Raw genomic sequence first — 72,089 nt, 5'->3', positions numbered from 1 at the left:
CCCCCCCCCCCCCCCCCCCCCCCCACTATTTAGTTTAAACCCAACCCCGTGTAGCAGTGGCAAACCTGCCCGCCAGAATGGTGTTTAAAGTCTGTGGTTATGACTTTAAATCCTTCTTTGAACAAACACTTAACATCTGCAACTTTCCAGTTTTTAGGCACCACCTATGTCAGGAAGATTATGATTCGGGCTCTTGTAGTTTCCTCCCTTCCCTCAGCAACTTGGGATGCATCCTGTCTGCTCCTGGTAATTTATCCCATTTGAGTGCAGTTCATTTTTCTAGCACCTCCTCTCTATCAACTTTAACCTATTCAAAATCTCAGCATATCTTCCTGCAACATATTCTTACCCAGAGAATACTGAAGTCTTCATTAAGTACCTCAGCCATGCCCGGTACCTCCTAGTAAGCCCCCATCTGCTCTTTAATCAGCTTAACGCCTCCTCTCAGAAACCCATTTCGTTCTCAAGCCTATAGAATGCTTATGGGGCTTTTTAGTTTTAGTTTACTTTATAGTCACGTGTACCAAGGTACAGTGAAAAGCGTTTTCGATTGTGTGCTATCCAGGGGGAGGGGAGAAATAGGTGCGAGTCCACATGTGGTACAGGGAGGGGTAAGAGGGGAAAGAAAGGGGGGCATGTGGGGGAGAAAGGGAAGAGGGTGTTGTATTGAACTTTAGAAACGCAGCATGGAAACAGGTCCTTCGGCCCACCGAGTCCACGTCAACCAGTAATCACCCCATTACACTAACACTATCCTACACACTATGGACAATTTACCACTTTACCAAAGCCTAATTAACCTGCAAACCTGTACATCTTTGGGATTTGGGAGTAAACTGGAACACCCGGAAAAAATCCACGCAGCTCCAGGGAGAACGTATAAACTCCATAGTCAGCACCCATAGTCAGGATCAAACACAGATCTCTGGCATTGTAAGGCAGCAGCTCTACTACTGCACCACCGTGACAGCCGCAGTCTTTTGACTGATAGATCTTGCAAAGATTAAAAATATTAAAAATAAGCACAATACTTATACAGACCATGAAAAGATAAAACTATTTTCATACTTATATTAAACCATTGATATGATCGTTTTTTGCTAGATGCTTCCCCACATGGCCTGGCTCATGATCCAGCACCAAATCCCCTGATGCCACAGTGTTACTGGGCCAGAGAGGTACTGACCAAGAATTATCTCCTGAAAAAAATCCCAGAACCTACTTCAGCCCCCACACACCAATGGTGTACCACAGAGATTGATGCTGGGTCCACTACTGTTTATTATCTGCATTAACAATTTGGATGACAATGTAGTTAACATTGATAGTAAATTTGCAGCAGACACCAAAATCAATGGTATAGTGGACAGCGGGCAATGCAGAGATTTATGAGGGTCCCGAGTAGCAACCTTTTCACTCATAGGGTAGCACTTGTTGGGGATGAAGCAGGAGAAGTGGATACAAAAGACCTTGGGGCATACAGTATATATAGATGGGAAGAGTTTGCCTTTAAAGCAGGTAAATGGGAGTAGCCCAGTTGGGCCGAAGGGCCTGTTGCCATGTTGTATAGCTCTGTGGCTCTCAATTATGATGGATGGATGATTGATTGATTGATTGAAAGATACAGCATAGAAATAGGCCCTTCATCCCACTGAGTTCACGCTGACCATCAATCACCCATTCACACTACTTGTCTTATCCCACGTTCGCATTCACCCCTCACGCACTACCGGCAATTTTACATTGCAGAAGATTAAAAAAATCAAGCCTGTAATTCATCCCATCAGATAAAGCATAAAAATAAGTTTTATTTGACACCTGATTCACTTTCATATCTTCAGTATTAAAAAAGTTATGGCCATTTACATACTCAGAAATTAGCACATTGCTTTTCCATTGACTTAACACAAAAGCTGTGATCGAGGACAGTCAAAAGCCCATAACTTTCTTAAAAATTAAGAGAACTGAAATAAATTTTCAGTTATAGATTAAAGCATTCTGAAACAAATATGAAACAATCTTACTTAGATGACTTGAAATTAAAGCATATAATTAGTTAACCTAATTGTAGCTAATTACAAAATTCAATTACTAGATCTAAACATCTATCAATTTCTTAAGAATAGATTAACATTTTTAAATGGCCTAAGTGTCCAAATAACATTCACACAAGAATTCACAATATAACATAATTTTTAAATCTCATTGTCATGGATTTATAGGCCAAATGGAAGGAATTTAATGTTTAATAACTGTAAATTAATGGCCATTTAAATCATCTTGCGAGTGGGTTTTTCTGGAACGCGATCATTTGGAACATTGCGGTTGCAGTGAATTTAAACCCGTATCGGCATGAAAAGTACTGCCGGTTCGTATGGGGGAAAAAAATCACCGTTTCGCAACTTAAAATGTGAATTAAAGGCATCTTAAGGAGCACTTTTGTACATAAAATAAACGGCTTTCGTTTACCTGTCCCGTACCTGAAATCCATCCCCGTTGTCGGCGTTGACGGCTTTAGAAGCTGATTTAAAAATTACTCCAGCGCTGAACTTGTCGGGCGATTAAAAATAAATAAATACACAGAATGCCCTTCGGAACGATTCTTCAGCAAAAGCTTGCACTCCAACAATATATAATCCGGGACAAGGTAGGAAAAAACGCGTTTTAACCCCGCCGCCCCCCCTCAAAGGCGCCAAAATCGCGCACACGGCCAGTGGCAGAATTGCAACGCCGCTGAAGGTAAGTATTGTAACATACCTAGAATAAGGTCTCGACGCAAAATGCCACCCATCCATGTTCTCCACAGATGCTGCCTGCGACCTTTTTTAAAACCCACATCTGCAGTTCCTTATTTCAGCATCTGTAGATCGGTGACTTTTTGGGAGAGATATTGGTGGTTTGGGACAAGGGAGAGGGGAAAGGGAGGGCACGATAGTGGAACAAATGGGTGTGCACTGTGAGTCTTGTCAGTAAGGCAGGTGAACTTTAAGCGTTGGTGAGAATAAGAAAACAGTACATTCCTACTCACCTGGTTGAAAGACGGGCAGAACTGGAAACAGCATCCCAGGATCTTCCTGGGTGACAAGGAGATGGGTAGAATAGATAGCGGCATGAGATTTACAACTCAGAAACGGGCCCTAAGGCCCAACTTGTCCATGGTGATCTGTGAAGGTCCCATTTGTCTGCATTTGACCCATATCCCACTAAACTTTTTCTTTGCATATTCATGTTCATAAATTATAGGAGCAGAATTAGGTCATTTGGCCCATCAAGTCTACTCCACCATTCAATCACGGCTAATCTATCTTTCCCTCTCAACCCCATTCTCCTGCCTTCTCCCTGTAACCCCTGACCTGTTCTAATCAAGAATGTATCAATCTCCGCTTTAAAAATATCCATTGATGGCCTCCACAGCCTTCTGTGGCACTAAATTCCACAGATTCTCCACCCTCGGATTACAGAAATTCCTCATCTCCTTTTTAAAGGCACGTCATTTTATACTATGGTCTCTGATCTTACTCTCCCACTAGTGGAAACATCCACTCCACATCCAGAAGGGTCTCGACCCAAACGTCACCTATTCCTTCTCTCCAGAGTTACTCCAGCATTTTGTGTCTACCTTTGATTGAAACCAGCATCTGCAGTTCTTTCTTATACTCTCCACATCCACTCTCTTCAGTATTCGGTCTCAATGAGCTCTCCTCTCGTTCTTCTGAGCTCCAGCGAGTACAGGCCCAGTGATGTCAAATGCTCATATGTTAACCCAATCATAAGATCATACGTGATAGGAGTAAAATTAGGCCATTTGGCCCATCAAGTCTACTCCGTCATTCAATCATGGCTGATCTATCTCTTCCTCTTAACCCCATTCTCCTGCCTTCTCCCCGTAATCTCTGACACCTGTACTAATCAATAATCTATCTGCCTTAAAAATATCCACTGACTTTGCCTCTACAGCCTTCTGTGGCAAAGAATTCCACGGATTCACCACCCTCTGACTAAAGAAATTTCTCCTAATCTCCTTCCTAAAAGAACGTCCTTTAATTCTGAGGCTATGACCTCGAGTCCTGGACTGCCACTGGTGGAAACATCCTCTCCACATCCACTCTATCCAAACCTTTCACTATTCTATATGTTTCAATGAGATCCCTCCTCATTCTTCTAAACTCCAGCGAGTACAGGCCCAGTGCTGATAAACGCTCATCATAGGTTAACCTACTAATTCCTGGGATCATTCTTGTAAACCTCCTTTGAACCTTCTCCAGAGCCAGCATATCCTTCCTCAAATATGGTGCCCAAAATTCCTTACAATATTCCAAATGCGGTATGACCAGCGCTTTATAGAGCCTCAGCATTACATCCCTGTTTTTGTACACAAGCCCTCTTGAAATAAATGCTAGCATTGAGTTTGCTTTCTTTACTACCTATTCGACATGCAGATTACCTTTTTGGGACTTGGGAATGCACCAGCATTCCCAAGTCCCTTTGCACCTCCGATTTCTGGATTCTCTCCCCATTTAGAAAATAGTCTACGCCTTTATTCCTACTACCAAAATGCATGACTCCACACTTTGCTAGATTATATTCCATCTGCCACTTCTCTGCCCACTCTCCCCTGTCAAAGTTCTTCTGCAGAGTCCCTGCTTTCTCTACACTATCTGCCCCTCCATCTATTTTCGTATCATCCGCAAACCAGGCTATATCTGCCCTGTGATACAGTAGGCTCTCATCTTTAGTGACTCCCCTGGTTTAACTTCACACTTGTATGGGTTAAATTCCATCTACCATTATTGATCCACTTCCCCAGTCGATCTAGATACTGTTGTAATCTTAGATACATTTCTTCACTGTCCACCATTCCATCGATGTTGGTGTCAACCACAAACTAACCATGTCCACTTGTTTATAATCCAAAATTGGTAATATCGATGTCAATGGACAACTACAGCGTACCAGTACTGGAGGCACAAAGAACTGCAGATGCTGGGTTACAAAAAAAGACACAAAAGTGCTGGAGTAACTCAAGGAGTCAGTCAGGCAGCATGGGTAGAAAACATGGATAGGTGATGTTTTGGGTCGGGACCCTTCTTCAGGGTACGCTGCACTGATTGCTGTGGTACACCACTGGTCACATGCTGTCAGTCTAAAAATAATCCTCATTACAGCCCTCAGAGCCTACCATAGATATCTTATTAAAGATTTTGGTAAAGTTCAATGTCCACCACCCTACTCTTGTGATCACTCATTCACATGCTGACTGGCCTGTATTTCTCTGCATGTTTCATCCAGCTCATCTTACATAAAGGCACAATGTTAGCCACCCTCCAGCCTACCGGTACTCACCTGTGTAAAGTAGATCCAAACTGGGCAATACAGCGGCGCAGAGCTGCTGCCTCACAGCGTTTGCCCTCGGGTGCTGTCGGGGTGGAGTTTGCACGTTCTCTCGTGACTGCATGGGTTTCCTCCTGGTGGCCCAATTTCCTTCCACATCCCATGATGTGCAGGCTTGTAAGTTAATTATCCTCTGAAAATCACCCCTTGTGTGCAGGGATTGGATGCAAAAGTGGGATACCATAGAATTAGTGTGAACGGTCAGTGCGGACTACGTGAGCCAAAACGCCTGTTTCTCTAAAGAAAGATATTTCTGCCAGGAGGTAGCAATTTCTTCTCTGGTTCCCACAATGTCCTGGATACACTTAGTCAGGTTCCCAGGGATTTAACCACCTTTAAAATCACTAGCACCCCCTCCCTCCCCCATCAGTATATTTACTTTCTTAAGGGTCTGTGAAGATTTGAGGAGTCTCTTGAACTTCTACTGATGCATTTAACTCATTATTCTGCTGGAATGCATCTCAGCCTGATATGTCAACTGCTATGATCCAGTCCATCACAGGATCATCTTCACGGTGTGTTGCATCAAGAAGGCTGGAGGTATCATCAAGGATGCCCGTCGCCTTCGCCATTTCCTTTTCTCTCGTTCCTTTTCTACATTCTGGGAAAAGGCACAGGAGCTTGAAATCTCGGAGCTCCATATTAAGAACAGCTTATTTTCCATTGCCATCCAACTCTGAGCCAATCACACCTCATTCCCTGAAGTGTTGCCACATACGTTTAACTTTCCTCATGAGTTATTCTGTTATCAAATTCTTTTGCACTATTCGATTTTTGCAGCACAATCTTACACATTCTGCTCTTTTGCACTCTTCATTCAATGCATTGTTGCATTTATCATATGATGCTTACTTTAGGGGCTGTCCCACGGGCGACCTAACCCGCGAGTTCAGGCGAGTTTGCCCTAATACTCGCAGCATGGTCGACACGAGGTCCTAGGAGGTCTTTGTAACTCTCCTTCTTACTCGAGACTGGTCCTCACGTACTCGATGCCTCAGCTAGGTCGCGGCGTATTTTTGTTGAAAAATGCCCGCGAGTAAAAAAAGATCGCCATCAATACTTTTTATACTTGTAAGTTTAGTTGAAGTAGGTCATAGTAGGCCGGCATGTTATTCGTAGGTAATCGAGGGTAGTTGAAGGTAGTCGTAGATAGTCTTCAACATATTCGAAGGGAGGTCAAAGGAGATCGAAGGAGGTCGTCTTCACTCTCCACTATTCGGTGAATAATTTTCCCAAAGCTAGTCGAAGTTAGTCTTCCACAGTCGAAGGAGGTCTTCAACATCCAGGACAAGGGGTCACAGCTTAAGGATAGAGGGAAAATCCTTTAGGACCGAGATGAGAAAAACATTTTTCACACAGAGAGTGGCGAATCTCTGGAACTCTCTAACTCTCTGCCACAGAAGGTAGTTGAGGCCAGTTCATTGGCTATATTTAAGAGGGAGTTAGATGTGGCCCTTGTGGCTAAAGGGATCAGGGGGTATGGAGAGAAGGCAGGTACGGGATACTGAGTTGGATGATCAGCCATGATCATATTGAATGGCAGTGCAGGCTCGAAGGGCCGAATGGCCTACTCCTGCACCTATTTTCTATGTTTCTATGTAACATGACATTTTTTCAAACTCTTCTAAACCCTTCTAAACTCGCCAATTAGGTCGCCGCAGTGGGACAGCCCCCTTTGTGAGCATCATGTGAACAAGAAATTTAATTGCACCCTGATTACATATGACAATAAACTAACCTGTATGATCTGTATTTTGTGACGTGGATATGTTCCCTAAATTCCATTGAGAAATATTCATGAAAGAATATCACCTTTGGCTCCACACATAGGCAAACACACTGATCCTGAAGAGCCCCTAGTCTCTCCCTGGGTACCATTTTCAATGAATATAGGATCTCTATATGACCTTGATGAGGAGGCAATAAAGAGTGGTGAGCCAGGGATTGGAGGCAAGGTCACCAGCTGGGAGATCTGGATGCAGTTGCGGTCACTACAATAGAGGAAGGAAGCACACAAGAGACGGCAGGTGCTGGAATCAACAAACAATCTGTGAGAGGGACGGACTCAGCGAGGCGAGTAAGTATCTGTGCAGGGGCGAAGAAATTGTGGGCATTTCGGGTCATCTTTTCCATGGGTCACCTGAAGTGTCGACAGTTTGTTTGCCCTGAACCCTGCAGATTGCTCATTACATAGGAAGGGTTACACCATTCAATACAGGGGATGTACCATTCAGTTCAGAGGAGAGACTGCATTTGTTTAGGCGGCACGGTGGAGCAGCGGTAGAGTTGCCGCCTCACAGCGCCAGAGACCTGGGTTCCATCCAGACTACGGGCGCTGTCCGTGTATGGAGTTTGTACGTTCTTTGCGAGACCGCATGGGTTTCCTCCAGTTTCCTTCAACATTACAAAGACGTGCAGGTTTGTAGGTTAATTGACTTCTGTAAATTGCCCCAAGTGTATGGGATGCAAAAGTGGGATAATGACAGTGAACGGGTGATCAATGGTTGGTGTCGACGCGGTGTGCCGAAGGGCCTGTTTCCATGCTGTCTAAAACAAAAACCATGTAGGAGCCCAATGAGTGGGGTACCTGGCAGATTTAGACCCTCCCCAAGAGCTCAACATGTAGCACACGTAGTGGTGACCTATCCCATGGCAGAGATGTTCAAGACCAGAGAACCAGAGATCTTAGATATAAGATGAGGAGTAAAATGTTCAGAGGAGATTTGAGAAATAGATTTTAGTTTAGTTTATTGGCACGTGCACCGAGGTACAGTCAAAAGCCTTTGTTGCATACTATCCAGTCAGCAGAAAGTCAATCCATTTTCTCCCACCGACACCAGGAACACACTGAAGTCCTCTACCTACACTTCTTCATCTCCTGATTCCCCACGATGGTGTCGCTGAGATGGGTAGGTGGGGCTGAATTGGAGTTCCCCAATGTTGGTGGGTGGAAGCTGCCCCCTTCACAACGCAGGCTGCTAACTGCCCAATAGACACAAACCACAATATCTCTGATTGGAATAATGAGTTGAATAATAGATGCATGGTCCCTTTAAGGGGGTGGGTGGGAACATTGAACCCAGAGGCACCAATAGTGGACAATTGAAACCAGACCTATTCAGGTGCTGGAACACCATCAAGTCGGTGAAAGACACTCTTTGGTTTGCCCGAAAGTTGGTCTCCCAGCACAGCGAGATGTCCTTCAGGGAATGTTGCCTACTGGCCCGCTCCTGACTGCAGGAGTACATGCTAATGGAAGCACTGAAGCTCGGTGCAGCCAATGCCAAGGTTCTGACTGGGAGGACCACAGTCTAGGGTACTTCCGCTGCTGAACATTGAGGGCAGAGTATGATGGGGACACCCCTCAAACAAGGCCAGGGATATCAACCCACAAGGCCACCTGAGTGGCAATAATGCGATACATAAAACATAGAACAATACAGTGTTCAAGAAGGAACTGCAGATGCTGGAAAATCGAAGGTAGACAAAAGTGCTGGAGAAACTCAGCGGGTGAGGCGGCATCTATGGAGCGAAGGAAATAGGCAACGTTTTGGGTCGAAACCCTTCTTCAGACTCTTTTGTCTACCATAGAACAATACAGCACAAGAATAGACCAATTGGCCCACATTGTTTGTGTTAAACATAGTGCAAAGATCAACTCTTTTCTGCCGATCCTTATCCATGTGTCTTTCCAAATGTCTCTTAAAATGCCACTATTATACTAACCCCGAGATAAATGTCTTTGTGATTCTTCTTTTTATTTTGGATGTTATATTTGCAGATTTTCTTCTTTAGTCCTACCGAAGGCTTTCGTGCAGAGGAAAAGGGAAGCGCTAACACGGCAGTGTAAAATGGTGGGGCACAGTGGCACAGCGTCAGAAACACAGATTCGATCGGATCCTGGGTGCTGTGTGCGCGGAGTTTACATGTTTCCCTGTGACCACATGGATTTCCTCTGGATGCTCCAGTTTCCTCCTAATTCCCAAGGACATTGGTTAATTGGCCTCTGGAAATAGCCTCAAATGTGTAGGGAAAGTGGGATAACACAGAACTATGTGAATGAGTGATCAATGGAGTCAGTGCGCTGAAGTTAATATTTTAATGGGGTCTCCAAACTAAAAAAAACTAAAATCCTAACAAGGAAAGACACAAAATGCTGGAATAAGTTAGCGGGTCAGGCAGCATCCCTGAAGAACGGATAGGCGACATTTCGGATCGCCACCTTTCAGTCTGATGGCAGGGACCCCTGCAAATACTCTGAAGAATTGTCCCAACCCGAAACGTCACCTATCCATGTTCCCCAGGGATGCTGCCTGACCTGCTAAGTTACTCCAGTACTTTGCATCTTTCCTAAAACAATAACATTAAATGTATAAACATTAATGTATTAGGAGATTTTGCATGTTTTTTGTGTATATATTAAAAAATTCTGAATAAAGTTGATTTCTGAAATTAAAAAAGTCCATCCGAATGCTGTGGGAATCTATGAGGCGGTGGGAGGTGGGGTGGAGCAGAGGAGCAGACTCTGGGCCTGTAGCTGATCGGGTCAGCCATTGAGTGCGGGTTAAACAATGCTGGTACAAAGGGCGGGAGGAGAGTCTGCTGCGTCACTCACCTGGGTCACTGGGCTTGTTGCAATGGATGGGCTGTGGGCCCTGGGTTTGGTCTTTGTCGTGGTTTATTAAGCACAGCTGCCCTCTTCCCCTACCCCTACCAAAAATGGCTGGCTGCAACCCCAGTGCCACAAAGAATGTGGGTTTGCAGGGATTTCTGGCCAGGAAATTTCCTGTGAGATTTCTGTGCAGAGGCTGTTGCTCTGATGTGGGGAGTGCAGATGTGTCGCCGTGAAGGGGCTGTCCCACTGCAGGCGACCTAATTTGCGAGTTTAGAAGAGTTTAGGAGAGTTTGAAAAAATGTCATGTTGAAAACCTCCTTCGACTATGTTGAAGACCAGCTTCGATTAGCTTTGGGAAAATTGGACACCGAATAGTGGAGAGTGAAGACAACCTCCTTCAACCTCCCCTCGATCTCTTTCGACCTATCTATGACTACCTTCGACTACCTTTGATTACCTTCGATTACCCTTGATTACCTACGGATAACATACTATGACCTACTTCGACTAAACCTACGAGTAAAAAAAGTATCTATTTTTTCCATGGCGACCTTTTTTTACTCGCGGGCATTTTGAATATATTGAAACATGTTGAAAAATACGCCGCGACCTAGCTGAGACCTCCAGTACGCGGGGGCTACTCTCGAGCATTAAGGAGAGTTACAAAGACCTCCGAGGACCTCGTGTCGACCTTGCTGTGAGTATGAGTCGAGGGCAAACTCGCCAGAACTCGCGGATTAGGTCTCCGCAGTGGGACAGCCCCTTGAGTCTGCAGAGTCTGCATGTGTGCAGTAAGATACAGGTACAATGAAATATTTGCTTGCAGCAGTATTACAGGCATATTGACTCAGACAACACACAAAATGATGAATTATGCCAAACTGTGAAAAGAAAAAGACATTGGTGCAAAAATACACAATTAGAAAAACAAGTCAATAGCCATACAAGAGGTGGTCCATAGTGTTCCATTGTCAAGTTAGGATTAGGGTTGTTGCAGGTCGGTTCACAAACCTGATGGTTGTAGGAAAGCAGCTGTTGCTGAACCTGGTGGTGTGGGACTTAAGGCTTGTGAACCTCCTGCCCAACAGTAGCAGCGAAAAGAGGGCATGGCCCAGATAATGGGGATTCTGGATACAAGTGACCCAACCAAGTTCTTACTAGCAGCATAGTTTTGATAAATGTTTTCATCCAAACCATCTGACCAACGATGACCTCAAAATGCTGAAGGCATCTTGGTAATGGCGTCAGAACTGAAAGTTAATAGTCGTGGAGCTATAGAGCTACACAGCATGCAAACAGGCCTTGGGAAAATTGAAAGGACACAAGGCAGGGCAATATTTTTTACACAGAGAGTGATGAGTGCCTGGAACACACTGCTAGGGGTGGTGGAGGAAGTAGATACGACCATGGCATTTAAAAGGCTTTTAGATAGGCACATGGATATATAGGGAATAAAGAATGTAGATCACGAGCAGGCAGAGATCGGTTTAACCTGGCATCATGTGTGGCCACTGACATTGTAGGACAAATACTGTGCTGTACTGTTCTATATTTGGTGAAGTGTAATGACCGAATCCCAAGGATTGTTTTATTGTTTTTTAAATGTTTTTTTGTGCTACAGTGCGGAAACAGGTCCTTCGGCTCACCGAGTCCGCACCGACCAATGATCCCCGCACATTAACATTATCCTAATTACACACTTTTTACATTTACACCAAACCAATTAACCTATGTCTTTGGCGTGTGGGAGGAAACCGAAGATCTTGGAGAAAACCCACGCAGGTCATAGGGAGAACGTACAAACTCTGTACAAACAGTATCCGTAGTTGGGATTGAATCTGGGTCTCTGGTGTTGCAAGCGCTGTAAGGAAGCAATTCTACCGCTGCGCCACCGTGCCTCCTTGTTCTGTTCTGCTAACTGATGCAGTAAGGCGAATTGTGTGATGCTGACGTTCACAGGCAGCTGGGTATCCCCGTGCACGAGTTACTGAAAGTCAACATGCAGGTGCCAACATCGATTAAGAGGGGAAATTGTATACTGTCCTTTAATATGAAAGAATTGGAATACAGGAAGTTCTGCCATAATATGGGTTACTATAATGCAAAATAGATTTAAAGCCATTAGAGCATTACAAAGTCGTATGTTATGCAGCCCAAATAGGTTATAGCATGATTTTGATTGGGAACTAGCGACTCAATTAAAAACTAACGTGGAAGTTGACCAGCAGAAAAAAAGCAGTCTTGGATTTAAATAGTATAGGGAAAAAAAACTTGTTTTCAGGAAATCTCGCGTTAATTAGACATCGTAGTCTCTTAAGAACACAGCGAACTTTTCATCATCGAGTAGAAAATGGGAAGTGGAAGGAAAAAGCACAAAATGTCTGTGAAAAGCATGAGAGATTAAACATCAAGAAGGAACCATAATGCTTGGTGAAAGATGGCAATGATGAGTGTTCCCTCTTATTTCCTTTTTCTGCCTTTATGTCCTGTCACGGACCTTCCTTTTGTTCCCACCACCCCACAGCCCATTTCTTTGTCCATCTTTAACTTCTCCCAGTGCTCGAGAGAGAGACCATGAAGCATGAGCAGTATTCCTCTCTGCATAGATGCTGCCCGACCTGCTGAATCTTTTCAGCATCTTCTCTCTCGCGTAATCATTTGGATTGGAGATGCCATTATTATAATTCTACCTAAAAGGACGTACACCGGTTTTTATCTTTTAGCTGGCATAGTTTTATTGACTCAGTGTGGTTCGGTGAAAACCCTTCATGTCGATGCTTATCCAATGACAGCTATGGATGTCTGTGGCTTCCACAGGAATTTCTCAAATCGATGTACCTCATGAATTGAACCTTCAGTCTGCTGAATGAAACAGAATCATACTCCGCAGGAGACTTGGATCTTTGAAGTTCACTACTCTCACTGCACTAGGCAGATACTTTGTACAGGTGCTTCATAGATTCGGAATGGGCATTTCCCATGCCTAACTCTTGGTTCAATCAATATGATTTTGTCCATTTTCCCGTATCTGGGGAATAATTTGATAATTTTATGTTAATATCAGGAAATGGAAAGACAAAGATACCCAGTTCTGCTCATGTTTTTTTGATGCTGGCTTCTATCTAAACCATAGGTGGGGAAGAAGGATAACTAGAGTCATAAAGTCAGCATGGAAACAGGACTTTCAGTCCAACTCGTTCATGTTGAACAAGATGCCATATCCAAACTGGTTCCATCTGCACGCCTGCCTCATAGCCCTCTAAATCTCTCCTTTCAATGTACCTGTTCAAATGTCCGTTAAATGCTGTAATAGTACCTGCCTCAACTATCTCCTCTGGCAGCTCATTCCATATACTTACCATTCTCTGTGTGGAAAAAGTTTTTGCTCAGATTCCCATTGTCGTTCCCCTCTCACCTTAAACTTATGTCCTCTAGTTCTTGATTCCCCTACTCTGGGATAAAAACGGTGTGCACTCACCCTATCCATGCCCTTTGTGATTCGATACACAAGACCCCCCCTCAGTCTTCTACGCTCCAAGGAATAAAGTCCTAGTCTGGCCAACCTCTCCCTCGAGTCCTGGCAACATCTTTGTAAACAATGAAGTTTCTTGTTCTGAGATTAGATGGCTGAAGGAAATTACCTTGGGAAATGATTGACTTCCCAGTTTAACTAAATCCCTCTAACCCGCCTCTTTAGACAAAGAACAATAAGCAAGACAACGGATTGCACCATCCGTACAAATGATTTGTTTCTTTAAGTTCTTTTATACAATTCATTTCTCCTGGAATTTACATAAGAAAACCCAATTTATGTTACATTAACTCAAGCCATGGCTTGGGGCAGTGTGGATGAGGTGGGGGAAGGAAAGATTGAGCAAAATAACTCACCTGTATTTTTTAATAACATACCTTAAAAATAATACCTTTGTGTGGTTGTTGACACGTTGCCATGTAATGCAATAGGTTGTATCGTCATCGCATTAACCTTAACATAATTCTTGTTTGCAAAGCCCTCTGAATTGTTATTGGATTTTTTTCAGTACTTGTAAGATTAAGGTCTTTTTCGTTGAGGCAGTTTGCTAACTTTTGGGTCTCCATTTCTTCTTTCATTGCGCGATGTATCTACAAATAAGAGAACAAGAAGGTACTTCAATTCTTAGACTAAACAACAAATTAATTTTGAGCCATAATTCTTCATTGTTTAACTGTTTCACATTCCATAGGCCAAAGATGCAAAGAGCATTGTTTGTTTAATTAATGTGCAAAGGACTATCAAGTCACTCGGGAGAAAACATCGCAATAGCCATCTCCACATTACTACATGGAAGTTTGAGGAGATCTGGCATGTCGCCGAATACTCTCTCAAACGTCTACAGGTGTACGTTGGAAAGCATACTGACTGGTTGCTTCATGGAATGGTTCAGTAACTCGAATGATCCAGAACAAAGGAGACTACAGAAAGTGATGGACATTGCCTGGTCCATCATTAGTACTGACCTTCCCACCATCGAAGGGATCTACAGGAAGCACTGCAAGAAGGCAGCAATTATCATGATATCACTATCACCACCTCCGAAATATTTGGAATATCGTATGCAGTTCTGGTCGCCCCATTACAGGAAGAATGTGGAGCCTTTGGAGATGGTGCAGAGGAGGTTTAGCATGATACTGCCCAGATTAGGGGATATTAGCTATAAGGAGAGTTTGGACTAACTTGGATTGTTTTCTCTGAAGCGTCAGAGGTTGAGAGGACCTGGTAGAAACATACAAAATTATGAGAGGTAGGGTAGTAAGATTTTTATTGTAATGGTACCTCGTGGAATGTACATTTGACAATCAACTTGGCTCAAACTCCTCCTAGATCCTACCATTCACCTACACGTTGGGAGCAATTTAAAGTACACAATTAACCTACCAACCGCATCACTTTTGGAACATGGGTGGAAACCGAAACACCCGGACGAAACCCACGCAGTCACAGGGACGGTGTTAACACAGTGTAATCTGTTTCCAGCCGACTCGAGCCGGAAACATGGATTCCTCTTGTTATGAAGGCCAACATGCCATTCGCTTTCTTCACTGCCTACTGTACCTGCATGCTTACTTTCATAGACTGATGAACAAGGACCCCCAGATCCCGTTGTACTTCCCCTTTTCCCAACTTGACGCCATTTAGATAGTAATCTGCCTTCCTGTTTTTGCTACCAAAGTGGATAACCTCACATTTATCCGCATTAAACGTCATCTGCCATGCATCTGCCCACTCCCCCAACCTGTCCAAGTTACCCTGCATTCTCATAGCATCCTCCTCACAGTTCACACTGCCACCCAGCTTCGTGTCACCTGCAAATTTGCTAATGTTACTTTGAATCCCATTTCCCATGGCAGCACCCATTTCTCCCACAATCTTGCCTCTCCTACCCCCACCCTCCGTACCCCCTTCCACCTATATCTCTCCCTCTGCCTTCAAACGTCACTCCTCTCCTCTCCTTATCTGACACCAATTTCATCTTGTGCTTGTGTCCATCCATCTAACAATCAACTCCCCTCACCTGTATCCATCTTGAACTTGTCAGGCTTTGTCCTGCCCCATCTCTCTTTTCCAGCTTTCCCACCCTTACTACTATCAGTCTGAAGAAGGGTCCTGGACCAAAATGTTGCCAGTTCATTCCCTCCCCAGATGCTGCCTGGCCCGCTGAGTTCCTTCAGCATTTTGTGTTCTTCTCAAGATTCCAGCATCTGCAGTTCCTTGTGCTCTGAAGGAACTTGCTGTTGGTTGCCAAAGCAGTCAACAAGAGAAGTTGGTGGGCTTGGAAGCCATATAATCCAAAGCCCTGATGACATTCATCTCAGCCTTTGAATGAACTGGCTTTCACAATACTGGATGCTGTTGTTATTGTCTTCCATGATTCAGTAATTTCTTGAATTAGTGTCATAGAGTCATATATGTACAAAGCAGTGGCCCAATTTGTCCAGGCCGATCAAATTGCCTCGTGAAACTAGTCCCACTTGCATGCCCTTGGCTCATATCAGTCCAAACCTCTCCTATCCACATATGTACCTCCATCACCCTATGTGTAATAAACCTGCCCAACACATCCCTAAACTATCCCCCGATGCCATAAAGACCATAAGGCATAGAAGCAGATTTAGGTAATTCAGCCCATCAATTCTGCTCTGCCATTCAGTATTAGAAAGGCGCTATATAAATCCCATCCATTATTATTATTATTATTCTCCTGACCTCTCCCCATAACCTTTGACACCCTTCCTAATCATGAATATACCCTGTAGTCTTTGATATTTTTACCCTGGCAAAAAAAAGGTTCTGACTTGTTGCCCTTGCTTTTCACTAACAGCTTAGCTTTTTGGGAATATTTTAGCCCAGAAATCAAAGTCATTTCACATTTCAATGCAAATACTTCCAACCATTTTAGGTAAAAGTGCCAACACAGCCTTGTGTGTTAACCGTTAACACGCCACAGTTCTCTATGTTCAAGGCGTTCCATATTGTACTTACCCGGACCAGCTGGCCGCCGCGCTGGTGCAGGTATTGATCTTGGTCTCGCACCACCCGTATAAGATCTGGGCGGGGCCACTGTTATCAACACAGAATATAGTATTAAATGTGAGCCCTGTACACATGCAAAAATATTTCCAATGTGCACACAGCTCAATGCGTGCGATGTACTTAAATTAGTAAATAAAGGGTCTGTCTGTCCCACTTCGGCAACCTAATTCGCGAGTTTAGAAGAGTTTGATAAAATGTCACGTTGAAGACCTCTTTCGACTATCTAGAAGGCCTCCTTCGACCTCTATTGACTATGTTGAAGACTAGCTTCAACTAGTTTCGACTAGCTTCAGGAAGATTGGACACCGAATAGTGGAGAGTGAAGGCCACCTCCTTCGACCTCCTTCGACCTCTCTTCGACTAATGTTGAAGACTATCTACGACTATCTTTGGCTACCTTCGATTACCTTCGACTACCCTCGATTACCTACGAATAACATGCCGACCTACTACGACCTACCTCGACTAAACCTACGAGTAAAAAAAATATCGATTTTTTCCATGGCGAACTTTTTTTACTCGTGGGCATTTTTCAACATGTTGAAAAATACGCCGCAACCTAGCTGAGGCCTCGAGTACGCGGGGACTACCCTCGAGCATGAAGGAGAGTTACAAAGACCTCCTAGGACCTCGTGTCGACCATGCTGCGAGTATGAGTCGAGGGCAGTGGGACAGGCCCTTTAAGGTTCTCTTGGTACAATAAAATGGTATTAACCTTCAGCCAGTCTTGGATAATAATAATAATAATAATAATAATAATAATATCTTTTATTGTCATTGCACATAAGCGCAACGAGATTTGGTATGCAGCTTCCAACCGATGTCATAACATAAATAACTAATAAAATTTGGATTTAGATATCCCGAGAACATGGATTGTAAAATAGTAAAATAGTCAAAACAGTTCAACAGATTAAAGTGCAGATGTGTCTGTGCGACGTGACCATCTGAGGGAGACAGTCCAGGGGGGATGGGGGGCACTCAGCAGGGCCGGTTCAGAGCCGCTATAGCTCTGGGAATAAAGCTGTTCCTGAGTCTGGAGGTTCGGGCGTAGAAGGCCTTGTAACGTCTGCCGGAGGGAAGTAGTTCAAACAGTCCATTACAAGGGTGTGAGGAGTCTTTATGGATGCTGACGGACTTCCTGAGGCACCGTGTGTGGTCGATGCCCTCCAAGGCTGGTAGCGGTGTCCCAATGATCCTCTGCGCTCTGTGGACGACGCGCTGAAGAGCTCTCCTCTCCGTCTCCGTGCAGCTGAGATACCACACAGAGATGCCATACGTTAATATGCTCTCTGTGGTGCAGCGGTAGAAGGTTGTCAGCAGCTGTTGGGGCAGACCAGTCTTTTTTAATGTCCTCAGGAAGAACAGTCGTTGCTGTGCCTTCTTGACCAGCGCAGCAGTGTTGGTGGACCATGTGAGGTCCTCTGAAATGTGAGTGCCCAGAAACTTAAAGCTGGACACTATCTCCACACTGTCCCTGTAGATGGAGATTGGGGCGTATTCTCCATTATGTGACCTCCTGAAGTCAATAATCAGCTGGGATCTCTTCCCAGTAAAACTTAAAATCATTCACCTCCTGCAATACCCATTTACACAGAGGGTGGTGGGGAAATGGAACGATCTGCCAGAGAAAGTAGCTGAGGCATGTACAATAATATCAAAAGGCATTTGGACAGGTACACAGATAGGAAAGGCTTGGAAGGATATGGGCCAACCTGCAGGCAAATGGGACTAGCATAGATGGGGAATCTTGGTCAGCATGGACGAGTTGGGCTGAACGACCTGCTTCCATGATGAATGACTCTATTCAACATCAAAGACTGATCAAGGACTGCGAGTGAAAGGGTCACAAGCAGGAAGTTATTATAAAACAGGTGAATGAGAGGAGAGGAGAAGAGCAAATGGAATGGGAGAGTCAATGCAGCACTGCCTATGTTTGCCTGGCCAGGTTGCCTTCATTGAGAAGGGTATTGAGCACAAATGTTGGTACATCATGGCGTACAAGTTGTTGGTGAGACCACACTTGGAATACTGTGTGTAGTTGCGGTTGCCCAGTTATAGGAAGAATGTTATTAAGTTGGAGAGGGTGCAGAAGAGATTCACCAGGATGTTATGTGCTCTTGCGGGCTTGAGTTACAGGTAGAGGTGGATTGGCTGGGACTTTTTTACTTTGAAGCATTGGGGCTAAGGGGTGACTACAAAAATGTGAGGAGCGGGGATAAAGTGAATGCTCACAGCCTTTTTCCCCAAAGTAGAGGATTCTAATACTAGAGGGTATTCTGTATTTGACACAATCTGTCGGAGGAAGCTGTAGAAGCAGACACAATTGCGACTTTCAGAAGACAATTGGACAAATATATAGAAAATAAGTGTTTATAGGAATATGGGCCAAATACAGGCAAATGGGACTAACCCGGTATGCCAACTAGGACAGGATACGAAAGGCACTATTTCTATGCTGTGCACCTCAATGTCTCCATAAATCGTAAAATACAGAATTGCTAAAAATAACAGGTAGTGCTTTCTATTCAAGGGTTTCCGTTCTTCTTGTACTTACATTGGCTGGGTTGTTGCCACGATGGGATTGGGGATCCTCTCATAGGGCAAACGCCTGGCGTATCTGGGGCAGGTGCTGTTTGCACAGAATAAAATGTTCAGTGTGAGCGTTTGTATACAAATCAAATTGACTTTGCAGCTGCCTTACAGAGATATAATGTACATTTAGTGAATAATTACGTTTGCTCTTGCTACAGTCAAATGTTACTTAATTATTGCCAGTTTTAGTCTCCAGAAACAAAACACAAAGCACTGGAGCAACACAGTATCTGTAGTGGGAATGGATAAACAACCTCTCTTTTCCAGCTTTCTCTCCCCCACTACCATCAGTCTGAAGAAGGGTCCCAACCCAAAATGTTGCCTATCCATTCCCTCCACAGATGCTGCCTGACCCACTGTGTTATTCCAGCACTTTGTGTTTTGTTCAGAATTCCAGCTTCTGCAGCTCCTCGTGTCTCTTGGTCACCGGAAATCTCTGCCAAATAAACACTGCTTAGTGCAAGTTATATTTATCTCCTGCGACATCTGAATGCAGTTAATTTTAATGATTGATAAAGGACTGAGAGAGATAGAAACTGATGGCCAGTTGATGCGAGAAAGCTATTGAACATTTTTATCTGAGACAAAATAAGAAAAACGTAGGTTAATCAAAGAAAGCCAGCATGGATTTACTGAGGATCAATGAATACTGACTGTAATGATCAAGGTATACTGACTGTAATAATGGCGCATTTGGATAGCAGTAAAAGGATTGGTCCAAGTCAGCATAGATTTATGAAGGGGAAATCCTGCTTGACTAATCTTCTGGAACTTTTTGAGGATGTGACAAGTAAAATGGATGAAGGAGAGCCAGTGGATGTAGTGTATCTGGACGTTCAGAAAGCCTTTGATAAGATCCCGCACAGGAGATTAGTGGGTAAAATTAGAGCACATGGTATTGGGGGTAGGGTATTGACATAGATATAGAATTGGTTGGCAGATAGGAAACAAAGAGTAGGAATAAACGGGTCCCTGTCAGAATGGCAGGCAGTGGCGAGTGGAGTGCCGCAAGGCTCGGTGCTGGGGCAGCAACTATTTACAATATATATTAATGATTTAGATTATGGAATAAAAAACAACACCAGCAAATTTGCAGATGACACAGAACTGGGTGGCAGTGTGAACTGTGAAGAGGATGCTAGGAGGTTGCAGGGTGACTTGGACAGGTTGGGTGAGTGGGCAGATGTATGGCAGATGCAGTATAATGTGGATAAATGTGAGGATATGCACTTTGGCAGCAAGAACAAGGAGGCAGATTATTATCTCAAAGGTGTCATATAAGGAAAAAGGGAAGTGCAATAAGACCTGGGTGTACTTGTACACCAGTCACTGAAAGTAAACATGCAGGTACAGCAGGCAGTGAAGAAAGCTAATGGCATGTTGGCCTTTATAACGAGTGGATTTGAGTAAAGGAGTAAAGAGGTCCTTCTGCAGTTGTACAGGTTAGACCACATCTGGAGTATTGTGTGCAGTTTTGGTCTCCTAATTTGAGGCCTTCACTAGGAAGCAAAGAACAGTGTTGTTAAGAGTATGGATATTACAGAATTTGAGAAAATACAAGATCTCAACACAAAATACAATGTCGCCATAAATCGTAAAATACAGAATTGCTGCAAATAACAGGCAGTGCTTTCTGTTCAAGGGTTTCCGTTCTTCTTGTACTTACTTTGGCTGCGTTGTTGCCGCTTTGGGATTGTGGGGGTCGCTCTCGGAGGGACAACCTTCGGCCTAGCCACGCTAGCAGCTGTTTGCAAAGAATAAAATGTTCAGTGTGACTTTTTGTGCACAAATCAAATTGACTTTGCAGCTGCCTTACAGAGATATAATGCACATTTAGTGAATAATTAAGTTTGCTCTTGCTACAGTCAAATGTTACTTAATTATTGCTGGTTTTAGTCTCCAGGAACAAAACACAAAGCACTGGAGCAACACAGTTGGTAAGGCAGTATCTGTAGTGGGAATGGATAACCAACCTCTCTTTTCCAGCTTTCTCTCCCCCACTACAATCAGTCTGAAGAAGGGTCCCAACCCAAAATGTCGCCTATCCATTCCCTCTACAGATGCTGCCTGACCCACTGTGTTAAGGGCCTGTCCCACATAGGCGACCGTATTTGCAAGTTCAGGAGACTCAGTGCTCGCCACAAGCTCGCCACATGTTCGTAGGTGGTCTCTGGTGAGTCTCCTTCATGGTCCAGAGGAGTTCCCGAATGGTGGTAATTATTCACGGCCTCAGTATGGTCGCGCAAATTTTTTCAGAATGTAAAAAAAATTTCCGCGACCAAACATTGGTCGCCATGGAGAAAATCAATGACGTGGTAGTGCAGTGGTAGTCGGGTCATCATGTCGTTGTAGGTAGTCGTGGTAGCCGAAGGTAATCTCCTTTGCTGACCGGGCATTTATATTGGCTCATTTGGGGGGGAAAAACGTATTTTCAGAACCAAGGAAAACCGACCGGTAATGTTCAATGCCCGCTAAACTTCACAGCTGTGTACCTCTGGCTTATTAAAAGTTGTCTGGCTTCTTAAAAGTGTCTGCACTCCTTCTCCCCCCCTCCCCCCTTCTCCCCTCCCCCCTCCCCCCACCCTCCCCGCTCTTTTAAAGGACTTACCGTACACTGTGCTAGCCGTCTTTAACCTTCCTGTTCATCGCGGGTATCACCTTGGCTTTGCACCATGTGAATTTCAGACAGCGCTCCCCCGCTTTCCCTGGCCCCCGCCTTTGCGATGTGTTTGTGTGTGTGTGTGTGTGTGCGCTGACGGTCGATCCAGCTCGCGGTTTTTCAGGCGAGTGCCCCCGAGCTTGAAGATCGCAGACAGTCGCTGAAAGGTCGCGTAAGTGGGACAGGCCCTTTACTCCAGCGCTTTGTGTTTTGCTCAAATTTCCAGCTTCTGCAGCTCCTCGTGTCTCATAGTCACCAGAAATCTCTCCCAAACTGCTTCATGCAAATTATCTTTATCTCCTGCGACATTAATGTTAATAATGATTGATAAGGACTGAGAGAGAAAGAAAACGATGGCCAGTTGATGCGAGAAAGTTATTGAACATTTTTATCTGAACAAATGTTGATCAAGGCATACTGACTGTAATAATGGCACATTTGGATAGCAGTAAAATGAATGGCCCAAGTCAGCATGGATTTATGAAGGGGAAATCCTGCTTGACTAATCTTCTGAAACTTTTTGAGGATGTGACAAGTAAAATGGATTAAGGAGAGCCAGTGGATGTAGTGTAACTGGACTTTCATCGTTAAAAAAGTTATGAATGTTTAAAAAATCTTGAGATCAGCTGATTGGTCCTCTCGCCTGTCAATCACCATGATGAAGGTAACGCCCCTTCTGGGGGGCCAGGAGTATAAAGCCCAAATGGTATGGAATTGCATTTGATTTTTCAGTTTGAAATTGTATGAAATTGAAATTGCATTTGAATTTGGTGGCCTGCACTCTGCTTGAAATGGTATGAAATTGCATTTGAATTTGGTGGCCTGCACTCTGCTTGAAATGGTATGAAATTGCATTTGAATTTGGTGGCCTGCACTCTGCTTGAAATGGTATGAAATTGCATTTGAATTTGGTGGCCTGCACTCTGCTTGAAATGGCATGAAATTGCATTTGAATTTGGTGGCCTGCACTCCGCTTGAAATGGTTTGAAATTGAATTTGGTGGCCCGCACTCTGCTTGAAATGGAATTTCAAGGAATAGCCGTGTGAACTGCCAGCCCACCAGCCCTGAGTGACTGAGCTGCAGCCCAAGAATCTATTTGTCCCATAATGTCCATACTAGCCCTCCATAAACCAGTCCCTTCAGCCCACAACACCCATACTAGCGCTCCAGAAAGTCCCCCCCCCCCCCTCTGGCCACCAATATTAGAATTAGTGGAGTCCCACAACGGGTCCCACTTAATCTAGTAGTAATGATTTAGATGATGGAATAAAAAGTAACACTAGCAAATTTACAAATGACAAAAAGCTGGGTTGTAGTGTGAACTGCGAAGAGGATGCTAGGAGATTGCAGGGTGATTTAAACAGGTTGAGTGAGTGGGCAGAAGCATGGCAGATGCAGTATAATGTAGATAAATGTGAGGATATCCACTTAGGTGGCAAGAACAAGGAGGCAGATTATTATCTCGATGGTGTCAGATTAGGAAAAAGCTATGTGCAACGAGACCTGGGTTTTCTTGTACACCAGTCACTGAAAGTAAACATGCAGGTACAGCAGGCATTGAAGAAAGCTAATGGCATGTTGGAGTTCATAATGGGAGGATTTGAGTGCAGGAGTAAAGAGGTCTTACTGCAGTTATACAGGGTGCTGGTGAGACCACATCTGGAATATTGTGTGCAGTTTCGGTCTCCTAATTTGAGGAAGGACATCCTTGCTATTGAGGCAGTACAGCAGGTTAATCCACAGAATGGCAGGACTGTCATATGAGGAAAGATTGGAAAGACTGGGCTTGTATTCACTTAAATTTAAAAGAATGAAAGGAGATCTTATAGAAACGTGTAAAATTATAAAAGGACAGGACAAGCTAGATGCAGGAAAAATGCTCCCAATGTTGGGGGAGTCCAGGACCAGGGGCCACAGTCTAAAAATAAAGGGGACGCCATTTAAAACTAAGATGAGAAAAAACCTCTTCAGAGTTGTGAATTTGTGGAATTCTCTGCCACGTGAGGCAGTGGAGGCCAATTCACTGGATGAATTTAAAAGAGAGTAAGTTAGTGTTCTCGGGGGTAGCGGAATCAAGGGATAAGGGGAGAAAGCAGGCACGGGTTACAGATTGTGGATGATCAGCCATGATCACAATGAATGGCGGTGCTGGCTCGAAGGGTCAAATGGCCTCCTCCTGCACCCATTTTCCATGTTTCAATGTTTCTATGTTTCTATGACTGGTTGAGTCATGCATTGTTTGTGAACTCAAATGTCGAAGAAGGAAGGAGAGTGTGGAGAGTCCATCAGAGGTATTGATCTCCTCGCCATTGAAGTGATCTACAGGAGGCACTGCCCCAAAAAGGCACACATTGTCATCAAAGACCCACACCATCTTGGCCATGTTCTCATCTCACTGCTACTATCAGGAAGAAGGTACAGGAGCCTGAGAACCATGACCTCCAGGTTCAAACAACAGTGTCTTTCCAGCAACCATCAGGCTCTTTAACACTGCATAACACTGACCCCAGCACCTCTGCTTTCTATGGACTGTGTCTTTGATTGCAATGTGATGTTTGGTTTTATACAGTTATGGTTACCTCATAATATGATTATTAATTGATTGTATTATTGGTTATCCAATATTTAACTGTGTGATTGTATTAACAGGTCTGTAAGGTTGCAGCAAGTAAGAATTTCAATTGTTCGTGGCGGGATATATGACAATTGTCTTGAGGAATTAGTTTCGGGAAGAGTTGAATATCTGGTCTTGAAGAGGGGATAAAAAACAAAGTGTGGAAGGTTGTCGGACGGAAACATTCGGTGGTGGTGTTCCTCAACAGGCCATTTTAGCCCACTGATCTAGAAACATAGAAACAGAAACATAGAAAATAGGTGCAGGAGGAGGCCATTCGGCCCTTCGAGCCAGCACCGCCATTCATTGTGATCATGGCTGATCGTCCCCAATCAATAACCCGTGCCTGCCTTCTCCGCATATCCCTTGATTTCACTATCCCCAAGAGCTCTATCTAACTCTCTCTTAAATCCATCCAGTGATTTGGCCTCCACTGCCCTCTGTGGCAGGGAATTACACAAGTTCACACTCTCTGGGTGAAAAAGTTTTTTTCTCACCTCTGGCTTAAATGGCCTCCCCTTTATTCTAAGACTGTGGCCCCTGGTTCTGGACTCACCCAACATTGGAACCATTTTTTCCTGCATCTAGCTTGACCAGTCCTTTTATAATTTTATATGTTTCTATAAGATCCCCCTCATCCTTCTAAACTCCAGTGAATACAAGCCTAGTCTTTTCAATCTTTCCTCATATGACAGTCCCGCCATCCCAGGGATCAATCTTGTGAACCTACGCTGCACTGCCTCAATCGCAAAGATGTCCTTCCTCAAATTAGGAGATCAAAACTGTACACAATACTCCAGATGTGGTCTTACCAGAGCCCTATACTGCTGCAGAAGAACCTCTTCACTCCTATACTGAAATCCTCTTGTTATGAAGTCCAACATTCCATTAGCTTTCTTCACTGCCTGCTGTACCTGCACGCCAACTTTCAGTAACTGGTGTACAAGGACACCCAGGTCTCGCTGCACCTACCCCTTACCTAACCTAATCCGATTGAGATAATAATCTGCCCCCTTGTTTTTGCCGCCAAAGTAGATAACCTCACATTTATCTATATCATACTGCATCTGCCACGCATCTGCCCACTCACTCAACCTGTCCAGGTCACCCTGCAACCTCCTAACATCCTCTTCACAGCTCACACTGCCACCCAGCTTTGTGTCATCCACAAACATGCTAGTGTTTCTCCTAATTCCCCCTTCCAAATCATTAATATATATGGTAAACAGTTGTGGCCCCAACAACGAGCCTTGCAGCACTCCACTCGCCACTGCCTGCCATTCTGAAAAGGACCCGTTCACTCCTACACTTTGCTTCCTGTCAGCCAACCAATTTCCCATCCATGTCAACACCCTACCCCCAATACCATGTGCTCTAATTTTGGTCACCAGTCTCCCATGCGGGACCTTATCAAAGGCTTTCTGAAAGTCTAGACACACTACATTCACTGGCTCCCCTTCATCCATTTTACTTGTCACATCCTCAAAAAATTCCAGAAGATTAGTCAAGCATGATTTCCCTTTCATAAATCCATGTTGACTTGGACTAATCCTTTTACTGTTATCCAAATGCCCCATTATTCCCTCTTTAATAATTGACTCCAGCATCTTTCCCACCACTGAAGTCAGGCTAACTGGTCTGTAATTCCCCGTTTTCTCTCTCGCCCCTTTCTTGAAAATTGGGATAACATTAGCTGTCCTCCAATCCACAGGAACTGATCCTGAATCTATTGAACATTGGAAAATGATCACCAATGCGTCCACTATTTCTAGAGCCACCTCCCTGAGGACCCAGGGATGCAGCCCATCCGGCCCAGGGGATTTATCATCCTTCAGTCCCATTAGCCAACCCAATACTATTTCTTGCCTAATGAAAATTTCTTTCAGTTCCTCTACTCCCTTAGATCCTCTGTCCTCCAGTACATCTGGGAGATTGTTTGTGTATTCCTTAGTGAAGACAGATCCGAAGTACCTTTTCAACTCTTCTACCATTTCCTTGTTCCCCATAATAATTTCACCCGTGTCTGCCTTCAAGGGACCCACGTTTGACTTTGCTACTCTTTTTCCCTTAACATATCTAAAGAAGCTTTTACTCTCCTTCCTTATATTCCTGGCCGTACTTCATCGTTTCAGCCCGTATTGCCCGTTTTGTTTCCTTCTGTTGTCCTATGAAAGTTTCCCAATCCCCTCTGGCTTCCGGCTACTCTTTGTTGTGTTATACATCTTTTCTTTTAGTTTTATTCTATCCGTAACTTCTCCTACTCCCCTACTCCCCTTCGAATCTTTCTTCCTTTTTGGAATGAAATGATCCTGCGTCTTCCGGATTATGGCCAAAAATTCCTGCCATTGCTGTTCCACCGTCATTCCTGCTCGGATCCCTTTCCAGTCTACCTTGGCCAGCTCCTCTCTCATGCCTTCATAGTCCCCTTTGTTCAACTGCATCACTGACACTTCCGATTTAACCTTCTCCTTCTCAAATTGCAGATTAAAACTAATCATATTATGATCACTACCTCCAAGCAGTTCCTTTACCTCGAGTTCTCTTATCAAATCTGGTTCATTGGACAACACTAAATCCAGAATTGCCTTTTGTCTGGTCGGCTCCATTACAAGCTGCTCTAAGAATCCATCTTGGAGGCTCTCTACAAACTCTCTTTCTTGGGGTCCTGAACCAACCTGATTTTCTCAGTCTACCTGCATATTGAAATCCCCCATCACCACAGTGGCATTACCTTTGTTACATGCCAGATTTAACTCCTGCTGCAACTTACACCCTACATCCGGGCTACTACTTGAGGGTCTGTAAATAACACCAATTAGTGTCTTCTTGCCTTTACAATTCCTCAACTCAATCCACAGTGACTCTACCTCGTCAGTCCCTAAGTCTTCCCTCGCAAGGGACTGAATTCCATCCCTCACCAGCAGAGCTACCCCCCCCCCCCCCCACCTCTGCCCACCTGCCTGTCCTTTCTATAGGATGTATAACCCTGAATATTAAGTTCCCAGGCCCGATCCTCCTGCAGCCACGTCTCAGTACTCCCCACAATGTCATATCTACCAACCTCTAACAGAGCCTCAAGCTCATCTACTTTACTTCTTATACTTCGCGCAGTCATATACAATACTTATAATTCCTTACGCACCTCACCTTTCACATCGATCCCTATTACACTTGGCCATACTCTCCTATCCCTTTGTGAGCTTTCTTTCCTATTAATTCTGGGGTCATTAACCATCCCTTTACTCTCTTTCCCTTTAACTCCATCCTTGACTATCCCATTTGACAACCCCCCCTTAACTTTGCAACAATTATTAACGGCCTTCACTAGGAAGCAAAGAACAGTGTTGTTACGTGTACGGATGTTACAGAATTGGGGGATTAGTTATAACCTTCAGGATGGCACCGACCAAATGGTAAAACAAGAAGAAATGCCACAGGTGGATTTTAATAAGGAAAGGTTGAAAAGATGAATTTTAAGAGGATTAAATGACAATTTTGCAAAGTATCAAAAAAAACTATTTTAACGTTGTATTCTCCCGCACATTCCCATCAACTACCTCCCAGATTCCATCACGCACTGACAATTTGGGGCAATTCACAGCAGTCAGTTAACCCAACAAATCGCATGGCTTTGGCATGTGGGAGAGCATGTAAATGGAAGTGGTCATAGGGAGAGCATGTAAATTCCACACAGTTCAGGATCGTACCTGGGTCACTGGAGTTCTAAGGCAGTGGCTCTGCTCACTGAACCAGTTCTGCAACTTCCTAATTGTTCATTTCTTCAATTAATGTGAAAATGAGTTATCATCACCAATCCATATTCTCCACGGATGCTGCCTGACCTGCTGAGTTACTCCAGCACTTTGTATCCAAGATCCCAAATTTCAGCATGGCACTGAAATGGGAAAATGAATCCCAGTGCTTCTCCTGTGCATTAAACCTTAACCTGCAACATTGCTGAAAATACAGTAACATGGCTCAGTTCAAGGTCCTCGTTTTCTACTTTACACTGTCTGAGATATAGGGTTATAGGATGTTATAGTCATAAGGTTATAGAATGATACAGCGTGAAAACAGGCCCTGCGGCCCAACCTGCCAACATGTACCAACTGGCCTGCGTTTTGCCCATGTCTCTCCAAAACTGTCTTATCCGTGCACCTGTCGAACTGTTCCTTAAACTTTGGAATAGTCCCAGCCTCAACTACCTCCTCTGGCAGCTTGTTCCATACACCCACCACCCTTTGTGTGAAAAAGTTACCCCTCAGATTCCTATTAAATCTTTTCCTTTTCACCCTAAACCTATGTCCTCTGGTCCTCGATTCACATACTCTGGTCAAGAGACTCTGCATCTACCCGATCTATTCCTCTCATGATTTTATACACTTCTATAAGATCACCCTCACCCTCCTGCACTCCAAGGAGTCCCAGCTTACTCTACCCTCTCCCGATAGCTCAGTCCTCAGACCCTCTAGCCCAGGCAACATCCTTGCAAATCTTCTCTAATAATCTAAATGCGGTTTCACTACGTCTTATACAACTGCAACATGACCTCCTAACGGCTATACCCTATAAGCCAATTTTCTATCCATTCAGCTATCTCTCCTCAGATCCCAAGCGATCTAACCTTCCAGAGCAACCCACCATGCAGAACCTTGTCGAATGCTTTGCTGAAGTCCATAAATACAAGATCTGTACCTCTGCCCACATCAACCTTTTTGATCACGTCTTCAAAAAAACTCAATCAGATTTGTGAGACATGACCTGCCACGTACAAAGCCATGCTGACTACCCCTAATCAGACTTGTCCATCTGAATGCCTGTATATCCTATCCATCAGAATACTCTCTAGCAACTTTCTAACCACAGATGTTAGGCTCACTGGCCTATAGTTACCAGCAATTTCCCTGCAGCCCTCCTTGAATAGAGCACAACATTTGCCACCCTCCTGTCTTCCGGCACCTCTCCTGTATTTAAAGACGACTCGTAAATTTCAACCAGGGCTCCCACAATTTCCTCTCTAGTTTCGCACACTGTCCTCGAAGTTGCTGCCTTTCTGGTCCAAAGATTTTGGTTCCTCTCAGACCGCTTTCATCGAGTGAAGGCGGCCTGCCAAGGCAGGTCACCCTCACTTTTATGTATATAAAATTAAAATATTGCATTTGAGTTTTGTGTATAAAATCATTTTAAATATGCAACCAGATGAGTCTAAATGCATCAATGAATGCAATTGATAGTCAAATGGACAATTAAGGATTGCCTTGCTGCAGTGAAATGTTGTTCGATGTCAGCAAGTTTTAGTCATAGAGATCTCTCTCCAACGGAGCACCACTTACTAGAACATAGAACAGTACAGCACAGGAACAGGCCCCTCAGCTTATGTCTGTGCTGAATACGATTCCAGGTTAAACGTATATCCTCTGCCTGCACGTGATCTATATCCCTCCACTCCCCACATATCCATGTGCCTATTTAAAAGCCTCTTAAACTCCACTTTAGTCACAGGTTGAGGATAGATCTGATAGAAGTTCATAAAATTATGAGGCATAGATAGGTAGACGGTCAAAATCTTCTTCCCAGGGTGGAAATGTCAAAGATAGAGGGCATAGCTTTAAGGTCAGTGGTAAAGTTTAAATGAGATGTGTGGGCAAGTTTTTTTCCCGGTGGATGCCCGGAACAGGGGTGGTGGTGGAGGCAGATATGATAGGGGTGTCTAATATGCCTTAAGATAGGTATGTGGATATGCAAGGAATGGAGGGATGAGGATTATGTGCCGGCAAAGGGAGTTAGTTTAATTCGGCATCATGTTCAGCATGGACATTATGGGCCAAAGGGCCTGTTCTTCTGCTGTAGTGTTTTCTATTCTATGCAATCTCAGTGGGACAAGAGTATGCTCAGACTGCACCAATGGACTGACCAGCATTACTAATTCTTCTACAATTCCATCAATGCTTCTTCAACATGAATGGGAAAATGTTGTACTCTGTCTAACATGAACGTGAAAATTAGGCATGTTCAGTAAAAAAACTCCACGATCCCAAATTACAGCACGGCACTGAAAGGGAAAATGGACCTCAGAGCATTGAATCTTAATGTGTAGAAAACAACACCCGGCCTCCCAGTTTAAGGACCCCTTGGTTTTGACTTACGCATACCGGCTGGCGGTCGTTTTATTTTCGGGATGGCGCCTGTTCTCACACTTGACTCAGCGACTGTAGGGGGAGGTGCCAATCCTGCTAGGAATGCTGCCAATCACAGAATAACATATTGCATTTGAGTTTTGTGAACAAAATCATTTAAAATATGAAAATACACAGAAATGTCGCAACACGCATAGACAATTAGGGGTCGTAGCGAATATAGCACGAAGACAGGCCCTGCGGCCCAACTTGTCCATACCAACCAAAATATCCCGTCTACGCTGGTCCCATTTCCCCATATTTAGCCATATCTCCCCAAACCTTTCCTATTCATGTGCCTGTCCAAATTTACTTTGCTGTTTTGTTGCAGTAACATTTTATTTAACCAGTGGTTATTTTTAGTCACCAGAACTTTCTTCCCAATGCTTATTGCAAAATTACATTGTGGTTGGTTGGGCCAATGGCCTGTTTCTGTGCCGTATGACTGTGTGATTCCATAACCTACATAATGGCGTGTTACCACCTGAGGATTCTGAATGGTAAGAAGAATAACTGCTGTTTTGAAAGGTTATGGATGGTTTGACACATCTATCACCCCAGATAACGAGGCTGTTTTAGAAAAAGACATCCTTTTGAAAGACATACTTAATCATGAATAACATTTGCTAATTTTTCTTACAAACTACGAACCTCAAGGCTTGGTGCTGGGACCGCAGCTATTTACAATATACATAAATGATTTAGATGAAGGGATTCAAAGTAACATTAGCAAATTTGCAGATGACACAAAGCTGCGTGGCAGTGTGAATTTTGAGGGGGATGCTATGAGAATGCAGCGTGACTTGGACAGGTTGGGTGAGTGGGCAGATGCATGGCAGATGCAGTTTAATGTGGATAAATGTGAGGTTATCCACTTTGGTAGCAAAAACAGTTTTGGTCCCCTAATTTGAGGAAGGACATTCTTGCTATTGAGGGAGTGCAGCGTAGGTTTACAAGGTTAATTCCCAGGATGGCGGGACTGTCGTATGCTGAGAGAATGGTGCGCCTGAGCTTGTATACTCTGGAATTTAGAAGGATGAGAGGGTATCTTATTGAAACATATAAGATTATTAAGGGTTTGGACATGCTAGAGGCAGGAAACATGTTCCCGATGTTGCGGGAGTCCAGAACCAGGAGCCACAGTTTAAGAATAAGGGGCAAGCCATTTAGAACGCAGATGAGGAAACACTTTTTCACACAGAAAGTTGTGAGTCTGTGAAACTCTCTGCCTCAGAGAGCGGTGGAGGCAGGTTCTCTGGATACTTTCAAGAGAGACCTAAATAGGACTCTTAAAGATAGCGGAGTCAGGGGATATGGGGAGAAGGCAGGAACGGGATACTGATTGGGGATGATCAGCCATGATCACATTGAATGCCGGTGGTGGCTCGAAGGACCGAATGGCCTACTCCTGCACCTATTGTCTATTGAAGAGAGAGAGAGGTGTAACTGCAGCCAGCATATTGTTTTTTTTTTTGCATTTCTATTTTATCAGATGGTTTATGGCTATTTTGCTGTTCTTAATTGTTACTTCATTAATAAACTGATCTGAGATTTAGTTTCAGACTTCATATCCTTGTTGCTTGCCTTTTACTGAGAGATTTAATGTATACTATGGGATCATTAAGTAGCTTCTGGGCACACTTAACAGCAAGAACGATTCATTGTTTGTCCAAAGCTTATTATTAATGGATATTTCATATATGTGAAATTATGAGAGGTGTGGACGGCCAGAATTTTTTTCCCAGGATGGCAAAATCAAACACTAGAAGGCATAGCTTTATAGTGAGAGAGGCAAAGTTTAAAGGGGATGAGCGGAGCAAGTTGCTTACACGGAGGGTGGTGAGTGCCTGGAACGTGCTGCCTGTGTTGGCGATGGAGGCAGATACAATAGTTGCATTTAAGAAGCTTTTGGATATGCGCATGGATACATAGGTAGTAAGGGATTATGTGTAGGTAAATGAAAGGAGATCTTGGCGTCATGTTCAGCATAGATATTGTGGGTCGAAGGGCCTGTGCTTGTGCTGTACTGTTCTATGTTAAATACAATATTGGTTCAGAATGATCACATGTCTTGCTGTGATCTTGGGGAACAGAAGGAAAACATGGAAAATACTGTAGGTGCAGGAGTAGGCCATGCGGCCTTTTGAGCCATTCAATATGATCATGGCTGATCATCCAGAATCAGTACCCTGTTCTAACTTTCTTCCGATATCCCTTGATTCCATTAGCCCTAAGAGCGGTATCTAGCTTTGGACGAGCTTTGGACCAGCAATGATACACACCACAATGAACCGTCCTTAAAGCAACAATGGCTGTAAAATCTCTTACATGTCCTTGTCTCTGCTTACCTGACTTGGGCGGGCGACTGCATGTGGAAACTGTTTGGTGAGTGTCCATCCATCCTGGTATGCGGCCAGCTGTTAGGAGGCATAAATGGTAAGTGGTCAGTAAACTCTGGTGCATCACTTCATATCTCTGAACAAGGGGTTCTGGGTCCCATTAGGCTGCATTGACATTCAGCCGGGCATCATTCCATCATGTGAATTTGAACTGGAATTTAATGATCTTCGTGGAACTTGAGTTTAAGTCTAAACTGATACCTCAACATACTGGGAAAGTGTTTTGGCCTTGAAACAAGGAATGTCAAATCATCAGGCCTAACTGTGCAGTGCCGAGGAATGTCACATTGCCATAGGTGCACTCCTCAGATAGATTGGAACATTTATATATTAAATTTGGATCATAGCAGTGTTTTGACCAAGTTCCACAAAATGGATTGATCAAGAAAATGAAAACCCATGGACTCCAAGGAAAAGTAGTGTTGGATTAAGAATATATTCAACGAAGGCAATGGCTAATGAGAATCCTAGGTACCGTTTAAGCAGTGGGATTTGTAGGACTCAACTGAAGCCCCTGTACTTCTTGGAGGTACATGATGCTGGAATCTACAACAAAGAGAGCAGACCAACTGGAGGAATTCAATGGGTCAGGCAGCATCTGTGGAGGAAAATGGAGATTACAGAGAGTGGCAGACACTGGCTCTGTCCCCACATTATAGTGATCTACAAGAGGCCACGCCTCAAAAAGGCATCCAACATCACCAAGGACCTACATCCATCCTGGCCATGCTCTCATCTCACTGCTATTATTGGGAAGAAAGTACAGGAGCCTGAAAATCATAACCTCCAGGTTCAAGAACTACTTCTTCCCAGCAACCATATGGGTCTTGAACCAAACTGTACAACACTTGCCTCTTTACCTATGAACTTCTCTATGGTGGTGTCTTTAGTTGCACTACCGTTTGGTTTTATACTATTTTGGTTATGTGATAGAACATTAATTCATTTATTGTACTATTCATTATTATATATTTAGCTGTGTGTTTTTGCATTAGCATGCCTGTAAAGCTGCAGCAAGTAAAAATGGAGATGTTCCATTGCCGATATATATCACAGTTAGACACTTGATTCTTGACAGATGATATGTTAGGTTGTGATGCTTGACTAGCTTGAATGGGGTGAGAGAGAGTAGAGATAGGGAGAGGGGGAGGGAGAGGGGGGGGGGAGAGGGGGAGGGAGAGGGAGGGAGAGGGAGAGAGAGTATATATATATATATATATATATATATATATATATGCATTTGACATGTCTTTGTTCAGTACTCACTTGGCCGAAGTCTTCGTTTCATCGGACAGGGCTTGGCCAGTCCTGACGGCATGGCAGCGGCACCTGCAGCGGCACCTGCAGCGGCACCTGCAGCGGCACCTGCAGCAACTGCGTGAGCAATGGGAATTGAAACAGTTAACATCAGAACCAGACCAACCGTGGGCCAAGGATGCTCGGCTACCTGCACATTGCTGGGTGCAGTCACACAGTGTCCGCCATCGAGTACACAAGTCACCACTTAAAGAAGTGGAGTTGAGGACCCAGACCAGGACTTGCCCACGTCATCAAGCTTGAAGCGCCAATCAAGAGGCAATTCCGTATTGCTGTGCTTGCCACCACAGTGAAACCCGTTTGCCTTAACGTTAAAGCTAGGATTTCCTCCCATTGCCCTGGCAAACAATTTTCCTGCAAACAAGCTCCATCACAGTACGTTTGCCGACAATGTACCTGTAGGATTTGTACGCATGAACAAGCTGCACCACTTTCAACTGAAAGCTTAGAGGGACGTGGGTTCAAGTCTTGCTCCAGGAACTCGACCACCTCAACCAGTTTTGGGTGAGGTGGTCGAGTTTCGATGGGTCGATCCTTTACGGAGGGAGCACTGTTTTTTGGTTAGATACCAAACTGAGTTAACCTTTCTTGTGTGAACAATCTCACAGCAGAGGTGTGTCTGCCAGTATTTATTCCTCAACCAACGTCACAAAAATAGATTACCTAGTCATTAGTGTTTGCTTTCGTGATCATGCCATGAATAAACGAGTTTGTTACATTTCATATACTATGATATTTCAGACGTATTGCATTGATTATGAAGCTCATTCACACTCTGGGGTCTTAAAGGTATTACCTAGTCATTATTGTTTGCATCTGTTGATCTCGTTTCCCATTGTGGTTGTGGGACAAATTACCACATTTCCCCATAATTCAACAGTAACTACACTTCAAAAATCTTTCATTGCCATCAAAGAGTTTTTAAAGACACTTAATAAATTAACAGTCTTTCATCCAGACCACCGTGTAAATATGCTTTTCCGTTTACCATTGACTCATCCACAAATGTGTCTTCGACAAACTTAGAAATATTCATGTACACAAACAACAAAAGTTCCAAATGTTACATCTATTGGCTAAAGTATTTTCCAATCCACGTCAGAATGGTTATCTATGAATCCATTACTTTCTACCTTCCATGGCTGTCTCTCTTGGTGGTGGTAGGAGCCGGCAGGTGCCTTTTCGATCTCTGCCTTTGTGCATCTCTAATCCACAAAACAGTTAAGATGTTATAAGGCAAGTCGTGGAAACAGCAGTGCATAACATCAGTAATTAATTGTCAACATAACTTTGCTGGAGACATAAATACATATTTTCACCCATTGATAATTCATTCATATTGTTTTAGATTAGTTTAGAGATACAGCGTGGAAACAGGCCCTTCGGCCCAGCAAGACCACGCTGACCATCGATCACACTAGTTCTCTGCCCTACACACTAGGGGCAATTTACTGAAGCCAATAAACCTACAAACCCGCACGTCTTTGGGATGTCAGAGGAAACTTGAGCACCCAGAGGAAACCCATGCAGTCACAGGGAGAACGTACAAATTCCACACAGACAGCCCCCAGGATTGATCCTGGGTCTCTTGTGCTTTTAGGGAGTAGCTCTACTGCTGTGCCACTGTGACACCTTGTAGTTATGGATAAGGATAAGACAGGTTCTTGGGTGAAATGCTAACTGGGGGAAAGCCAATTACAACAGTACAGGTGATCTACAGCCATAGGAAAAGGAGATTCACCCTGACTGAATTCACGAAGGACAACCCAGAAATTTGAGATGCAGTACAACATTCGCTCTCATGGAATTTAAGTGAAAAGAAAGTAAACAAACAAGCACAAATTAATTTTTCAGTTAGCATTTCTTGATGAAAGCACAGATGATGTAGTTTTGTGTTATGATAAATAATGCTACAAGCCTTTCTTTAAGGGACCCAACCATGCCCCTAGAATTGAGGGTAGCCTGAATTAGGCAGGAACTGGTGGGGAGAGGTGATTGAGAGCAGCTGTTTGAAGGATCTCCCAGTTGCTAATCATTTTAACTCCCCTTCCCATTCCCAGCCAACCTCTCTGTGCTCGGACTCTTCCACTGCCAGAGTGAGGCCACACTCAAACAGGAGGAACAGGAGGAACAGCACCTCACATTCTACTTGGGTAGTTTACAACCTAACAGTATGAACTTTGAATTCTACAATTTCAGGTAAACCATCCTTTCTCTCTCCTTTAGATCCACCCAGATGCTCTCATGTACACCTTTCTTTTCACTATCCCCCTCACCCATTCCTAACCCTTCCTCTAGCTCCTCCTTCTGCTTATCACCCAACATCACCCCCTACATGTCCCCTATCCACCCCATTCCTTCCACCCACCAGCCCTCACTCACGTTCCACATATCAATCCCAACCATCCTTCCATATGAGACTCTGCCATCTGCACCCTTCTTCTTCACTTTATTACCTCCAGCCTCAGTTACTATCTCCACCTTTAGCGCCCTCGCCTGGCTCATTTGCCAATCAATCCCTCCATAGCTGCATCCACCTATCACTTGCCAATTCTTGGCCCAACTCTTCCCCTTAACTCTTTCTACCAGCTATCTCCCCATTACTTCATCAGTCTGAAGAAGGGTCCCAACCTAAAATGTCAAATAAAATATAGAATTGTCCAGCGCAGGAACACACCCTCCAGTCTACAATGTCCACACTGAACATGGTACCAAGTTAAACTAATCTCCTCTGCTTGCATCATCCATATCCTTCCATTCCTTGTGCCTATCTAAGAACCTCTTAAATTCCTTCACCATCAACCCTGTCAGGGTGATCCTTACAAATCTACTTTAAACTATTCCCCTCTCTCCTTTAAGCTATGACTTCAAGTCTTTGACATTTTTAATCTGGGCAAAAGGTTCTGAATGTTTACCCTATCTATGCCTCTCACAATTTTATATATTTCTATCAGGTCTTCTAACGCTCCAGAGAAAACACAAACGAAAACTTGCTGCCTGTTAGGTGGCTTCTCTACTAGTACAATTCACAGAAGAACTGGATAGAAACTTGATTGGAAAAAGTTCACAGTTACAGATAGAAGGCTGAGACCAATTTGATCGTTGCATTAAAATGTCCCAACAAGCCCAATGACACAATGCCCTCTTTCACTGCCACACTGTTTTTTAATTCTTTGCGAATGTCATTTGATAAAATCATTCATAAATTTCTAAGATTTCTTTGTTCGTTATCGTTCATGACTTTTGAAATTAAAAACTGCTTAACTTTCAAAAAGTACTCCGGTGACTTTTTCCTCACTTTGGTGCAAGTGCCTATCATAGAGTTATACAGGCCCTTCACTCTAACTTGACCATGCCAACCCCATCTAAGCTAGTCCCATTTGCCTGTGCCTGGTCCATATCCCTCAAAATCTTTCCTATTCATGTACCTGTCTAAATTATAATTATGCCTGCTTCAGCTACTTCCTGTGACAGACAATAGACAATAGACAATAGGTGCAGGAGTAGGCCATTCGGCCCTTCGAGCCAGCACCGCCATTCAATGTGATCATGGCTGATCATCCCCAATCAGTACCCCGTTCCTGCCTTCTCTCCATATCCCCTGACCGCTATTTTTAAGAGCCCTATCTAGCTCTCTCTTGAAAGCATCCAGAGAACCAGCCTCCACCGCCCTCCGAGGCAGAGAATTCCACAGACTCACCACTCTCCATGAGAAAAAGTTTCCTCGTCTCCGTTTTAAATGGCTTACCCCTTATTCTTAAACTGTGGCCCCTGGTTCTGGACTCCCCCAACATCGGGAACATGTTTCCTGCCTCTAGTGTGTTCAAGCCCTTAACAATCCTGTTAGCTCAGCTCATTAGACAGCTCATTCCATTTTTCCCCACCCCACGAGTGAAAAAGTCTGCCCTCACGTTCCCTTTAAATCTTTCTCCTCTCACCTTAAATCTATGCTCTGTACTTCTTGATAACCCTTTCATGGGGAAAAAAACTATGTCCCTTATCCATGTCCTTCATGATTTTATACACCTCTGTAAGATAGCCCTCAGCCTCCTGTACCCCAGTGCATAATGTCTTAGTCTGTCCAATCTCTTCCTATGGTTTAGGCCCTCGAGTCCTGGCAATATCCTTTTTAAATCTGCTCTGCACTCTTTCCAACGTAATGGCATATTTCCTATTATACACAATTCCTGTTGAATTTATGGGATTAACCCAATGGATGAAGTGGTATTCCTCAATTACTTTTCTAAATTAGGCAGGAAAAATATTCATTTATTTTGTTCCTTGGAGAAATGCCTTCAAAAAACGAACACCTTAGGCACTTGTGTTTTCTCACCAACATACTTGTCTCAAACATTTAAATTGAATATGTTGCCCAAATCTTAGGTGATTAAAAAGAAATTAAATATGAAACTTACATTCTGCAAATCATTATATTTCCCAGAATAAATTGTTTTAAATAAACCCTCACAAATATCTCACCTTCCTTCAGCAAACGTTCTTCCTCCAACAACCTCTCTGTTAACAGAGAACAAAGAGTCAAACATGCAATACTAAAATGCCACCAATTCCGCAAGTGTAAATGATGGTGCAATTTTCAATAATCCTAATGCACCCGGTGACAAATTAGCTAAAATAGCTCAAATTGACCATTTAAAGATGGAATTTTACTAATGCCATTTAAAGCTATGAAGTGCCCTATTGGGTGGAGCTGGATTAGCGAGTACAGGAGATCCAATTTGTTTTGCAGATTTCCTTTGTTCAGTGGTCAAGTTATTGAACAGGCAGCCACAGGCCAGGTGCACACATTTAACTCCCATCATGGTAGTAAGGAAATTAACTTTAATAAACAGTACAAATATGGAAATTATACAACATTCTAATAACATTTAAAAGGCATTTAGACAGGTTCATGGATAGAAATGGTTTGGAGGGATATGGGTCAATTGGATGGCACATTTAGTCTGATACACTCATAGAATCATTCAGCACAGAAACAGGCCCTTCGGCCCAACTACTCCAGGCTAATCCAGATGGCCATCTAAGTTAATTGCGTTTCCCCACGTTTGACTCTAAACCTTTTCTATTTAAGTACCAAATGTTTTAAATGTTGTCATTGTACCTGGTTTAACCCCACTTCCTATGGTGGCTCGAGGTCAGATATGGTTTCAGCACTTAGAGCATTTTGGTCGGCATGAATGAGTCCATTATAAAGGATGAGGTTCCAGAGTACATGGCGTTCACAATAAAATAGGCCAAAGTCAGCATGGCTTTATGAAGGGGAGGTCTTGCTTGACAAATTTGCTGGAATTCTTTGAAGAAGTAAATAGCAGGACAGACAAAGGAGAGTCAGTAGATGTAGTTTACTTAGATTTTTAGAAAGCCGTTGAGAAGGTGCCACACATGAGGCCGCTAAGCAAGATGAGAGCCCGCGGCATCAAAGGGCGGATACTAGCATGGATAACAGGTTGGCTGGATAGCAGAAGACAAAGAGTGGCAATATGAACTGGCTTTTTCTGGTTGACTGCCAGTGAGTAGCGGAGTTCTACAGGGGTCGGTGCTGGGGCCGCTGCTCTTCACACTGTATATTAATGATTTGGACGAGGAGATTGAAGGCTTTGTGGCTAGGTTTGCGGATGAAACAAAAATAGGTGAAAAGGAAGATAGTGTAGAGGAAGTATGGACTCTGCAGAAGGACTTGGGACAGGTTGGGAGAGTGGGCAGAGAAGTGGCAGGTGGAATAAAGTGTAGCAAAGTGTGGAGTCATGCATTTTGGTAGTAGGAATAAAGGTGTAGGCTATTTCATAAATGGGGAGATAATCCAGAAATCGGAGGTGCAAAGGGATTTGGTGCAGGATTCCCAAAATGTTAATCTGCAAGTCGAATTGGTAGTAAAGAAAGCAAACTCAATGCTAGCATTTATTTCAAGAGGACGTGTACAAAAACAGGGATGTAATGCTGAGGGTCTGTAAGTTGCTGGCAAGGGCTCATTTGGAATATTGTGAGCAATTTTGGGCACCATATCTGAGGAAGGATGTGCTGGCTCTGGAGAAGGTCCAGAGGAGGTTTACAAGAATGATCCCAGGAATTAGTAGGTTAATCTATGATGAGCGTTTGACGGCACTGGGCCTGTACTCGCTGGAGTTTAGAAGAATGAGGGGGGACCTCATTGAATATAGAATAGTGAAAGGCTTGGATAGAGTGGATGTGGAGAGAATGTTTCCACTAGTGGGAGAGTCTGGGACTAGAGGTCAGAGCCTCAGAATTGAAGGACGTTCTTTTAGGAAGGAGATGAGGAGAAATGTCTTTAGTCTGAGGGTGGTGAATCTGTGGAATTCTTTGCCACAGAAGGCTGTAGCCAAAACAGTGGATATTTTTAAGGCAGAGATAGATAGATTGATTAGTACGGATGTCAGAGGTTATGGGGAAAAGGCAGGAGAATGGGGTTAGGAGAGATAGATAAGCCATGATTGAATGGCGGAGTAGACTTGATAGGCCAAATGGCCTAATGACAATCACTTATGACCTTATTCTGGGCAGAATGGCCTCATACCATGTTATATGAGTGTATCGCAACCAAATGTTCTGATGATACAGAAGTAGGTGAAAAACAAACTATTGCCTTTATTATATTTAAGAAGGAACTGCAGAAGCTGGAAAATCGAAGGTAGACAAAAATGCTGGGGAAATTCAGCGGGTGAGGCAGCATATATGGAGCAAAGGAAATAGGCAACGTTTGGGTCGAAATCCTTCTTCAGACTTCTGAAGAAGGGTTTCGACCTGAAACGTTGCCTATCTCCTTCGCTCCATATATGCTGCCTCACCCGCTGAGTTTCCCCAGCATTTTTGTCTACCTATTGCCTTTACTACCTGTTTTTGTTCCTATCTCCTGTTCTAATGTACTCACTACCGCTGGGGTGGGAGGGAAATAATGTTTAAAATACGGATGGAAAATCATTTTAAATGGCTCTTTCATCCTGGATAATGTCGGCACAACGGCACCATGGTGAGGTTCAAGAGATGCGGGTTCAATTCTGACCTCCAGCCTTTCTGTTTGGCTTTGCACATTCTCTCTCTGACTGCATGGATTTCTTCACTTGGTTTGGCTCTTCCCACATACCAAATACATGGAGGCAAATAGTCATGTGGCTATTGTCACTGTTGCAGCGGCCCCTACAGCCTGTCTGTCTTTTTTTAATTTTTTGTCTAGTTAAATGTAGTTGTTCGTGTTTTTTAATACTGTTTGTAACTGTGTATATGTGGGGGGCGGAGGGGGAAACTTTTAAAATCTCTTCCCTGCACGGGAGACCCGACCTTTTTCCTGTCAGGTCTCCGTTGTCGTTGGGGCCTAGCACCGTGGAGCATCCTCCAGCCGGAACGACCTGGGGGCTCCAGCCACGGAGCCTGCGGACTTACCATCGTGGGGCAGGCCGGCCTCGGAGTGTGGGGAGCGGTGGTGGCTCGCTGCTGCGACTCGACTCCGGAGCTCGGAGGCTCCAGCTGCAGACCTGTGGACTATGACATCGGGAGCTCGCGGGTCAGGGTGGAGACCGCTTTTTGGAGCTCCCGCAACGCAACTTCTCCAGCCCGTGTCGCAGGGTTGGAACGACCCGGAGCGGGGCCGTACATCGCCCAGCTCAGCTTTAATGGCCGCGGGACATTCCAGCGCCCGCCGGGGCCTCCAACTTTGTGACTTTTGGGCCTGGAGCGGGGCCATACATCGCCCGGAGCGGCCTTAACGGCTCTGGGACTTACCATCGCCCGCCTGGGGCTTCGACATCGGGAGAGAAATGGTGCAGGGGAGAGAAAAGACTTTGCCTTCCATCACAGTGAGGAGGAGATTCACTGTGATGGATGTTTGTGTAATTGAATTGTTTGTATGTCTTGTAGGAATTGTCTTTGTTTGTATGGCTGTGGAAACGGAGTTTCGTTTGAACCTCACTGAGGTTCAAATGACATGTAATAAATATTGTATTGTATTGTATATTGTATTGTACAGCACTGAAATGGGCCTTCAGCACATCTTGTCCATGCTGCTCCTTTTTGCACATCTACACTAATCTCATTTGCCCACATTAGGTACCAAGCTAGCCCCATTCGCCCGCATTTAGCCCAAAGCCCCTTTAAACCCTTCCATTCCATGTATCTGTTCAAATGTATTTTATAAGTCGTCATTGTATCCGCTTCTATAACTTCCTCTGGCAGCTCATTCAAGGTACGGTCTACCTTTTGGGATAAAAAGTTGCCTCTGAGGTCCCTCTTAAATCTCTTCCCCATTAGATCATAAGATCATGTGATAGGAGCGTAATTGAGCCATTCGGCCCATCAAGTTAGTTGGGAGAAGGTAACAACAAAGTAAAAAGAGATAAAATGTAGTCGGAGACAGTAAGACTGGTCGGGGAACTGGGAAAGGGAGGGGATGGAGAGAAACTGATTGTGTCCGACTACATTTTATCTCTGTTTGCTTTGTTGTTACCTTCTCCCAACTAACTATTCTACATTTCCCTCTGCCCTGTTTTCACACCTTACTCTTCCTTATCTATACACTTCCTTATAAATGTACCTCCCACTCCCCTGACATCAGTCTGAAGAAGGGTCTCGACCTGAAACGTCACCCATTCCTTCTCTCCAGAGATGCTGCCTGTCCCGCTGAGTTACTCCAGCATTTTGTGTCTATCTTCGATTTAAACCAGCATCTGCAGTTCCTTCCTACACATAGAACAGTACAGCACAGGAACAGGCCCATTGCCCCACAATGTCTGTGCCGCTCATGATGCCAAGACCACCACTTACCTGTCTGCACATGAACCATGTCCCTTCATTCCCTGCATTTCCATGTGCTTATCCAATAGGTACACAAAAATGCTGGAGAAACTCAGCGGGTGCAGCAGCATCTATGGAGCGAAGGAAATAGGCAACGTTGCCTATCTCCTTCGCTCCATAGATGCTGCTGCACCCGCTGAGTTTCTCCAGCATTTTTGTGTACCTTCGATTTTCCAGCATCTGCAGTTCCTTCTTAAACTGCTTATCCAATAGTTTCTTAAACACCACTACTGTATCAGCCTCCACCACCACTCATAATTTCATTGACTTCCAGCAGGTCTCATCTCAACCCACACGCTCCAGAGAAAACAATTCAACCTCTCCTTATAGCTAATCCCTTCTAATTGAGAAAGTGTCCTGGAATTTGGATTAGATTGAATTTGCTTTTGTTCTGCTGATGTGCTCACCCGCATCTTCATGTTTAAAGTTTCCCTCCTCAATGCCAAAGTCAAATTTTGGATCACCTGCTAACTTCTTTATCATCTCCCTAGGTTTAGGTTTCAGTCTTTAGCAAATACAACAAAACACTGGGCCAAGAACTGAGCCCTGTGAACACCAGCAATAACGGTGTTCCAGCCATTATTAACACCCATCAAACATAATTGGTTTTAGCCCAACGAGCTTATTTTGAGCCCCTGTATCCGTTCTGAATCCATCAGTCAGCAGGTTGTACAAAATGACCATTCTGGGTGGGTGAAAATAGTCCACATAAATACCATGTGATCTTCGATAACATCATGGACAGATCCCACTGTGACACAGATTGGTGAGGCTGAGATCATTGTTTTTATTTGTGCCCAAGGCCTTTCTACCATCTCTATCCTATTAGAAGAACAAATGTTGTAATCTACCCCACATGCTTATAGAATTCCAACCTGGAAGTTGACGTTGAGCGATTACTTCAGCAGATTTTATTTTTGTCTATCTATTAACTGGCTGTCCTATCAAGAGAGGTTAGACTACTTGGGTCTGTATTCCTTGGAGTTTAGAAGAGTGATGGGTGACCTTATTCAAGCACATAAGATCCTAAGGGGGCTTTGATAGATAGTCCCACTTGTGAGAGAGGTATGAACAAGGGGACATTGTTGCAAAATAAGGGCCTGAAATTGAGGTGCATGGAAGGAAGACTCTTCTCTCGGAGGGTGGTAAATCTCTGAAATTTTCTGCATTAGATATTTGAGGTGGAGCTTGATAAATATTTGAAATATCAAGGAATGTGGGAACCGGCACAGAGGTGGAGGTGAGGCCAGCATAGATCAGCCATGGTCATATTGAATGGCGAGGCAGGCTTGAGGGGCTGAGTGGTCTTGTCTTCCTCTGAAAATTCACCTTTCTGCAATTTCTCTGTTGACAATAAATGGTATTGTATTGTTGTATTGTATTGTTACTCCGACTCCTATTGTAAACATACAATCTCTTAAAGGACATTTAGATAGGCAAATGACGGGAAAGGTTTGGAGGGATATGGGCCAAATATGGGTAGGTGCGAATAGTGTAGATGGGGCAGCTTGGTCGGCATGGGCAAGTTGGGCCAAAGGGGCTTGTTTCCATGCTGTATGACTCTGTAATTCTATTTTCTCGTGTGTTCTGATATTGTGAGTTTAATGTTCTGCATCAGTCGGCTATCTTTTACGTGGCACATATTTACCAACACTTGGGATGTCTAAATTCACAGTAACCAGGGATATGATCCACACGTCCACTATTATGAGCATCTCCTGCTCCCTAAAAAGTTTTTCTAATGCCACTCACCCTTGTCTTCCTCTGAAAATTCACCTTTCTGCAATTTCTCTGTTGACAAAGAATAAGAGTGCTCAGATTATTTCAAGATTTGCAGACAGGATTTGAGCTGGACATTGAAGGCTGTTGTTGCATTTTAAACTAAGTCCTTTTGCAGGTCATCCTAAAACTTACCGAGTTGCAGGTGAAGTTCTTGCAGCGCCAATTCTGTTAACAGAGAACAGGAGGTCTAAGAACAAGCCTTGCGTAATGAAGGAAACTCCAAAATACTCTATTTGTTATGATTGTTATTAAGACAAATTTAACATCAAATATAATTATTAAACGGCACAAATGTGGAGGCAATGGGAATATCCAGTAAGTACGAACAATATATCTCAGTACATGTGACAATAATGACAAATCATCAGCAAATGGTAGGGTCCTGAGGAGTGTTGTAGACCACAGAAACCGAAGGGTACAGATGAATGGTACACTGCAAGTGGCAAATAGGTGAAGAAAATATTTGGCATGCTGGCCTTCAGCAATAAGAGAATTGTTTACATGAGTTGGGAATTCATGCTATAGTTGTACAATACATTGGCGCGAACACACTTGGAGTACTGTGTGGTCAGAATAGTGTGCAGTTATGGTCACCCAGCTACAGGAAGGATTTCATTTAGTTGGAAATGGTGCAGAAAAGGTTTATCAGGATGTCAGCAGGACTCAAGAATGGTGAGGTTGGACAGGTGGGAGTTTTTTTTCATGGAGCATAGAAGACTGAAATGTGTACAAAATCAAGAGAGGCGTAGATAAGGTGAATGGCCATAGTCTTTCTCCTATGGTAGAACATCCAGAACTAGAGGGTCTCAATATAACGTAAGAGGGGAAAGATTTGAAGGAGAACTGAGAGGTAATTTCTTCACATAGAGGGTGATGGGTATAGAGGTATAATATGAGGGGAATACTTAGGATACATGCACACGGTCTTTTTCCCAGGGAAGAGAAATCAAGTAGGGAATAGGTTTGTGCGAGGGAAAAGATTTAATAGGAATCTGAGGGACAACTTTTTCAAATAAATGATGGTGGTTATATGGGGTAAGCTGCCAGAGGAAGTGGTTCAGGTAGATACAGTAACACCATTCAAACAATATTTGGACTGGTACATGGATAGGCTAGGCTTAGACATAAGAGGGTCAAATGTAGGTAAATGGGACAAGCTTAAATGGCACAACTTGGCTGGCATGGATGATTTGAACCGCAGGGCCTGCTTCCATGATGTACAGTGCCCTCCATAATGTTTGGCACCAAGACCCATCATTTATTTATTTGCTTCTGTACTCCACAATTTGAGAATTGTAATAGAAAAAAAATCACATGTGGTTAAAGTGCACATTGGTGAGGTTATTAATCGCAAAGGGACTGGCAGGCCAAGGAAGATTTGTCAATGACCACTGTCTGCAGAAGACTTCATGAACAGAAATACAGAGGCTACACTGCAAGATGCAAACCACTAGTCAGCCGCAAAAATAGGGTGGCCAGGTGCCAAGAAGTACTTAAAAGAGAAATCACAGTTCTTGAAAAAGGTCTTGTAGGCAGATGAGATGAAGATTAACTTATATCAGAGTGATGGCAAGAGCAAAGTATGGAGGAGAGAAGGAACTGCCCAAGATCCAAAGCATACCACCTTATCTGTGAAACACAGTGGTGGGGGTGTTATGGCCTGGGCATGTATGGCTGCTGAAGGTACTGGCTGACTTATCTTCATTGATGATACAATTGCTGATGGTAGTAGCATAATGAATTCTGAAGTGTATAGGCACATCCTATCTGCTCAAGTTCAAACAAATGCCTCAAAACTCATTGGCCGGATAGCAAGCAAAACAAAGCTTTTCACTGTACTTCGGTACACATGGCGATAATACATCTAAATCTAAACATAATGTGAGGCAAGGTAGAGTACTGTGAACTGGTGCAGGGGAGGGAATGTACACTGCCCTACTACACAGGTAAAAATACTCCTCTCACTTCTCCATTACTACTCAATTCTCACTGTGCCATCTTGTTGTTGATGCCTGTGTGTCCATCAGCACATTTGAGATTTCCAGTGGCAAGGAGGTTGTGAGCCCGTGGACACAAGTCCAAAGAAATTACGTTTTCCAGCATGTGGGGCCCTTCATTTAAGTTCAAATTATGATAATCATGAATGGACTAGAAATGGAACCTATGGAGACCAGAGCTATAACTAGATATTTCAATTGGAGACATTAATTTTGCATCTTTTTCTCCCACTTCAAAATAACCATCCACAGCCTTTACATTTGATCAAGCATTATATGAGCATCGTTATAGTTTTGTGAACTTAAATGCAGTTGTACCACACCTTGGTTAGGCCGCATTTGGAAAACTGTGTTCAGTTTTACTCACCCTGCTATAGGAAAAATGTTGTGAAGCTGGAAAGGCTTGGCATGGCATGGACAAGTGGGGCCGAAGAGTTAGCTTCCATGCTGTATGACTTTATGACTCTATGAGACTTTTGAATTTACAAGGAAGTTGCCAGGTGTCGAGGGCTTGAGCTGCAGGGAGAGGTTGGGCAGGATAAGACTTTACTCATTGGAGTGCAGGAGGGTGAGGGGTGATATTATAGGGGTACATAAAATCATGAGGGGAATAGATACAATGAATGCAGAAAGTCTTTTACCCAGAGTAAGGGAATCAAAAACCAGAGGACCAGAGGACATAGGTTTAAGGTAAGAGGGGAAAGATTTAGCAGGAACCTTAGGGGCATCTTATATGGAATGAGCTGCTAGAGGGGGTAGTTGAGGCAGGTACTATAACAACATTGAAAGACATTTGGACAGGTACATGGATAGGAAAGGTTTAGAGGGATATGGGCCCAAAGTGGGCAAGTGGACTAGCTAAAACGAGACATCCAGGTTGGCATGGACAAATGGGGCTGAACTTGGTTTCCATGCTGTATGACTTTATGACTATGAGACTTTTGGATATGCAAGAAATGGAGGGATATGAATTATGCGCAGACAGACAAGAAGAGGTGTCTCACTCTGAAGAATGGTTTTGGTCCAAAACATCACCTATTCCTTTTCTTCAGAGATGCTGCTTGCCCGCTGAGTTACTCCAGCATTTTGTGTCTATCTTTAGGCAGACAAGAGTTGGTCTTAGCATTATGATCGGCACAGATATTGTGGGCCAAAGGGTCTGTTCTATGTTTTGTTAATTGTGAATTATTTATTAATTGTTACGTAATGCGTTAAAACTACTGTATGCATAATATTTGCAAGGATATGGTAAACAATTAATGATGAACGTACACAAAAATGCTGGAGAAACTCAGCGGGTGCAGCATCTATGGAGCGAAGGAGATAGGCAACGTTTCGGGCCGAAAACCCTTCTTCAGACTGATAGGGGGTGGGGGGAGGCGGGGAGAAGAAAGGAAAAAGGAGGAGGAGCCCGAGGGCTGAGGTAGGAAGGGGAGGAGACAGCAAGGGTTAACAGAATTGTGAGAAATCAATGTTCATGCCACCAGGATGCAGACTCCCCAAGCGGATATGAGGTGCTGTTCCTCCAATTTCCGGTGTTGCTCACTCTGGCCGTGGAGGAGGCCCAGGACGGAGAGGTCGGATACGGAATGGGAGGGGGAGTTGAAGTGCTGAGCCACAGGGAGGTCAGGTTGGTTAGTGCGGACCGAGCGGAGGTGTTCGGCAAAACGATCGCCAAGCCTACGCTTGGTCTCACCGATATAGATCAGCTGACATTTAGAGCAGCGGATGCAATAGATGAGGTTGGAGGAGGTGCAGGTGAACCTCTGTCGCACCTGGAACGACTGCTTGGGTCCTTGAATGGAGTTGAGGGGGGAGGTAAAGCGACAGGTGTAGCATCTCTTGCGGTTGCAACGGAAAGTGCCCGGGGAAGGGGGTGGAGCGGGAGGGAAGGGAAGAATTGACCAGGGAGTTACGGAGGGAGCGGTCTTTGCGGAAGGCAGACAAGGGGGGAGATGGGAAGATGTGGCGAGTGGTAGGGTCACGTTGGAGGTGGCGAAACTGAAGGAGGACTATTTGTTGTATGTGCCGGCTAGTGGGGTGAAAGGTGAGGACCAGGTGGATTCTGCCGTTGGTGCGAGTGGGGGGGATGGGGAGAGAGAGCAGTGTTGCGGGGTATGGAGGAGACCCTGGTGCGAGCCTCATCTATAGTAGGGGAGGGGAACCCCCGTTCCCTGAAGAATGAGGACATTTGCGATGCCCTGGTGTGGAACACCTCATCCTGGGAGCAGATGCGGCGTAGACGGAGGAATTGGAAATATGGGATGGAGTCTTTACAGGAAGCAGGGTGGGAAGAAGTGTAGTCAAGATAGCCGTGGGAGTCAGTGGGTTTATAGTGGATGTCGGTCAGAAGTCTATCACCTGCGATGGAGATAGTGAGGTCAAGGAATGGTAGGGAAGTGTCGGAAATGGTCCAGGTGTATTTGAGTGCCGGATGGAAGTTAGTGGTGAAGCGGATGAAGTCAGTCAGTTGTGTGTGGGTGCAGGAGGTAGCACCAAAGCAGTCGTCGATGTAGCGGAGGTAGAGGTCGGGGATGGGGCCCTGGTAGGCCTCGAACAGGGATTGTTCGATGTACCCGACAAAATTAATGATGAACATTGTATGAGGGGATAAAAACAGAAAATGATATAAATACTCAGCAGACCAAGCATTGGATGGGAAGAGGTATAAAATTAATGTTCGTGTCAATGGCCTTTCATCTCACTGCTGTGGCATATTTAACAACTTTTGTTTGTATTTTACTGCAACATTTTGTTCACGTAAAGAAGTTCAGGCTTTCTTTAAGTACCTTTGGTTTGGGCAGTGCAGGATTTACGTATAAGCTAAACAAGCTATAGCTTAGGGCCCCCACTTTCTAGGGGGCCCCCCGAAAAAATTGATGGGCCTCGAGGTCTAGGGGGGCCTCCGGCCAAGGTAGAACACCTACCGTTCAACTCTGGGCGCCCCCCCTCTCTATCTCTCTCTCTCCATCTCCCCCCGCTATCCGTGTCCGGGCCGCCGGGCTCCGCTCGCTCCTCATCCGCCGGCACGGCAGGCCGCCTTGCACATGCGCACAACCACGGCCAGCACATCATTGGCCGCCCTGCGCATGCGCACTGCAACGGCAACTGGTCGGCGCTGGGCACTTTCTCCCTCGCTTTGAATTGTGGGAGATTTGGCCGCCATGGCTGTCCGGTCGTTGGGGGCCTCACAAGTGGAACAGCTTAGGGCCTCTCTTCATCTAAATCCGGCACTGGGTTTGGGGCACGAAATTAGCTTAGACATACAGCACGGAAATAGGCCCTCGGCCCTCCGAGTCAACGCTGACCATGAATCACCAGTTCACACTAGTTCAACATTATCCCACTTTAGTGTTCACTCCCAACATTAATGGCAATTATTGAAGCCAATTAACCTACAAATCCACAAATCTTTGGGATGTTCGAGGAAACCGGTGCATTCAGAGGAAATCCACATGATAACAGGGAGAACGTGCAAACTCCTCACAGACAGCACCTGCGTTTCTGGCACTGCCAGATCTACCGGCTATGCCAACCTTGTACTAACTAATGGTTAACAAGGAATGAGTTGTGAACGTGGTGTTATCAGCCAAATGTGCTCCTAAATTTCATGGATGAATGGCTTTCTCCAGACATTATTCACGTTCTCTCTCAAACTTTACTGAGGCTTTATGTACATTACAGCTGTACATTTAAGGGGCTGTCCCACTGCGGCCACATAATTGGCGAGTTTAGAAGTGTTTAGGAGAGTTTGAAAAAATGTCATGTTGAAGACTTTCTTCGAATATGTAGAAGACCTCCTTCGACCTCCTTCGACTATGTTGAAGACTAGCTTCGACTAACTTCGGGAAAATTGGACACCGAATAGTGGAGAGTGAAGACGACCCCCTTCGATCTCCTTCTACCTCCCTTCGACTATGTTGAAGGCTATCTACGACTACCTTCGACTACCCTCGATTACCTACGACTAACATGCTGACCTACTACGACCTACTTCGACTAAACCTATGAGTAAAAAAGGTATCAATTTTTTCCATGGCGACCTTTTTTTACTCGCGGGCATTGTTCAACATGTTAAAAAATACGCCGCAACCTAGCTGAGGCCTCGAGTAAGCGGGGACTACCCTCGAGCATGAAGGAGAGTTACAAAGACCTCCTAGGACCTCGTGTCGACCATGCTGCAAGTATGAGTCAAGGGAAAACTCTCGGATTAGGTCGCCGCAGTGAGACAGTCCCTTTACCGAACACTTAAAACTGTATAGACAGAAGTTGTAAGATAATAGATATTGCACACTGCTTGGGCTGGATTGCACAATTTTCTTTTTCATCCATGTATTCATGCTCTTATGAAGTCTTTAGATCTTACCCAATAGGTCTTTTTGTAGAAAATATTATTTAGTAAGTATTCTACCAGGATTTCACCCGTCAGAACGAGGAAAGACCTCAACAACTTTTTCCTTCACAACTCAAGGATTTGTATCGCCTTGTCAATGAGAAGAGACTTACAAAGACCAGAGTCCCTGTGGAATATCTATTCCCCTATCCCTTGGAATTACATGAAAGGAATTTGTAAAATATATTGCAGTTCAAATATGATTTAAAGTAGCCAAGGAGAGCTATCAGTGGAACTAAGGGTAAGACAAAGTTAATTTTTAACAAACCATGCCTACCTTTGTTATTGTTGTGTATTGTTACAGTTGGGCAATGGAGAACACAGGTGACTAGTTGCAATACGGCCTGGTTCGGTAACTCTACTAACCAGGAATGAAGGAGGTTGCAGAAAATGGTGGACATTGCTCGGTCCATCACGCATATTGATCTTCCCAATATCGAGAGGATCTACAGGAAGCTGCCTCAAGAAGGCATTAATATCATCAGACCCACACCACCATGGCCATGCTCTCATTTCCCTGATACTATCGGGAAGAAGGTGCAGGAGGCTGAAAACCGTGGCTCCATGTTCAAGTACAGCGTCTTCCCAGCAACCATTAAGCATGTAAACCACACTGCACAACACTAACCACAACCCTACTCATCACTGATCTACTATGGATTTTGTTTTGGTTGTACAACCCAATTTGGTTTTTGCACTAATATGGTCAGGTTACCTGCTATTATTATAAACTTATTTTGTATTATTGATTATTGTACATTTATTTGCTGCTTTGTTGTGTTAATGGACCAGTAAAAGCTACAGTAAAAGCTGTTAATAGACCCGTAAAAGCTATAAGAATTCTATTGTTGCATTCCTGCTATATAGAACATTTAACACTCTCTTGACTATAGTTAATATACTTGAATGTGATTTAATGACAATTCTTCAGACTCTACCGCATTTCAAAACTTACGTTTGTCAACCAGGCTTGCATCAATACAAATTGGTAATGTTGCTGGGAATGAGAAAAAAGCTCAATGCAAATTAAATGTTTCAATATTGACAGAATTTAGTTCCATTTGTTTCATATTATCTGAAGTTCTTAACATTTATCAAGTGGTAATTCTACATTTGTTAATAACTCTGTGATACCTTTTCTTCAAAGTAACCATTTCTCAGATCTGCTCCTGGGATATGCGTTCCAGAGGAAGGCTACCATTATTGTTGGTGTTTATAATTGCACCGACGTTGATAGTGAGGTTCATCTTTAGTCTGCTAACGCCATGCACTCAAAATAATGTTATTCAATGGTAAAGATTTGTACAATATATAACAGCTCCTCCCTCTACTTAATGTACCACAACGCACTTTACAGCTGTATTTTTGAAGTGTAGTTACTGATACAAAACGGGAAATGCGGCAGCCAATTTATGTACAGCTGTATGAACAAAATGGTTCCCAAGCATCTGAGCAACTCTTCACTGGGCTTCCTACCTAGACGATCATCGCCACAGTGCCTCAGCTTGGTCAACCCTAGCAAACTCCTTCCCGCTGGCTGGTAAGGCCTGTGGTACAGTGGCTTCATGCTGGTGTCGTCTGGTGTCACCAGCCCTCACACAAGCCTCAAAAGACCTGCACACCCAGAGGATATAGTGTTTCAGGCCAGGTCCTGTGTTTGTCAGCTTGGATCACTTAGCGAAGTCCAACCATTAAGCAGAGAGAAATTCAAGTACGTTACCTTCTTGGCAAGGAATCCTCCAGCTGATTTTCCACTCTCTCAAGAAAAAAACATCTAGCAACAAATATAACCTCGAGAAGAGCCACTCTTTCTGTAACCCCAGACTTACTTCATATCTCATTAGTGGACGGAGTACCAGAGCCCCTGCCTTGGCCGAAAGGTACATTCAAAGGTCAGGACAAGCTGGGACAAGAGACCATGTGGGTACTCTCACTGTATCCAACTTATTTATTTTGCCGCACATTGTGACAGCAGCAGAAATGCAGAGAAATGGAAATACCATCATTTTGCAGTGGAAATACCCTTCAAATATAAGATTTTGAGTCAGAAGAAGTTCAAATGTACGAGCAGAAATTAAATGGAAAATTAGGTCACATCTAGCTGTCATTGGGAGCTTATAAAGACAAATTAAAAAATGAAATGTCACTAGAAAATAAGGGTTTCTTTTATAGATGGAGATCTAAGTTGAGGCTCCTTCTCACCAATGTTGAGAAGTTTGAGTTAAGCAAGTGAGCTTCAGGGTATGATGGGGTGCCGTAAAGCAAATATCACTGGCTGATTCCACTGTCTAGACTACACTAATGGGAGGAACAAATGCAAGGAAAGCACCAATGGAATTAAACCAAGGTCCGATCTTATTCCATCTGTTCTTCACCTCCTTCCCATAAGGTTCCACCAATCATCTACAATCCTCTGTCCCACCCCACTATGTGATGCTGTCTGCTGGTGATCAAACTGAACTGATACAGCATAGAAACAGACCACCAAATCCACACCAACCACAGATCACCCTAGATCTACGTTATCCCACTTTCTCATCCATTCCCTACTCACAGGGGGTCAATTGTATTGAGGAAAATTAACCTGCAAACACTTAATCTTTGGGATACAGGAGGAAACTGGAGCACCCTGAGGAAGGTCATGTGTTCAAGGGAGAACGTGCAAACTCCCACACAGACAGCACCCAAAGTCAGGTTCGAACCGGAATGTCTGGCGCTGTGAGGCAATATTTCTTGTTCCCTCTCAGCCCTGAACAGAGAGTCCCTCAATTCGAAACGTCAACATGCACCTTTCTGCCTCTACTGATGCTGCCTAAGCCAATGAGTTTTCCATTCGTTCTGTTTTAGTTGAGAATAAATTCTTTGGTTTACAGTTCCTGGAGCTAGACAATGATTAGAATGTGGAGCACATCCAATCTTTCAGAAGCATCGAAGAGGAACCCATTAGGCATCTTGTTTTCTCCGCACTTTTGTAACTGTGCTTATTGCACGACAAAATAAATAAAAGCTAGACGATATTAAAGAACACATGGGAAGAGTAGACATGGTGTTAAAAGAGGTGCTCTTCTCCCAGACTGTCATGACCCGTGCGTTTAAGCTAAGAGAGGACCTCGATACAACAGTTCATTGAGACAATCAGTGTTAGTTGAGGAATAAATGTTGTCCAGGACACCAAGGAAACTCAAACTCATCTTCAGAATGGTTCTATGAGCGATGCAAGAGTGGATTTGGTTTACTGTCTGATCCAAAAGTGGTGAGAACTAGCTGTTTAGCACTCTCTCAGCAGTGGAGAGTCAGTCTAAATTAGCCGTGGGTATATTACGCACAACCTCCTGGATCAGACATAAGACTGCTATTGTTTGTTACAGATAACTTCAGGGTCAAAGCACGGAACCCACATATGTCACATGTTCAGTGACAATAACCAACAACACTTCTTTACTCTAATTTGTTTTTGAGACAACGGCAGCCAATGAGCTACTAATTCACCAAATGTAGGGACTGAATTGTAGCTATTTTGGCTGTGCCTCTTTGCATTACGGGGGAGATTGATATTGTACAGTATAATTTAGGAATTGCAAAATAAATGGCACTTGCCATATTTACAACTTACCACCTCCTGGTGATAGAGCCCTGGCAGCTTCTGCTCCTGGAGAACAGTGCAACAAATGACAATGTCACATCATTGTGAACTTTGATCACAGGTATTTTCTAAGCATACTTTAGTTTAATTTAGTTTAGTGATATAGCATGGAAACAGGCCCTTCAACCCACTGAGTCCACGCTGACCATCGATCACCCATTCATCCTAGTTCTGTGTTATCCCTCTTTCCCTGTGCCTTCCACCACAGTGAAGAATGTTGATTCCACTGTGGTGGACGTTCATGTTATGTTCTATTGTGTATTCTGCTCTTTTTGATTGCGTGGCTGCATGGCAAGTCAAATTCCACTGTACCTTAATCAGTGCATGTGACAATAAATGAGCTTGAACTTGAACTCATCCACTCCCAACAAACGAGGGGCAATTTACAGATGCCGATTAACCTACCAACCCACATGTCCTCAGGATTTGGGAGGAAACCAGAACACCCGGAGGACTGAGTGATGCCCACCGTTGATTCAAAGCTTGGCCCTGCTGGAGTTTCCAGTTCTCATTAAACAGATAAAGCCATTTTTACTTTGACAAATACTCTGTTGCAGAAAAGCTTACTGCATGCCTTTGTTAAGTATATATAGGCAACAACCGTAGTCTCTCATTCATCCTCTGTGTTAGTAACCTCAAAAGAATTCAACTGGAATGATCACAATTTTGTCTTGAATTTTTGATTTGTTCATACTTGACCAGTCCTTAAAGGGGCTTTCCCACTTGGGCAACCTAATTGGTGAGTTTAAAAGAGTTTGAAAAAATGACATGTTGAAGACCTCCTTCGACTATGTTGAAGACCAGCTTCGACTAGCTACGACTAACTTCGGGAAAATTGGACACCGAATAGTGGAGAGTGAAGACGACCTCCTTCGATCTCCCTTCAACTATGATGAAGACTATCTACGACTACCTTCGACTACCTACGACTAACATGCCGACCTACTACGACCTATTACGACTAAACCCATGAGTAAAAAAAAGTATAGATTTTTTCCATGGCGACGTTTTTTTAACATATTGAAAAAAACGCCGCCATCTAGCTGAGGCCTCGAGTGCATGGAGACCACTCTCGAGCATGAAGGAGAGTTACGAAGACCTCCTACGACCTCATGTCGACCATGCTGTGAGTATGAGTCGAGGGCAAACTCACCAGAACTCGCGGATTAGGTCGCCCAAGTGGGACAGGCCCTTAACTGTTTTATGATCACAGGTATAGATACCAGCTTTCCTATTATTACATTACAAGTTTGTAACTACCTGATATTTCTCATATCTACTTTCTGAAGTAATAGCATAACATTAAATGCATTGTTCCTCTTTTAGAGTCATTGTGGGATTTCTTGCATCCCTCATGTTCAGCAGGGATGTTATCATTACAGACTTAGCTGCATCCATCTTAACTCACTCTGCGCTCCTACTTGTCTCTCACTCTAGATGCAACTTACCAACTGCTGCGGTAGCTGCAACCACTGTAGAAAGAGAAAAATGGATCAGAGTTTGAACTGTTCACAGTTGACACTATGGCGAAGAAAACACAACAACGCCTCTACTTCCTCAGTAGACCAAAGAAATTTGGCATGTCTCCAATTTCTGTAGAGGGTTCTGGATGCAGCCCAATTCATAACACAAAGCAGCCTCCTCCCATCGACTGCATCTACACTTCACACGGCCTCGGGAAGCAGCCAACATAGTCAAGGGCCATTTTCAGTTCAAAGGTCATAAGTGATAGGGGCAGAATTAGGTTATTCAGCCCATCAAGTCTACACCATTCCATCATGGTTGCTCTATCTCTCCCTCCTAACCCCATTCTCCTGCCTTCTCCCCATAATCCCTAACACCCGTGCTAATTAATAATCTATCTCTGCTTTAAAAATATCCATTGACTTGTCCTTCACATCTTTCTGTGGCAATGAATTCCACAGATTCACCACCCCCCAACTAAATTCCTTTTCATCGCCTTCTTAAAGGAACTTCCTTTAATTCTGAGGCTATCACTTCTAGACTCTCCCACATCCACTAAATCCAAGCCTTTCATTACGTTTCAATGAGGTCCCCCCTGGTGTAAGCTACAGCAGCATTCACCGATGTCACCCAAGATGACACTGCGTTCAAGGATCAATCAGACCTTGGTCACTCCCTTCTCTCTCCCGCCGGGTAGAAGAATCAAAAGCTTGAAAGAACATACCACCATATTCAGGAACAACTACCCCGCTGTTATCAAATTACTGAACAGCCCTCTCATAAGCCAGTGTGCAGTCATGATCTTCCAGCCTACCTCATTGTAGCTCTTGCACTTTTCTTTATCTGCACTTTCTCTGTATCTTTAATGCTATAATAACACTGTAACACTATATTCTGGTAATTTTTCTCTTTGCATGATATGTTCTACTTGTGTCTGACTTGATTGTACTCATGTATACCATGATTTGCTTGGATAGCACACAAACAACATTTTTCACTGTATCTCAATACACATAACAGTAATAACCCAATTCTGACCAATTCTTGTAATATCAATCTCAAAGTGTTAAACATGATCATTGGAATGCAAACAATTTCTCAATTAATTATTTCTCCATTCGCTGAACATACCTTTTGCTCTTTCTGCATCGTCTTCATTTTTCCTCACTGCAGAGAGGTGACAGAGCATTTAGCTGCATGAACTGCATATTATAAAATCAATTGAAGCGTCGATATGTACTGAAAGTTGTTACTAAACTGCAACAGGTTTACGTAAAGTTACGTAAAAACATTGTTCTCATATCTGCCAACATCTCTGCTGGCAGCACATACTCCTTCAAATTTCCCCCTCTCACCTTAAAGCTATGCCCTCTAGAATTTTACATCTCCACTCTGGCAAAACATGATCATAGTTAGGTGACCGTAAGTGCTGTGAGAAGTTCTAGTCATAACATTATAGGAAGGATGTGAGCCTACAGAACAGATTTACAAGGTGTTACCAGGACTGGGCAACTGCAGCCATGTGGAATGATTGGATAAGTCTGGGTGTTCTTTGGAATAGAAGATGCAGGGTGAAGATTTAATTGAAGTCTATCAAACTATGAAGGAGGAATAATATGAGGAATAAATGAATTTTATTTCATTTCCGGCGAAGGTATCAAAAAACACAAAGGCAAAAACCAAAATACTGGAGGAACTCAGCAGGTCAGGCAGCATCTGTGGAAGGATGATTGGCTAGGATTAGTGGAAAATAGGATGCGGAGTGTTTAACATTTGTTAGAGTGAGCTAATTGACTGCAGTTTCCTTTATTTAGTAGATACTGGCAGCAAAGGTGGTGAGAGTAGGTATGTCAATGGTTGAGCCTGCCTGAGGTGTCTTGGGCCCAACTCAATGAAACACCAGTGAAGGGAGGTGCCCACTTGATAACCCCAATTATATACTTGCTATATGATTAGATTTTTTTTTTAAGTGCTAGTTAACGTGTCGGTAGCTGTTTTTTGCATTTGGAGTTATTTATTGTCCTTAGCATAGGTTGATATATGCAGTTGGATAGTTAAATAATACTTTGGCTTTGGGCTTGGTTGAGCGCTTATGCTGGAGTTGTAGCACAAGTACTTTGTGTTTTAATTGTAACTAGACCAAGTGCGGACCCGTTGGACCGTCCCACAAGGCAATATTCCACCACTGACCCATAGCCCCCAACTGCGCAGGTGCGGCTGACGGGTTCCCGTTGTGACGCCAGAGATCCCTGTTGTGACACGAGTCATGGCAACCCTCCCCCAACTGCACAGGCGCGGCTGGCAAGTGGGAGCCCGACTGCGACGTTTTTAAAGTTTAAAATGGCAATGACATAAAAAATAAGATCAATGTGAACGTACCGCACTCTCCCTCGTCAGTCCCCTATTCTCCTCCTCCATTATCCTCTCTCTCCTCCCCCTCCTCTGCTTCCTCCCCTCATCCCCTCTCTCCCCTCCTCTCACTGTCATTGTGACATCGAAGACAGCTGACAGGCAGGGCAAGTGGAAAAGTGGTTTGAAAAGTGAATTTTGTAAAGTTTGTCATTAATTTGTAAAAATGTATCAATCCGGAACTTGTTTCATTTACATCCCAGGCGAGGTGAGTAAGGTGGGACAAAAATAGCACAATCGTGTACAGTTTTGGCGGGGTTTTGGGTTCTCACACGCATGCATACAAACAAACAAACAAGATGAGAGTTTTAGTAATATATACTAGACCAAGTGGGACCCGTTATGTCCCTTTTCCCCGACACAATAATCCACCCAATGTAACCCGTTCCCCAATGCAATATTACCCATAGCTCCCAACTGTGCATGGGCTGCTCATTTTGCCTTATTCACGCTTCCTCATTTTAAACTTTTAAAACAATTCAGTGTACTGTGACTTTATGAAAAATGCATTTGCACCTGCTAGAGTTAGGAGGGCTACAATCCCATTGTGACATCATTGGCAGCATATGTAAATGAGATCCCACTGTGATTGGACGTCTGTGAGATGCCATTGTGACATCATCACTGGAAGCTGCCAGAAAAATCTCAAAGCAGAGTCACATTTATTTTTGCTCCGTCGTTTAAAAAAAAGAAACTTTAATCATCAATAACTTGTTAATTATAGCATCAAATCTGAAGGGAGTTTAAACTTTTAAAAAAATTCAGTGACTTTAAGAAAAATGCATTTGCACCTGCTAGAGCAATGAGGGCTACAATCCCATTGTCGTTATTTTTTTGTTTTGTTTCATTCCGCTTACATGTTTTGTATTCTGTTTACTAAATATTGTAAGGTGTCCTTGAGAGTCTTGAAAGGCGTCCATAAATAAAATTTATTATAAAAAATTTATTATTGTGATGTAATTGTCAGCATATGTAAATGAGATCCCATTATGATTGGATGACTGTGAGATGCTGTTGTGACATCATCATTGGAAGCTGCCAGAAAAATCTCAAAACAGAGTCAGTTATTCTTCTCAAAGTTGTTTTTTTTTAAACTGTAATCATCAATAACATGAAATATAGCATCAAATGAATAGAACCTGATTATGGTGTGGACGAGAAAAATGTGAGTAAGATTCTGTAAAAATTGCAGCGCTACCGCATAGCATTTTGGCAAAGATACAAAAACACATATGGACACATACACACGCAAACACACACATTCAAGATGAGACTTTTAATAATATATAGATACTAGACCAAGTGGGACCTGTTGTGTCCGTGTCACACAGGAGGGCTGATCTCCAAACGCAATATTCCACCACTCATCCATCGCCTCCAACTGTGCAGGCATGGCTGATGGGTTCCTGTTGTGACGCCAGAGATCCCCGTTGTGACGCAAATCACGGCAATCCTCCCCAACTGCGCCTCACCATCCCTCTTCCTACCCTTATCCTCCTCTATTCCCCCTTATCCTCCAACACTCCTTCCCCTCCTCTTCACCCTGTCTCTTCTCTCCCCTCCACCCCTCCCACCCTCCCTCACCTCTCCCTCCCTCTCCTTTTGCCTACCTTCAGTCACTCCGCCCCTCCCTCCATAACCCCAGTCCCCTCCCTAAACCCCTCCTCTCCCTCTATCTCCCTGTTCCCCACTAAACACAATGTTAAAAAGACATTTCTCCTCCTCCCCTCCCCCATTCCCTCCCTCTCCTTACAACAATGTAGCACATCTCTCATTGCACAGGGTGAAACACTGTTGACGGGCAGTTTATGTAAATGAGATCCCATTGTGACTTCATACGCTGCTGACTGCCAGTGGAACACTGCTGAGGGGCAGTTTAATGTAAATGAGATCCCATTATGATGTCATTGCTGCTATCTGCCACTGCAACTTCAAGTCATGTTTCTCAAAGTGGGGTGTTGTAAAGCAGAATCACAAACAAGATGCGAGTTTTAGTAATATATACAAGACCAAGTGGGACCCCCATCGGGTCCCTGTAACACGGGAGGCCTGGTCCCCCAACGCAACCCGTTACCCCAACACAATATTCCACCACTCACCCATAGCCCCTAACTGCGCTGGGGCGGCTCATTTCCCCTTATCCCCCAGCACTCCCTCCCTCCCACTTCACCCTTCCTCTTTTTAAACTTAAAAAAATTGACTTTTCACTTTAAAAAATCCAATTGCATTTGCTGCCAGGATTCAGTGTCCTGTGATTTACAACATTGTAATGGCCATGGCCAGCATGTCAACAGTTTATGTAAATGAGATCCCATTGTGACATCATAGCTGCTAACTGCCAGTGCAGCTTCTCAAATTAGATTTTGTAAAGTTAAAAATGTGACGTACTGTTTTGGCGTGATTTCAGGATCACATATGCAGACACCCATACACACACACAGGAAGAACCACACACATAGAAACAAACAAGAGGAGAGTTTTAGGAATATACTTGAGGAAGTGGGATATACTTGACCAAGTGGGACCCGTTGGGTCCCTGTCACACGGGAGGCCTGGTCCCCCAACGCAACCCGTTCCCCCAACACAATATCCACCACTCACCCGTTCCCTCAACGCAACCCATTCCCCCAATGCTATATTCCACCACTCACCCATAGCTCCCAACTGCGCAGGGACGGCTCATTTCCCTTTAACCCCCAGCACTCCCTCCCCCTCCTCTTCAGCTCCCTATTGCACTTGCTGCCAGGACTTTTAAAAATAATCCAATTGCACTTCCCCTGCCTCCCGGAGCACAACTTCCCCCTCCTGTTCAGCCTCCCTGTTTTTAAACTTTAAAAACTTGCTGGTATGACTGCAACATTGTTGCGGGAATGCCAGCAAGGATTTGGATCCCATTGTGACATCATAGCTGTAATTGCCAGTGCAGATGGAAGAAATTTTTCTCAAAGTGGGATTTTGTAAAGTTAAAAATGTGAATAACTTGTAAATATAACATCAATCTGAACGAAACTTGATACACACCACAGGACACTTGTGAGTAAGGTGGTCCAGAGATTATAGCACTACCGTGTACCATTTTGGCGTAGTTCCGGGATCACATAGACAGACAGGCACACACACATGCATAGAAACAAAGAAGATGTGAGTTTTAGTAATATACTTGACCAAGTGCAGACTCCCCCAACGCAATATTCCAGCACTCACCCATTCCCCCAATGCAACCTGTTTCCCCAACACAACGCAGGGGTGTGGGGGGCAGTGGGTTGTGTGTGGGGGCTGTAGGGGGGAGGGGGTGTGTGGATGATGGGGGGGGGGGGAGGGGGTTGTTTGGGGGGGGGGGTGGAAGGGATAACTATGGCTTTGCAATTTTGGTCCTTCTCTTGCTCAGAGCACATTTCAGAACAATGTGCATTGACGTCTCTGAGCTGTCGTCAGGAGTGTGAAGTTGGAGAATGACCTTGAATAACTTTAGAAGCTGGTCTGTAAGTGGGATTGAATTCCTTTACCATGGTGTTGAGAGTTGGGTGTATTACTTTCAAATCATATTTGGTCCGCTATGGAAAGTGTGTGGGAGGGATGGAGGGGGAGGGGCAGTGAGGAGGGAGCACCATGCTTTGGGAAAGAGGGAGGGAGGGGCGGCAAGGAGGGAGCACCGCACTGTGGGAGGGAGGGAGGCCGCGGGCAGGCATGGACCAGAGGACCCGAGCAAGGCTGTGGGCGAGTGTCGACCTGAGCGAGGCCGCTGAGCGGGCGTGTACCCAAGGTCCCAAGCGAGGCCGTGGGCGAACGTGGACCTGAGGATCCGAGCAAGGCCGCGGGCGGGTGTGCGTGAAACGGGCGCTGACCCGATCCATGGTGCCCACCCACCTCATTGTGACGTCATCGGTCGAAGCTGGTTGAAGAACCTGTGTGTGAAAGACGGTTAAAAAGGCCGTTTTGTCTTTTTTTTAAATTTTATTCACCAATAACGTGAAATATAGGATCAAATCTTGCGAACCTGATCACAATGTGGAGGGGGAAAATGTGTCAGAATATGTAAAAATTTAAGCGCTAGCGCATAGCGTTTTGGCGAAAATACTAACTCTCATACACACATACACAAAAGATGAGACTTTTACAGGGAGGGAGGGAGGGAGGGAGGGAGGTATGTGTGTGTGTAAAGAAATGGACAGATGGCATTTTGGGTCAGGACCATCTTCAGACACAACGCAAGAAATTACAGATGCTGGAATCTTGAGCAAAATACAAAGCGCAGGAGGAACTCGGTGAGTAAAGTAGCATCCACAGAGGGAATGGGTAGGCAACATTTCAGGAGGGATCCTTCTTCAGACAACAGACACTGGGAATTGATTTGAACCAAAAATATCAGGGTAAGATCTGTGCATTTATTGTCATCTCAGAGTAATGGCAAATAGCAGATGTTCAGATGGACTTTGTAGCCTGAAAGGGATGTTAAATTGTTGTCATCAATTAGAAGTTTGGATCTTCCAAAGGGAAGCTAGTTTTCTCAACTTAAAGATATTTTGGCAATATGAAACATCACTTAGTCTTTTGAAATTAAAAGCTGTAACAATATCACAAGCCCCATGTTGATGTTTTTATTGTCCTCAGGTGAGCTGTTGTGCTTTACAAAATTCTACCCATACAATGTGACAATTTGGTAGAGTAACAAGACTTTATGCTTTCTTAAGTCATATGTTATTGGCAAATACTCTCATTCAATATCTAAACATCTAAACATCTATCTATCTATCTATCTATCTATCTATCTATCTATCTATCTATCTATCTATCTATCTATCTATCTATCTATCTATCTATCTATCTATCTATCTATCTATCGATGCTATATCTATCGTTATCGAGTTATCTATCTGATTGCTAGGTCTATGCTATCTAATCTATCTCAATCTATCTCTATCTATCTATCTATCTATCTATCTATCTATCTATCTATCTATCTATCTATCTATCTATCTATCTATCTATCTATCTATCTATCTATCCTATCTAATAAAACTCTCACCTTGACCACTTCCGGTCTGCATTGTAATTAAATTTGCACATAAACGCTACCTTACATCGCTAGGATTTTTTGCCACCTTACTCACCGTTTTCCTCTGCTCCAAGCCACCGAGTTTTTTTCCGATCGGTGAAATATGAGAAAAGTTATGAAGGTTTAAAAAATTGTGAGAACAGCAGATTGGTCTTCTCGCCTGTCAGTCACCATGAAGGTAACACCCCTTCCAGCATCTGCCGGAGAATAAAATCCCGGAGGCGGGGCTGAGTAAACAAGCCGTGCTGATTGAGTCCGCAAGAGTGGAGTCAGGAAAGGCACTGTGTGGAGTCGGGTAAGCCGCTGTGTGGAGTTGGGAAGTGCTGTGTGGTGCCGCGGCTGGTGGCCGCTGAGTGGAGTCCCTCCCCATTTCCACGCCCACGCCTCCCTTCCCCCTCCCCCTCCTCCCCACACACCCCCACCTCCCACTTCCCCCCTCCCCCTCACACCTCCCCTCCCCCCCTCACACACACACACCCCTTTACCCCTCCCAGTTCCTCACCCTTTCCCCATGCCCCCACACCACTCCGCCCCACCACCCACACACCACCCCACCCCACCCCCCCCCACACACTACCCCACCCCACACCACCCCACACCACAACACCCCACCCACACCACCCCCTACCCCCCACACCACCCCAACCCCCCACACCACCCCCCACATGCCTGCGTGCATGTCTGTCTGCGTATGTGATTCCGGCATTACACCAAAACGGTACATGGTAGCGCTTAAACTCTTGCACCACCTTACTCACAATTGTCCTGTGGTGATTTGTGTCAAGTTTCATTCAGATTGATATTATATTTCACAACTTATTAAAATTTTTAGCTTGACAAAATCCCACTTTGAGAAGGATTTCTTCAAATCTGCACTGGCAGTTCCCAACTGTGACGTCACAATGGGGATTGTAGCCCTACCCGCTACATTGTTGCTATCCCAGGACACCGAGTCCTTGCCAGAAAATGTCCTTCAGGGGAAGAATCTGCCAGTGTAACCCAGCATATATGTGATTGCAAAGCCTTTTAATTGCTCTTTAAATTGAAAGTTTAATGATTAGATTTGGATAACAAAAGATGGCCTTGTCTGTGGCACCTACATCGCATTAAAGAATTAAAAAATGATAGTGCAATTGCATTTTTTTTAAAGTTTAAAATGAGGGAGGGTGAAAAAATGAACCAACCTCATTGGGGGCTATGGGTGAGTGGTGGAATATTGCATTAGGGGAACGGGTTGCGTTGGGGGATCAGGACCCCCGTGGGGGCTATGGGTGAGTGGTCGAATATTGCGTTAAAAATGAGCCGACCGGCACAGTTGGGGGCTATGGGTAAGTGGTGCAGTATTGCATTGGGGAACGGGTTATGTTGGGGGAAGAGGTGAGTGGTCGAAAATTGCTTTTGGGGAACTGGTTGCATTGGGGGACCAGGGCTCCCATGTGACAGAGACCCAACGGGTCCCACTTGGTCTAGTATATTACTAAAAATCTCACCTTGTTTGTATGTGTGCGTGAGGAGTGTGATCCTGAAATTACGCCAAAAGCGTAACTTGAAATAAAACGATAGCACTACAATTTGTGGCCCACCTTACTCACCATTGTCCTGTGGTGTGCTGTATCGTTTTGTTCAGATTGATGGTATATTTTACAAATTATTCTCATTTTAAACTTCACAAAAACCACTTTGAAAAATCACTTCCACTTGCACTGCCTGTTAGCAGCATATGACGTTACATAGAAACATAGAAACATAGAAAATAGGTGCAGGAGGAGGCCATTCGGCACTTCAAGCCGGCACTGCCATTCATTGTGATTATGGCTGATCGTCCCCTTTCAATAACCCATGCCTGCCTTCTCCCCATATTCCTTGACTCCACTAGCCCCTAGAGCTCTATCTAACTCTCTCTTAAATCCATCCAGTGACTTGGCAGAAAATTCCATAAATTCACAACTCTCTGGGTGAAAAGGTATTTTTCTCACCTCAGTTTTAAATGACCTCCCCTTTATTCTAAGACTGTGGCCCCTGGTTCTGGACTCGCCCAACATTGGGAACATTTTTCCTGCATCTAGCTTGTCCAGTCCTTTTATAATTTTATATGTTTCTATAAGAATCCCCCTCATCCTTCTAAACTCCAGTGAATACAAGCCTAGTCTTTTCAATCTTTTTTCATATGACAGTCCCGCCATCCCAGGGATCAATCTCGTGAACCTACGCTGCACTGCCTCAATCACAAGGATGTCCTTCCTCAAATTAGGAGACCAAAACTGTACACAAAACTGTACAACAGATGTGGTCTCACCAGAGTCCTATACAACTGCAGAAGAACCTCTTTACTCCTATACTGAAATCCTCTTGTTATGAAGGCCAACATTCCATTAGCTTTCTTCACTTCCTGCTGTACCTGCACGCCAACTTTCAGTGACTGGTGTACAAGGACGCCCAAGTCTCGCTGCACCTCCCCCTTACCTAACCTAACCCCATTGAGATAATAATCTGCCCCCTTGTTTTTGCCGCCAAAGTGGATAACCTCACATTTATCTATATTATACTGCATCTGCCACACATCTGCCCACTCACTTAACCTGTCCAGGTCACCCTGCAACCTCCTAACGTCCTCTTCACAGTTCACACTGCCACCCAGCTTTGTGTCATCTGCAAACTTGCTAGTGTTGCTCCTAATTCCCTCTTCCAGATCATTAATATATATGGTAAACAGTTGCGGCCCCAACACCATGCCTTGCGGCACTCCACTCGCCACTGCCTGCCATTCTGAAAAGGACCCGTTCACTCCTACACTTTGCTTTCGGTCTGCCAACCAATTTTCTATCTATGTCAACACCCTACCCATAATACCATGTGCTCTAATTTTAGTTACAATTGGATCCCAAATCTCATTTACATAAAAAATTCAGTTTTATTCAAATTCTTCCGTTTTCATTCACAATGGGATCCCAATACATTTACATTAAAAATCGTGATTTAAAAAAAAACTGATTTTTAATCAAATTCTTCGGGGGCGGTTACATTTACGGAAAAAAATAGCGGTTTTCATTGTGGGGGGGGGGGGGGGGGGGGGTGGGATAGGGGGGAGATTTAATTTGAAAAAAGATTGTAACTTTCATTGTGGGTGGGTGGGATAGGGAGGAGGTTTCCATTTAAGGGGTTGAACAGGCTAGATGCAGGAAGATTATTCCCGATGTTGGGGAAGTCCAGAACAAGGGGTCACAGTTTAAGGATAAGGGGGAAATCTTTTAGGACTGAGATGCGAAAATCATTTTTTACACAGAGAGTGGTGAATCTGTGGAATTCTCTGCCACAGAAGGTAGTTGAGGCCAGTTCATTGGCTATATTTAAGAGGGAGTTAGATGTGGCCCTTGTGGCTAAAGGGATCAGGGGTTATGGAGAGAAGGCAGGTACAGGATACTGAGTTGGATGATCAGCCATGATCATATTGAATGGCGGTGCAGGCTCGAAGGGCTGAATGGCCTACTGCACCTTTTCTATGTTTCTATGTTTCTATTTACATAAAAAATCACGGGGAAAAACTCCCTTTTTTTTTAAAATCGCGATTTTCATTGACTGAGGGTAGGGGAAAGAGGGAGGGAGAGATGAGGGAGGCAGTGGGGGAGGGGAAGAGGGGAAGGAAGAGTGAGGGTGAAGAGTAGGGGGAGGAGTTCTGCAGGATGAGGGGGGAATGGAGGAGGATAGGGGTAGGAGGAGGGATGGCAAGGTAATTGCGTTGGGGGAACCAGGCCTCCCATGTGACAGGGACCCAATGGGTCCCACTTGGTCCAGTCTCATATAAATATATAACTTCCTGAGATACAGAAGACAGTGACCATATTAAGCAATATGGCAGCATCAATGGAGAAGAAAATTGTTAAAATTTAATTCAATGATCTTTCATGAGAACAGATAATAAAATCATTAATTTGAAAGACCAACTTCGTTTCCCTCTTCATAGATGCTGTCCACCTGCTGGACATTTCAATCATTTTCATTTTTTCCGTCAGACTTCTAAGCACTGGAATATTTGGCATTTATTTTGTAGAATTTAAAACCTTGCTTCCAAATAAGACGTACCGTTTCGAATTATTCTCTGTTCTTCCAGTTGAAAGAATTCTGTTGATGGAATTGGTCAGTCAGTATCAAAAAATGCCATGTTATAAATTATAAATAGAAATACATTGCAATTGGTACATTCATGAGGCTTAGGTTTTTGATATCATAAGTTGGTGTAAACTACAGCAGTATTCATCTATTTCATCCGAAAAGACACTGCATTCAAGGACCACGCACACCCAATCATTCCCTCTTCTCCCCTCTTCCATCCGACAGAAGGTACAGAAGCTTGAAAGCACCTACCACCAGAATCAGGAACAGCTTTTTTCCCCACTGTCATCAGACTGATGACCAGTCGCCTCATAAGATAAGGTTGTGGTTCCTATCTCCCAATCTATTTTATTGCGGCCCTTGCACTTTTTAGTAATCTTCACTTTGTAACTGCAATGCATAATATGTTATTACTATATTCTGCACTCTTTGCATTACCTGTTGTACTTGTGTATGGTTTGATTGTACTCGTGTAGAGTATGATTTGACTGGATAGCGCACAAACAAAATTGTTCACTGTATGTCGGTACACGTGGCAATAATAGATCAGTACCAATATCAAGTGAGGTCTCTTGAATATCTTGTACAACTGTAACATAACATCCCAACTCTTGTACTCAGTGCCCTGACTGATGAAGGCCAGTACACCACTTTGACCATCTAAAATGCCATTTTTAGAACACTGTGTACTTGTACTCCTAGATCCCTCTGCTCCACTACCCAGGGTCCTACCATCCACTGACTGATTTGACTTCCCAAAATGGAACACCTCACACTTATCTGAATTAAACTGCATTTGCCATTCCTCTGCCCACTTGTTCAGCTGATCAAAATCCCACTGAAATTCATGCTAACCATCTTCACCTTCTACGATATCACCTATTTTACTGTCACCTACAAACTTACCAATCATGCCTTGTGCATTCTCATCCAAATTGTTGATATACAGCAATGGGGTCAGCACCGACACCTGTGGCACACCACTAACCTCTAGTCTGAATAACAACTTTCCACCATCACCCTCTGCTTCCTACCATCAAACTAGTTACAATAAGTCTGATGTCCTAAATATTTATTTTAGGAACACCAAATGATGCACACACGACTATTTGTTTGGTTTGGTTCAGAGAGCCAGAGAATTATAAAGATGACCCTTGTGTTACAATACAGCATTCTGGTCTCAGTTACAGTGCAAGGGTCAGCAAACTAACCCAGTGATTATTTATATATATACACTTCAATAATTTTTTTTAATCCAATTCCCCAAAATAGTTTACAGCACTATTTACATTGGCTGCTCTTGCATTCAATTAAACTTTGGAAAACTTGCCTTTCTCGAAGTCCTCAGCCACCTTCATTTCTGCATGAATAAAATAAAACAAAAAATAACTGACATATCTGAATATACCATAAGAAAAATTCCATATCAATAAATCATTGCTTAGAGATGAACTATCCTATATTGTACAGGAAAGAACTGCAGATGCTGGAAGATAGACACAAAATGCTGGAGTAACTCAGCAGGACCAATATAGGGTGCAAGTTGAAACAAGAGTTATAAATGGCATGTCATAAACATAGAAACATAGAAACATAGAAATTAGGTGCAGGAGTAGGCCATTCGGCCCTTCGAGCCTGCACCGCCATTCAATATGATCATGGCTGATAAAGGTAATGCTACGGTTGTTATGCGAGATTTCAACATGCAGGTAGACTGGGAAAATCAGGTTGGTACTGGACCCCAAGAAAGGGAGTTTGTGTAGTGCCTCCGTGATGGATTCTTAGAGCAGCTTGTACTGGAGCCTACCAGGTAGAAGGCAATTCTGGATTTAGTGTTGTGTAATGAACCAGATTTGATAAGGGAACTTGAGGTTAAGGAGCCATTAGGAGGTAGTGACCAAAATATGATAAGTTTTAATCTACAATTTGAGAGGGAGAAGGGTAAATCGGAGGTGTCAGTATTACAGTTGAACAAAGGGGACTATGGAGCCATGAGGGAGGAGCTGGCCAAAGTTGACTGGAAAGATACCCTAGCAGGGATGACAGTGGAACAACGATGGCAGGTATTTCTGGGAATAATACAGAAGGTGTAGGATCTGTTCATTCCAAAGAGGAAGAAAGATTCCAAGGGGAGTAAGGGGCATCTGTGGCTGACAAGGGAAGTCAGGGACAGTACAAAAACAAAAGAGAAGAAGTACGACGTAGCAAAGTTGAGCGGGAAGCCAGAGGATTGGGTAACGTTTAAAGAGCAACAGAAGATAATTAAAAAGCGAGCCAAGAATATAAAGGAAGATAGTCAAATTTCTTTAGGTATGTGAAGAGGAAAATATTAGTTAAGACCAAAGTTGGACCCATTAATACAGAAACAGGTGAATTTATTATGGAGAACAAGTACATGGCAGACGAGTTGAACAGGTACTTTGGATCCGTCTTCACTAAGGAGGACACAAACAATCTTCCTGATGTACTAGTGGCCAGAGGATCTGTGGTGACGGAGGAACTGAAGGAAATTCACATTATGCAGGATATGGTGTTGGATGGACTGATGGGACTGAAGGCTGATAAATCATCAGGGCCTGATGGTCTGCATCCCAGGGTACTTCAGGAAGTAGCTCTAGAAACCATGGATGCATTGGTGATCATTTTTCAATGTTCTATAGATTCAGGATCATTTCCTGTGGGTTGGAGGGTAGCTAATGTTATCCCACTTTATAAGAAAGGAGGGAGAGAGAAAACAGGGAATTATAGACCAGTTAGCCTGGCATCAGTGGTGGAGAAGATGCTGGAGTCCATCATAAAAGATGAAATAGCGGCACATTTGGATAGCAGTAACAGGATCGGTCCGAGTCAGCAGAAAATCATGCTTGACTAATCTTCTGGAATTTTTTGAGGATGTAACTAGGAAAATGGACAAGGGAGAGCCAGTGGATGTAGTGTACCTGGACTTTCAGAATGCATTTGATAAGGCCCCACATAGGAGATTAGTGGGCAAAATTAGGGCACATAGTATTGGGGGTAGAGTGCTGACATGGATAGAAAATTGGTTGGCAGACAGGTAACAAAGAGTAGGGATTAACGGGTCCCTTTCAGAATGTCAGGCAGTGACTAGTGGGGTACCGCAAGGCTCGATGCTGGGACCGCAGCTATTTACAATATACGTCAATGATTTAGATGAAGGGATTCAAAGTAACTATAGCAAATTTTCAGATGACACAAAGCTGGGCGGCAGTGTGAACTGTGAGGAGGATGCTATGAGAATGCAGGGTGACTTGGACAGGTTGGGTCAGCGGGCAGATGCATGGCAGATGAAGTTTAATGTGGATAAATGTGAGGTTATCCACTTTGGTTGCAAAAAAAGGAAGGCAGATTAATATATAAAATGGTGTCAAGTTGGGAAAAGGGGAAGACAACAGGATTTGGGGGGTTCTTGTTCATCAGTCAATGAAAGTAAGCATGCAGGTATAGCAGGCAGTGAAGAGAGTGAATGGCATGTTGGCCTTCATAACAAGAGGAGTTGAGTATAGGAGCAAAGAGGTTGTACAGGGGCCTAGTGGGACTACACCAGAAATATTGTGTGCAGTTTTGGTCTCCAAATTTGATAAAGGACATTCTTGCTATTGAGGGAGTGCAGCGTAGGTTCACAAGGTTAATTCCCGGGATGGCGGGACTGTCGTATGCTGAGAGAATGGAGCAGCTGGGCTTGTATACTCTGGAATTTAGAAGGATGAGAGGGCATCTTATTGAAACATATAAGATTATTAAGTGTTTCGTCACGCTGGAGGCAGGAAACAAGTTCCCAATGTTAGGTGTCCAGAACCAGGGACCACTTTTCAAGAATAAGGGGTAAGCCATTTAGAATGGAGATAAGGAAACACTTTTTCACACAGAGAGTTGTGAGTCTGTGGAAATCTCTGCCTCAGAGGGCGGTGGAGGCCGGTTCTCTGGATACTTTCAAGAGAGATCTAGATAGGGCTCTTAAAGATAGTGGAGTCAGGAGATATGAGGAGATGGCAGGAACGGGGTACTGATTGTGGATGATCAGCCATGATCACATTGAATGGCGGTACTGGCTTGGGA

General features: G+C 43.9%; 1 long non-coding RNA gene across 1 annotated transcript; it reads left to right on the top strand.

The window, feature by feature from the left end:
* Positions 1–25,784: 25,784 nt before the first annotated feature.
* On the top strand, positions 25,785–46,562 carry LOC116985993. Its single transcript, XR_004415382.1, has 3 exons — positions 25,785–25,815; positions 32,115–32,117; positions 46,452–46,562. It is a non-coding gene; the product is annotated as an uncharacterized LOC116985993 (long non-coding RNA).
* Positions 46,563–72,089: the final 25,527 nt, after the last annotated feature.

Source organism: Amblyraja radiata, chromosome 2 (assembly GCF_010909765.2).
Source record: "Amblyraja radiata isolate CabotCenter1 chromosome 2, sAmbRad1.1.pri, whole genome shotgun sequence".
Classification (NCBI taxonomy): domain Eukaryota; kingdom Metazoa; phylum Chordata; class Chondrichthyes; order Rajiformes; family Rajidae; genus Amblyraja; species Amblyraja radiata.
Note: the sequence above shows the minus strand (reverse complement) of the source record. Positions and strands in the feature narration are given on the sequence as shown.